The sequence below is a fragment of the Rhinolophus hipposideros genome (assembly GCF_964194185.1).
Source record: "Rhinolophus hipposideros genome assembly, chromosome: 18".
Taxonomy (NCBI): domain Eukaryota; kingdom Metazoa; phylum Chordata; class Mammalia; order Chiroptera; family Rhinolophidae; genus Rhinolophus; species Rhinolophus hipposideros.
This window is the reverse complement of record NC_138064.1, coordinates 30,241,259-30,313,347: the sequence shown is the minus strand read 5'-3', so window position 1 is coordinate 30,313,347 and position 72,089 is coordinate 30,241,259. Positions and strand designations below refer to the sequence as shown.

The following is a 72,089-nucleotide window of genomic DNA, read 5'->3' as shown; positions in this document are numbered from 1 at the left end:
TAGACTCAGACAAGCTACTTGAGCCCTGGAAGATCCAGAAAGAATCCAGGGTCATATTTGAACAACTGATTACAATCTCTTAGGATGGCTGGAGACACACACATGCTCGTGCGCACACTTTAGAGATCCTGGGTTATACCAGCTACTTGTTATTCTCTATTAAATTGATGAGCAAACGTTCCTGAGGGAAAAAGAAAGGGATCCTTTGGGGTTTCTTCCCTATTACTAACTGCCTTGACAAACTCTTGGGGTGCCTACTGGTCGGTTACTATGTCCTGCACATTTCTCCCAAAGAGTTACTCAATGAGGTACAAATTCTGCCTTCCCAATCCAGGGATGTTGCTCATAATGATCTAGTCACGACCATCCTTCCCTTTTCAAGTCCTTTCACTTTCATTGTTTTACTAGATGATCAGTAACCAGGAGTTACAAGTCCTTCTTTTGACTTCTCTTAGGTGTTTGTGTTTCACTTAGGACACTCATCTGGCTTCACTTTTGTGTTATAACTCTTAAGGTTCTTATACTGCACACCTTTCTAGATGGTAGGCTCATGATGCAATGCCAATAGTCTGATGAACTGAGTTGATTTAGTTTGGTTTTGAACCTAGTGGCCTGATAGAAATGATTGGATTTCATGAAAAGACATTAATTCTTTTGACTGAAAAAAGAGTATACTATGGAAAAATTAAAATAAAAACATGTATAACTACAAAAGGAAAACGCCTTTATACCACCCCTTAGAGATAAGACTTATCCTTTTGAAGTTTACTTTCTTTTTTCCCTGAAACACTGCAACCAAAATTTACTTTTTTCCCCAAATAAGAAACCATACCAACATCATTTATGAAATAATCCTTGTTCTCCAGACTAATTTGAACTGTCACCTTCAACACACTGAAATAATTCTTTTATCACATTGAAATAGTTGAAATATCACTTCAATTACGTTAAAAAAATTTGTCCTGTCGAAAGTAATAGTCTCCACTATCTTATCTCTCGTTCCAGTAGGAATCCCATATCCACCAACCTCACCAAAGATGTTCTTACCTTACTTACACTAGCAGCAATACTTACCACAAGGGACTATCCCTTCCTGGAATGCTTTCTTCTCTCAGCTTCGGTGCCTGGCTTGTGTTCCTGCAGCCTCAGCAGCTTTGTCTTCCCTGTTTCCAGTGCTGCCTTGCTCTCCATGCATCAGTTCCCCGGGTTCCTTTCCGGGCCTCCTGTGCTTCTCTAACACTCACATTTAAAGCCCTGGCTTTAAATATCATCAGTGTAGTAATTATTGCCTAAGTGGTTGTCTCATGCCCAACTTCTCATCAGAACACCAAATTTATATATTCCACAGCCCACTTGTTCTACCCTCACAGACATCTGAAAGACATCTAAAACTTGATATATTTGAAACCCTGATTCCCTGTACTAACTCCAATTCTGGTCTTCCTCCAGTCTTCCTAAAATACCACTTCCCAAGTTCCTTTAGCCCATCAATAGGAATTACCCTGGATTCCTTTCTTTTCCTCAGTGTCCTAATCCAATGCTTTTTGGCTCTTCCACCAAAAACATAAGCCATCCATTCCTTTCCATTCTACTCCTATCACCTTAATCAAGCCACCTTCATCTCTCCTCATGACTCCAATAACTGGTCACCTGCTTCCTTGCTGGCCTCTTTGCAGTCCATTCTACAAATAGAAACCGGAGTGATCTTTATAGTTTGCACATCAGACTATGATACTCTTTTGCTACAAAACCTCCCAATGTTTTCATATTGTATTTAAAAAATAAAATTCAAACTCTTATTTTGGGTGCAAAGTCCTACAAGATCCAACCCCTGCCAAAGCCACAGTGTACTCTTGCCGCCGTGCCTCTGCTTCACCCATATTGACCGCCCCTGTTTCTTACACATACTGAGCCTAACACATTTGAGGGGCACATGATATTCCCTTACTTTGAAAGGTTCTTTCCCTTGTTTGCAGATATATTACAGAATGGTACACCTGAAATCTATCTAACTTTACTAACAATTGTCAACCCAATAAACTTTAATTCAACAACAACAAGAAAGGTTCTTTCCCCTGAATTATACACGGCTCACTCCTTCCAGAGATTCATTTATCAGCTTAAATGTCCCCTCCCCAAGTCACTATTACACCGCCCTACTTGAATTATCTTTAGTCTCCTCATTTACTTTTGGTATATTTGTGCATTGCTTGCCTCTCCCACAAAAATGTAAAGTGAAACAGTATCTCGTCCACCAGAGTTACTATTGTATCCTCTGTGACCACTGCTTTTGGACATTGTGTTAGCTGAATGAATGCACTACAGGCTCGCATTTTTACCTGTATTTATGTATGTTTGTGGATTTTGTTTTCTATTCTAGTGATCTATCTATTCTTCTACCAAACAAGCAAATAAGCAAACCAGAAACCAAACACAACGTTTAAAGTGCTCTAGCTAGCCCACATACATTAATATCTGATGGGGGTAGTGAACGTTCTCCCTCATTGCTCTCATTATTCCAAATTTTCCTAGCTAGTATCACCTGTATTCTCCAAATGATCTGAAAACCTGGTGTATATATTTTTTTATTCCGTTTCATAGTTTTCAGCATAAAGAGTCTGTATTTTTTATTAAGTCTTAGCTAGTTTCCACTTTTCTTGCTATTGTGCACGCCCTATACCAGGACGGTCATGCATTTAGGTCACTGCCAAGCCTTCAAAGATGTTTGCGTTTGCACCTCTTGGTACACAGGAAAGCTAATATTGTTCTGTACTTATTTTCTATATATTATTTGTCCTGGACTCTTTTGTTGGTTTTTGTAGATCTTTAAGTAATTTCCTTTAGTTTTCTAGGTAGGACATGATGTAATCTGATGTGAATAACAATAATGTGCTTTTTCCCTTTCCAAGATTCTCCTTCTCCTCCTATTCTGGTTGCATTTGCTAGAACTACCATAACAGTATTAAATAACAATGGGTATTCTTGCCTCGTATGCTACCTTAGTATGAATGCCTCCAGTTTCCCTGTTTATTATGTTGATTTCAGATAAATTTTCTTTGTCATATTAAATATAACATAACCTTCTCTCCTAGTTAAAGTGCTTTCTTTTTAAGTCAGAAATGGATGCTGAATGTTATCACATACCTTTTTTACAACTATTGAGATGTGTGCTTTGGTTTCTTCCAGTAATCTACTGACATAAAAAGCAATACAGCTGGTAGTAAGAGTGAGACTCTGGAATCAGACCACCTAGATTCAAGCCTGGCTCTGCCCTTGCTCATAGTGTAATTTTGGGCAAGTTACTCACTCTTTCCCATACTTCAATTTCCTCATCTGTAAAAGGATACAATAATGGGACCCATCTCATTTAGTGTTGTGAGAATTAAGGGACTTAATACATGAGCAGACATAGAAAATAACCAGTGCTATGGAAGTGTTAGTAACTGCTTTTGAATCCTGAAACTAACTGTACTTAATATACTGCTGTCTTCTTAGTATACTGCTGAGTTTTCTCATCTATGTTTAGAAATGGGAATGATCTCCAGTCTTCCTTTTTTTTTCATTATTCAGTTTTTATCAGGGTTAGTATCAAGACTATATGATCTTTATAAAATGCATTTAAACATCCCAATTTCCCCCTATGCTCTGGAACAATTAAAAAGAACTGAGAGTAATGTCTTCCTTAAATGTTTGAAAGAACTCACTCAGAATTTCCAAGACTAGCATTTTTTTTAAATGCGGTAACATTTTAAAAACTTAAAATGTTTTTCTATAGTTATCAATTTTCTACTTCTTAAACTAACATATTCATTACTGAATTTTTTTTCAAGGTTTTAATATAATATTCTCTCTCTCCTTAAATATAAATCTACTTTTTATCTACCATCACATTTCCTTTTCCATTCATAATTTTGGCTGTTTTTATTCTTTTTTCTTTATGATAGCTAGGATTTATTTATTAGTATTTTCTCCCACCCCAAACAAACAATGTTCAGGTTCATTTTCGTTCTACCATCTTTCTATTTTCTGGTATATTAATGTTTGCTTTAACATTTTAGTATTCCTGACTTTTGCTTTTCTTAGTTGTTTTGTTTTACTTTTCTTAACGTCTTGAGTTGAATGCTTAAGTTATTTTAATTCTTTGTTCTTTAATAATGAAAGCATTGAATACTATAGATTTTTCTCTGAGTACAGAAGAATATATTTCTTTACTTTCATCTTTTCCAGTTTTTGTAGATGTATTGTGTTTTAAATTCAACACGTGCATATACAAAGCCATTCCATGTTTCTGTTCTTGTCTGATTAAGAAGAAAACTGCATTATAAAAAAAAAAGAATTTAGCATGCCCTCTATTCTCTTTCTATTTTTGGTAACATAAGTTGGAGATGTAGGCACAGATCATTGTCTGAAATGTTCAGGTTTTACATTACATATTTTCTTCCTTCAGTGGTAACCACTAGGCCATTTATATTATAAATGTTTATTATTATAAACTTCCCCATTCTTGGGATCTTAATTTTTCTTAAGGTTTGAATAGATCTTTAAAATTTTTTGTCAAAGTTCGTCGGTGGTATGTTGTCTAAGTTCCTGAATAGGCAAAAAAAAGTCCTTCTATTTTCTTCATATTAGATAGACTACCTTGATGGGAATAAAAACTCTTAGTCATAGTCTCCTAACCTCAAAATTCTAAACTTGCACTGTCCAATTTATAGGCCCTGACCACATGGAGCTATTTGAATTTAAATTGCTTAAAATAAAGTGAAAAATTCAGTTCACTAGTTACATTTCAAGGGTTCCCTCAATACCTACATATGGCTAATGGCTACCATATTGTATAGAGTAGATACAGAACATTTCATCATCACAGGAAGTTCTATTGGACAGCACCAAGTCTAAATATTGATCCACTGGATTTTGAAATTTAGAGAAGAAGGTTGAAGATACCTGTCTTTTATTCTTTTATAGGAATATCAAAATTTTAAATTTAAAAATTTTGAAATTTCACTTTGAATTTAAAACCAAATTTGTAATTATATTTTAATTTTAAAATGATAGAATTTAGTTTGTAATTATGTAAATTTCAGTTTAGAATATCAATTTGCACGTGCAAGATAGTCTCAGCTCAGAAAAACTTTCTTCAGACATGTCTTTAAAAATTGCTTTCTTTCAAATGCAAATAAAAACCACAATGAGATACCACCTCACTCCAGTCAGATTGGCTATCATCAATAAATCAACAAACAACTGCGGAGAAAAGGGAACCCTGGTGCACTATTGGTGGGATGGCAGATTGGTGCAGCCACTATGAAAATCAACATAGAGGTATTTCAAAAAATTGGAAATGGAACTACCTCATGACCCAGCAATTCCACTCTTAAATATCTATCCAGAGAAATCCAAGATGCTAATTCAAAAATATATATATATACACCCCTATGTTTATTGCAGCGCTATTTACAATAGCCAAAACTTGGAAACAGCCAAAATACCCATTGGTAGATAACTGGATTAAGTATGGTACATTTATACAATGCAGTATTACTCGGCTATAAAGAAGAATGAAATTTTATCATTTGCAATGATATGGATGGACCTAGAGAACATTACGCTAAGTGAAATAAGTCAGTCAGAGAAAGACAAATACCATATGATCTCACTTATATGTGAAATCTAAAGAACTGAATAAATGAGCAAAGTAAACAGAAATACTCTCAGAGAAATAGAGGAAAAACTAATGGTTGCTAGAAGAGAGGGGGGTGGAGATGAGGGAGAAGGGGAAGGGATTAGACAGCATAAATTGGTAACTACAATATTGCCACGGGAAAATGAAAGTCAGTTTGGGGGAATGTAATCAATAATGTTGTAAAGATTTCATAGGGTGTCAGATGGGCACATGTCTTATTACAGAGACCACTTCAGGGACGGTGTAGATGCCTGACCACTGCGCTGTACAGGTACCTGAAGCTGAAGCGCAATAACATTGTATGTCAACTATAACTTAATATGTATAGTCATGGGAAATGGAGTACAGCACAGGAAATAGAGTCAATGGAATTGTAATAGATATATACGATGTCAGAGGGGCAATAGATTGGAGGAGAGGTGTTACTATTGCATTGTTTTGTACACCTGAAACTAATAAAAAAAATTGCTTTCTTTCCTCCAGCTACTCTGGTTTCATTGGTTTGTTTTCTGCCCTCTTTTTTTCTCATACCCTTTCCACCTTTGTTTCTTATTTTACCTTTTGAGGAAAGTTTCTCAAGTCAGTCTTCCCCATTACTAAGTTTATTTTTTGTGAAAAAAAATGCTTTTTTCTGCAACAGTATGGATTTTAATCCCACTATTGTATTTTTAGTTCTTATAATTCCTTCTAATCATTTCATCTACTTCTTCATCTCATCCTTACTGTCCTTTTGTATTTTTAGTTCTTATAATTCCTTCTAATCATTTCATCTACTTCTTCATCTCATCCTTACTGTCCTTTTTTCTTAATCTGCTTTCTCTGTATTACTTTTACTCCCTTTTAGTAGATGGTATTTTTTCGTGATGTTAGCTGAAAATTCTAAAGAATTTTCTGAAAAATATTTTCTCTAGGATCCCACAGTTGGTCATTTTCAGTGATAAGCAGTCTCTCTCTGTTCTTCCAAGGCCTCAGAATGACACTTTCTTTCCTTATTTTGCATGACTTTTCCATGGGTTCCAATTTTTTTTCTTTAGTTATCCTTAAATAAGGTAAGAACAACAAAGAACATGTATTTGACAATAAAAGATTGCCTTTTGCTCATCTCTTTTTCCCTGTTAACTGCTAATATCTAAATCTCCAGCTGGAAACCTGGGTGATAATGTCCATGGCGCCACATCCAATTCCAGGTTTTAATAGTCTCTGTCCCTACCCCCACCACTCTGTGGTGACTCCACCTACTTGGGTGTAACAAGCCATCGGCCACAACCTCTTACTGTCCCACAGTTTGCTAGGGTTTGTTCCTCTAAGTGACATGGAAAGGTGAAAGCAGTTTTGACAATGCACAGGAAGCCTCCAGAAGCAGCAACTGTGTTGTGGGCCTGTGACTCCACAATTTCTGGCTGGATCAAGCTCTGGTTCTCTGGGTTATGGTCTCTGTGTAATGAGGCAAAGTTTGGGAATGCCACCAATCAAAGAGACACTTGGATTATCTTGACCAAGCTCTATCAGCCTTTTAGATTCCAGAGACTGCTCCCAGATTGTTAATAGACTTTCTACAAGGCTTGGTTTTCAGTCTTGCTATTTGTCTATACTTTCTGTGCCTTCATAGGAATTGAAGGAGGAAACTGAAAGAGGCCACCTCAGGGCAGCCAGTCCAATTCCATTTCTAACTAGATACCAACAGTTTTTATACACATTTTAAAACTTTTATTGCTTTTTTCTTATTGTGAAACAAGTACATTCCTAACATAGAAAATATAGATTAAAAGAAAAAAATGTAATAATCCATGATACTTAACCACGATTAAGTCTTCCTGCTACATGTTTTTCTGTTTTTCTTAATGTGATCGATCTTTCTACTTTTCTCATACAAATGTTAGAATAAAAGAGATGTCCCTGTGTTCAAAAACAGGTAACAGTATGTACACATTCATACATTCAATGATCAATGAAATATCACTCTCTAAGTTCTTATTATTTCTTAAACCTTTGTCAGAACCATGTTAGATGTGGAGGATGCAGACACTGAAAATATGAGGGGTTTTGCCATGAGGGAGTTCGAAGTCTGGCAGGGAGGATAGACAGGTCAATGAGTAAATACTGCATAATGGGATATGTGTGCTACTCTAGAGGCAGGCACAGAGAACACTAAGAACAGGAAAGAGGGCACAACTCCAGACTAAGCAGGTTGGAGGAAGTAGCCCCAAGGAGGGGAAACTTGGACTGTGTCTTTAAGAATGATTAAGTGCTCCTCAGGTGGACAAGTTGGGTGTTTGGGGTACAGTGGGGAGGAAGTGCATTCCAAGCAAAGAGAACAACTTGTACAAACCATGAAAGAGAGACCACAGCACGCACAAGAAATTGAAAACAGTTGGACGTGACTGGAGCACAGGGCATGGACACAAAGTTAAGAGGTTAAGTTTATATGCTGTGTGCAGAAGTTGGGTTTTCAATCTTTAGGCCACATGAAGACACTGAACGAATAACTTCCTCAGATGTGCATTGTATACGGCCTACTTTGCTATGAATGGATGGATTACAGGCAGGTAGGAATGAGAAATTAATAAGAAGACTAAGGGGCTGCTTTAGTAGTTCAAGTGTAAGGTGATGAAAGCCTCAACTCAGGGAGTGGAAGTAGCATCTTCTCAGTCTAGTAGAATACCATCTTCATGGGGAGAGATGATGCTATATCTACAGTACAACTACCTTCCACAAGAAGAAAATATATTCTGTGAATATTGAATCCTGCTTCTTTCACTCATTAGAATGTTTAGCTGATTCCTCACCTCTTGCCCATTCTTAACTGTCCCGAGATGTACCCCTCTCCGCACATCTGATAATGCCTCTTCCCTACAATGTCCTTCTCCAGGGTCTAGACCAGGGTCAGCTACCTGCAGGGCACCTACCAAATCTGGACTGCTGTCTCTTTCTGTAAAGTTTTCATTAGAACAACAGCACAGCCCATTCATTTACCTATTTGTTTCTGGCTGCTTTTGTACTACAACATCAGAGTTGAACAATTGCAACGTAGACCATATGTGGCCCACGGAGTCTAAAATATTTGCTATCTGGCCCTTTATAGAAAGTTCGCTGACTCATCTACTCTAGATTTATCCAAATCCTGCTCATCCCTAAAAGCCCAGTTCACAGTCTTCAGTCCCCACCGTAGTGATTTTTCTCTTTTCTCTGAATTGGCACTTGCTACTACCTGGGTCACACATTATTTTAATTCTCTTATTTTATGTCTTGAGTTTGTTCTTTCCTATAAGCACATATATGTTTTTTAACACCTATTACAATTGTAGGGTTTTTTGAAAACAGGGACCAAATGTGCAAAAAGTTCTTGCTGGCTGTCTACAGTATTCAAAGTACAATTCTAGGTACAGTGAGGAATGACTAGATTTTTTGCTGCCATTGCGTGCCCACCCCCACCCCCACTGCCATCCTTTCCCCAGGTGATATGGGCAACACTATTTGGGGATACTTGCACACAAAGTAGTAAACACTTGGGAGACAGAACTGTTGATTAAATATGTAATAGGAACCACATCTAAGAACCTCGTGATTTATCTGTTCTTTTTGTTAACTGCTTCTGAGAAGGTGAATTAGCAGGTATCTGGAAAGGACTGGAGCATCATTAGTGTCCAAAATATCCTTCAGTGCCAATTTCCTTCATTGGCACTGAAGGAAATTTCTTTCCTTTCAAACAATAGATGGGTATTGACAAAATACATATTAGGCATTGGGAAAGCTAGAAAAGTGTGCAAATATGCTCAGCGTATGTATTTTATGGTGTAAGTATGGAGACGTTTACAAAGAAGTCACATATTTCTATCTTGCATGTGCTCTCCAGCTTCCTTTCCTACATCTTTGTTTCCATGCTCTCTCTTGGTCAAGTTTGGTAATGGACTGAATGGTAAACTCCACTAGTGATGTAAGGTACTTCATTGCACACTGTTTTTTTTTTGTGAGACAGTGTTGAATGAAGTAAGAATGCAGGGTCTGGAGTCAAACCAAGTTCTAAATCCCAACTCATGTGCTCACTAACTTGCCCAGGTTCTTTAACTTCCCTGTCTTAGTTTCTCATTGTAAAATGGGGATAATAACAGTACTATCTCACAGGATGGATGTCAGGATTCCATGAGATTATACAGGTCAGGCTCTTAGAATAATGTCGGGAAGACTATGAGCAATCATTCAGTATTAGTTATTGTTGTTGCCCTTATTATGTTATGAAACAAGTACTTTTTCCTAGAAAAATATATTCAGTGACTATATAGTCATGTGTGATTTCAGGCAGGTGTGATGGACTACTTGAAATAATGTTAGTGATCCAGGGTCATAAATTTCTCAGCAGTGAGACCCTGACGCTTATTTCTTTGGGTTGATGCGCTAGAAAATAGGAAATAAGAGCTCTAAGTTTGAAACCAGTTAAATACAAAAGCCTCTCACAAGGATCATACATGCTATTTTATTTTGAATAATAATAAAAAATAGGCAAGGAAAAATACCTTCCAATACTGACATCACATTTTTGAACACATCATAATTGTTTTTTGCTTTTGAATAAAATAACAAGTATTATGTTAATATGTCCAAAAACAACCGAGAATGTGCAATTCGTGTGGGAACAGAATTGCAAATGTTTGATCAGGATATCAGGAAGCACACATTCTGCCATTCCACTCCCAAAATAGAAAACCTATTTAGCACTTTGTAAAACATGCTAAATGAAGTTTGCTGTCTCCTACAGATAGAGATTTTACTTCATTTCGTGCCAGTGAAATTTTTTTAAATTGCATGAGGAGAGAGCAATTTTTGGCACTTTGGCTAGGAGTACAAAATGTTAACAAATGGTGCTGAAAGGACCTTAAGTGTAATGTTGGAATAATATTCACACAACACTGCCTGCATCTTCATTTCCAACCTATTTACAGATTCACAAGAAAAAATATGCTTAGCAGTTATTTGTCTAACCGGGCCTATTTAAGGGGAAAATGGCATTCACAATTTTTGAATACATTAGTCAAGAATGTTGGTGTGAATAACAATTCATAAAGAAAAATATTTCAGCTATCATAGGAGAATGTGGAATGATATAGGAAGGGTATAGATGGAGGAATTCTGGACATCAGTGTAAACTCTGGACATAGAAAGAAAAAGAAGGGAAGGGAAGGGAATGAGAATAACATACTGGAAATTTTCACAGAGTAAGTGGACATTCAGAGAGCCAAGACTTACAGAATGTCTGACTTTCTTAATTTGTGGCCATTTGCTTAGTACAGAGGATTTCTACAACAGAAGTATTCTATCCATCTGCATAAAATATATATCATTTCATTCATGATGTATTTTAGAGCTACTTTGTATGTCTATGGCACAGCAATGAAAACTGTGGCATATACATAGAAGTATTTCTAGCCCACAAAGAGCTTACAATTAAGTTAGAGTGAGAACGCCGTATTCATAAAACACCACAGAGACATTTAGGAGGTATAGAGAAGTGCCGACCTCTGGCACAGATTGGCTTCCCTGGAGAAGACGATGTTGAAACTTGAGGAATCTAAACCTGTGGAAAGAAGGCGAGGGAAGTAGGATTGAGCAAAGGTCAACTGCAATTTTTTGCAGGTCAATTTTTTTTTGCAGACCATTGCAGGTAGAACGGCAATTCAGGCCTGACAAAGCCTTGGTCCACCCAGCAAAGGGAGCACTGAAGCACATATTGGCCTTCAGAGCTGTCCCACATTGGGCCAAAATGGCAAATCTTTTTACCCCTGCCTGGAGGGGTAGACAAATTGGAGGTAGACAAATCTGGGAAAGGTGTGACCTCTATCAAGATGGCTCTCAGCAACTGAAGTGGACGTTCAGGAGCTGAGAACTGAAGACTCTCTGCAGATGGCCCTGCTGCGTGTTGGGCAGTAGAGTGTCCTAGAACGAAGTTCTTGGCCATGCAGCTTCTTATCTGCCATAATTCATTTGTAAGGATCTTTGAGAACTTCTAACAAGGCATCCATTAATGAAGGTGAATGGAAATTGGTCAGAGAGATCCAGCAATGGACTCCCGAGGAATTAACTAGATAAAGCAAAAGCACTCCATGTATACGTATAGTTTAGTATAGAGGCAGCTCATAAACGAGTATGTTTTTATTTAAACTAGAGGTTAGAAAACTGAGATACTTTTTTTTGAAGTACAACAAAATAGTCAGATAAAAATATTCCCCCAATCTATGAAAAACTCACAAAACTACCAACAAAAGATCTCCTGGTCAATGTTAGCTGTTTGGCAGTACAAGAAAAAATATCACAAGCCAAAGCTGTGATTTTTTTTTTCTCCTGAGGAAAGAGGCTACCAAATCTCTACAATCAATCGTCTTGCTGGCCTTTAATGAAACATACGGTTGGTCCAGTATTCCGAGAGCAGTTAGTTTGAGTCTTTGTGACTTTAAGATGACCAATCTCACCAACTCTAAAGATGGCCAACTTGGTACCATTGAAATGCCCACATTCTTTTCAACTGCACTGAGCTCATCAATAAGCTGCTACTCCCAACCCTGCAAGAAGGCGCATCACCACAGAGCACACATGTGCACGTAAGCCAGCAGCAGATCACTCTGTGCCATATATTCCATTGTGTCATTTGGCCCTAGTGTTCATTCAAGAAGAGTCAGATTTGACCAAAATTGTACCCAGCACTAGTCCAGTGTCTTCCCACACACTGCCTCCTTTCAGGCCACCAGCACTCTGTGCAGTAAATAGTATTATCTCAAATTTTCAGATGAGGGAACTGAGGATAAGAGAGGTCTAGAGATCTAAATTAAAAATTGTGGGTTTTTTTTGTTTGTTTGTTTATTTTTTTGGTAAATAGCACATTCGATTTGAACACAGGTCTGTTATTCCAAATCCATTCTTCTTCCCATTACATATCTGATCCATCCCCCCAACACTGTTGATCAGTACATCCTTGTGTGTTTTCTATAGCCTGCCAGTTCCATGAAATATTAATAATGTTTTCCAAAAAAAGATTCTGTGGTTAAACAAATTTGGAAATCACTAAGCTAAACAAAGTTAAAGAGTTTTTTAAAAACACAGGAAGTCTCAGAACATGTTCATGCTAATGTGCATTGTGAATCTATAAACAGCTCAAAGGCAGAGGTTTCTAAAACTGACTTGACCACAGAAACCTTTTTTTCTTATAGGCATTTTGCAAAACTAAGGATCCACAAAACAAACAATGGGAAACTCTGCAACACAAGACTTGATACAATCCTCCTTCAACCAGTTGTTAGAAAGTTTGCTTTGGCCTAACATGTTAGACTATTGCCAGGTTGGTGAGAAGACAGATTTGCATCAGTGATAGGGAACAAGGCCCAGCCTCCTAGGCACGCTCTCCATAGAGCGGTAAACACCTCACCAGTGGGTCCTTCATCTGATTGGGTTGTATCAAGCCAACGTTAGGAGGCATGGTTATTTGGGGAGACTGCGTTCCGGGTTTTTTTTCTGGCATCTTTGACATGAAAGAATAGAAAGACTTAAAATTCTGAAGAAAAACAGATTACGAATAACAATATTGTAGGGCTGTCTCTGAAAGGCATTACTTAGAATTACAATGACAACCACTTACTTCTAAGTAAAAAAAAACACAAATAGAAAAACTTACACACACACACTCAGAGCTAAATAAGCTCTAATATTGTCACCATATAAAAACTGACCCAACAGCTATAGTCATTTCAAAATATATAAATTTCTCTTTTTCTTTCCATTTTTTTAGGCAGTGAATTTAAAAAAAAATTTTTTTTTAGTAAAAGGTTGACGGTCTCATCCAGGTAATTTGATAGCAATTGCGTCCCACAGTTAGTCTGGCAGTAAGTTTGTCTATGGTGTGTTCAGGTGTGAGGATCAGGGATTTATGTTTCCATTTGACTGTTGTCTTTGGACTACTGTGCCTCTGGGTTACTAGGACTGAGAGGAAGGCAGTTTCTCATGGAGAAAAATGAAAGGTGGGTGGTGTGAGTAACAACAAAGTCAGGAATCTAAGATGCCACAGTCTCCAGGTCCTCCAGAGAAACAGCTTCAAACAGCACGTAGGTGGTAAGTGGTTTTTATTAGTATTGCCATAAATTTCCTAACCTCATAGGAAATGTCACCTCTGCGGCCAGAGGGGTAATAAATTAGGGATCAAGAGAACTTAAAATTGTACACTGGAAAAGGTGTTAGGCTCTTCCTTTAAGATTCCCATTTAAAACAACTTTATATATATGGTTTTCAATATCTTATTAAAACAGCAGATGATATTTTTCAAAGATAAGCTATCATTACTTAAAATAAGTATAAGACAATCATTGAGGAGGTCTTTCTGGAATATCAAATGCAATTCATGTTAGGTGAACTTGAGAGAAAAATAAGCATAGACCTAGTTAAGAACTGGGTCATAGTGGAAAGCAGGTCTCTGCTCATGGGTGATAACACTTGTGATCATAAAAACTGAATAAGAAGAATTTTAGGTCAAGATGGCAGAGTGGGGAAATACTGTGCTTGCTTCTTCTCATAACCATACCAAAATTACATATAAACTACAGAACAACCATCACTGAGAATTGTCAGGAGTCTAGCTGAACAGAAGTCCTATAGCTAAGAACATACAGAAGAAGCCACCTCGAGACAGGTAGCACGGGCAGAGATGAAGAAGGGCTGGTCCCACACCCCCATGTGGCAGTTAAAAATTGGGAGGGTTACCCTGGCTGTGGAGGTGCCCTGGAAGGAACAAGGGGTCCCAGCCCCACACCAGGCTCCCCAGCCCAGGGCTGTAGTGCCAGAAGAGAAGTCCTCACAGCTTCTGGTTGTGCAAACCAGTGGAAACTGTAGCTAAGCGAGACAGACGGCTGCTGGCATCCCAGGAATTCCTCTTAAAGGATCCACCCACAGACTCAATCACTGACAGACTCACTCACTCCGAGCTCCAACACTGGGACAGCAACTCCCAAAATTCCAGGGACATATGGGGAGAAAATGAATTGTCTGGCATCAGGGCGAGGGCTGAAAGAGCAGCTCTCTCCCAGACAGAAGTACAGGTAGAATTCATTATTTCTTTGTTGAGCCCTCCCGAATCCTGGCCTACAGACACAGGAGGCCACCATATCTGAGTCTCCATCAACCTGCTAACACTCTTCACCCCACCCTTGTGATTCCCAGCCAAAATAGGGACACAAAAAAACTTGTCCCCACCCCACTCAACTTGTCCACCCAAGCTGCTTCCAGTGGCTTTTCCATACAAATGGCTTGTCTTGCCTCATGCTAAGGACTTTCCTAAAATCTCTCAAAGGTTCATAAACCCTAAACAAGCAGCATCTGGCCTCAGTGTGGCCTGTATTGCTTGCTAAGCATCCCGAAGACTGGCCTAGTAGTATGCAGCCTCATTTCAAGGCTTGGCCTCTCTAAGTCACCTCCAAGCCCAGTGCCGGTGGCTGACATCTGTGGATTGCTTTGTACCAGGTGGCCCCAGGCAAGGCACAGGCTGTGGCTGAACTCATCCTGCCACAGGGTCCCTTCTGGGAGGCCCCAGGGACAGCAGACTTAGTGGAGTGGCTGGTTTCAAACTGAGCCAGAGCACCACCTGATTGTCTCCAAGGAAGACACACCCAAAGGGCAGGCTGGGAAGGCACCAGAGCTCTGCTAAAGTGAATCCTGCTCTGTAGGGTCAGCCCCTGCACCACAGCTTCTCCACTGAGTCATGGCCAGTCCTCACAACCAATCAGCCTGAGAGTCAACCCCTCTTATTGACATGCAAACAGCAACCAAAGCTCAACTACAAAAGGACATGACACAACCCACACAAAGGACACACCTGCAGCACCTGGCTCAGGTAATGAGGAAAACTGTGCCACTGGGCCCCACAGGAGGCTTACTACAGAAGTCCACTCTGCTAAGACTAGGGAGACATAGCAGCCCTACCTCATACATAGAAACAAACACAGGGAGGCAGACAAAATTGAAGATAAACAGACTTTTCCCAGATAAAAGAACAGAACAAAGCTCTAGAAAAAGAACTAAACAAAATGGAGACGAGCAATCTACTAGATTCTGAGTTCAAAACACTGGTTATAAAAATGCTCAATGAAATTAAAGAAAGAGTAGATGAAATCAGTGAGAATTTTAACAAAGACATAGGAAACATAAAAATGGAGATCAAAAACATAAAAAAGAACCAGTCAGAAATGAGGAATATAATAGCTGAAATGAAGAATACATTAGAGAGAATCAACAATAGGATAAAGCAGAGGATCAAATCAGCAGTTTAGAAGATAAGTTAGTAGAAAATACCCAATCAGAACAGCAAAACGAAAAAAAGAATAAAAAAAAAAAAGGGGCAGTTTAAGGGGCTTCTAGGACAACATCAAGCATACCAACATTCACATCACTGGGATACCAGAAAAAGAGAGAGAGAGAGCAAGGAATTAAAAACCTATTTGAGGAAATAATAATGGAAAACTTCCCTGACCTGGCATAGGAAACAGACATATATATGTACAACCACAGGAAGTGCGGAGAGTTCCAAACAAGATGAATCCAAAGAGGCCCACCCCAAGACACATCATAATTAAAATGGCAAAGGTTAAATACAAGAAAGATTCTTAAAAGCAGCAAGAGAAAAGCAGTTAGTTACCTATAAGGAAGCTTCCAGAAGCTTGTCAGTGAATTTCTCACAAAAACTTTGCAGGCCAGAAGGGATTGGCAGGAAATATTCAAAGTGATGAAAAGCAACAACCTACAATCTACCCAGCAAAGCTATCATTTAGAATCTAAGGACAGATAAAGTTTCCCAGACAAGAAAACGCTAAAGTAGTTCATCACTACCAAACAAGTATTACAAGAAATGGGACTTCTCTAAGACCAAAAAAAATAAAATAAAATAAAATAAAATGGCAGTAACTACGTATCTATTACCAATTTCTTTCAATGTAAATAAATTAAATGCTCCAATCAAAAGACAGAGGGTGACTCAATGGATTCAAAAACAAGACCCTTATACATGCTGTCTATAAGAGACCACTTCAGATTAAAAGACGCACACTGAAAGTAAAGGGATGGGAAAAGATAGTTCATCAAAATGGAAATGGAAGAATAAAACACGGTAGCAATAATTATACCAGACAAAATAGTCTTCAAAACAAAGGCTATAACAAGAGACACAGAAGGACCCAGTAATTGTACTTCTGGGTATTTATCCGAAGAAACCCAAAACACTACTTTGAAGGGACATGTGCAGCTATGTTGTCATTGCAGCATTATTTACAATAGCCAAGATATGGCGGTAACCTGGGTGTCAATCAATGGATGAACGGATAAAGAGGTCATACATGTATACATAATGGACTATTACTTAGACATTAAAAAGACTGTAATCTTGCCATCTGCAACTACATGGATGAACCTAGAGGGTATTGTGCTGAACGGAGTAAGTTGGATAGAGAAAGACAAATGCCGCATGATTTCACTTACATGTGGAATCTAAAGAACAAAACAAACAAAACAGAAACAAATTCATACATACAGGGAACATTTTCATGGTTGCCAGCTGGAAGAGTGGTTGGGGGAGATGGGTGAAAAAGGGGAAGGAATTAAGAAGTACAAATTGGTAGTTACAAAATAGTCATGGGGATGTAAAGTATACCATAAAGAATATAGTGAATATTATTATAATTATGTATGATATCAAATGGGTACTAGATTTATTGGGGTGATCATTTTGTAAGTTATATAAATGTTGAATTCCTATGTTGTACACCTGAGACTAATATAATATTGTATGTCAACTGTAATTGAAAAATAAAAGTTATTTTTAAAAAAGACTAAAAAAAAACAAAAAAGACTGAAAAATTAGTTTCAACCTACAGGGCTGAAAAACAAGATGAAAAAGGGGATTTAAGATGCAACAAGAGGGGTCAAAATTTTACCAAACTTGAAGTCTCGGAAAAGGCTTAAATTTATTTTACCCAGGAACTTCAGAGCACAGCAGATGGACCTCATGTTTGAATATTTAACATATTTCCACTTTTAATTTTATTTCATATATTTTTCCAACTCTTTTTATTTCTTTTTTTTCCTTGGGTTTTTGAACAGCATGTAAATTTGAGATAATAAAGTCTGAAAAGACACAATGTCTCTTCATCTGTAGGTTTGGTTTAAATGAAACTGAATATAAAGAATTTTGTAGTAAAATGCATGTCCAAGTCAAGTAAATTTTTTATATTAAACTAATATTTGTTGCTTTATTGTTTACTTTCTATTTTTATTTTTTATGGAGTATATTGCCTGTTCACGTCTGTTGCTCATTTGTATATGAGTTTCTATTTTTCTTATTGATTTTTATGAGCTAATTCTATATTAAGGATAAAACCTTTTTGCTTTCTATATATTTTGGTAAACTAGTTTGGGCATGTTTGGTATATACTGAAATACCTTCCCTTTTTAATAAAAATGGAGGCAAATCACAGAAAAATAATCACCAACCCAAAAAGAAGAGGTAAAATTTTATATTTTACTGACCATTTCAAAATATATGCTGCATAAATAATCCAATCCATTATTTGGGTTATTTCAATTTTTATGATGACCTAATACTAATTTTTAAAACTTTGAAAGCATAATAGATTTTGTGTATTATATTATTTAAAATCCCAAATAAAACTGACCTACCACAGAAAAACTTTCTGTTTCATCTTTAGGTGTGTTTCCCAAAAGAAGAAAGTATAGTTTTTCCCTCTTTATACTCAAATTGTCTGAGATGTGAAATGAAAAGCTAATTGTATGAATTAAACTTAAACTAAAAACACACACACTCATACAGATAATTACTCAAGCATGCATTGAAAAGAGAGTCTGTGAACAGAATAAAAACGTTTCCTGTTTCCTCTTTTTATTTCTACACTTTCTGTAGTTTTGACAGGCCAGTTACTGTTGACATGCACGCATGATGTGGGTGGATTTTCTAGTAGCTATTGTACCATGGTTTTCAAGATTCCTTAATTCTAATAACAACAATGGCTTTGGACAATGATAGAAATGGCTAGTGTGCCCAGCATTGGGCTGCTTGCTTTCTGTGCATTATCTGATTTAATACAACAGCCCTGTGGGGGTAGATACTGTGATTAGCTCCATTTTGCATACAAATAAATGGAATTTAAATAGTCACTTGATCAAATTCACACAGCTAGTAAATAACAAGGTGTGATTCCCACCCAAGCCTTGCTGGCTCCAGACTTATGGGCCGACCACTATAGTGCACTACCTCTCAAAACACAGAACAAAACAATAAAGAGAGTTATTATCACATTTGGCTTCAGATTCCTAATAGAAAAAACGAAGGAAATCTGACTGCTCCCTAAATCTGATTTACTTAACAAATTAGGCACCGCAGTATCAGGGACTACAGAGATGATTATCTGGCCCGAGTTCAGACTGTAACAGAGGAGACAGATACACAAGTCAATGTAATTTATTTTGCCAGGCAGGATGGCTTCATAGAGGAGGTGACATTTCAGTTAAGGGTGGGAAGAGATGTAGGAAAAGAAGTGACTGTTGGGCGGGGGAAATGGGAACACAAAAGGCATCAAGAAGGCGGGTGGAGTTAGCCTTAGAAACAAATTATCACAGTGTTGCAATCACCCCGTATGGATTGAGTACATACTAGTATTACAGGCCAGATAGGGTACTAAGCATTCACATTCTCATTTATTTCTCCCCATAATTTATGAAACAAATACCATTACCTCTGCATTACAGAATGGGACCCTGAGACAGTTTCCATAACCTGTGTGAGGTCACCATGCAGAGAAGACAGGAACCCAGGCCATTCTACTCCTAACCATTACACAATACCGTCTCCTCTTTTTCTTCTGAAGCAGGAAGAAGCAGGAAGAAATGAAGGCGTGATGGGAAAAGACAGAGGTACATTTGTTTGTGGGGGAGAAATTACACTTAATAGTGTCTGTTTCTCTATGAAGTGGAAGCTAGGCTATTTGCCCAAAATGAGGAAGTATGATTGGATGGGAGACTTGAAGAAAACTTGAAACATTCACATCTATTTAGGAGCTGAGAGAAGAATAAGCAGTTTGTAGAGCAACCACGAGAGTGCAGCTGAGGAAGAAAGCCCTATAGTTGCCATGGAACACCTCAGCAGGGTTACTTACTGTGAAAACAAAGGCAATTGACCAAGAAGCTCTCATACCAGCATTCACTTGGGAAAATCCACGGAGACAGGACACATGGGTCCCTACCTCTCCTTTAAGTCTTTGGCAATCATAGAGAAACCTAGTCCAGGTTTCAGATTCGAGGAGAGGAATCTGAACTTCGTTCAGGCTGTGGAGCTTTTAAGCAAGCTCCTTCATTAGAAGGCTTCAGCCCTCCCCTGGCATAATCAAGGGCCAAAATGCAAAAGCTACCCAGAGTGATGGCACCTTGGCATAAGTCTGTCCTGCCTGCTCAGGGCTCATGACTAAGGGTCCCTGGCTTCTTCCCTGGTGTGATCAGGGGTTGAGGTCCACACTTTTGAGTTACAGCTGTATGATGTGGAAAGCTATTTGGAGCACTCACCGTGTCAGCATTCGTGGTGACGAAGCACCACGCTGTCCTCTGGTAGGACAGGGAGAGGCTAAGCTCCATGCCTGGAGGTTGCCGAGGAATGATTGATTGCTCTAAGCACTAAATCCTAGTCTCTTTCCGTGGAGCTTTGCAGGAGGCAAACTCCTTTTCAGGGAGGGCCGTCAGCAGGGGGTCAATCTTGGAAAGTTAACCCTTACCTCTTATTCGAATTTCTTCCTCAGTCTTGTTGACAGCAAGAAGACAGGGATCCGGTACCCAAAGACTTCCATTTTCATTCTCATGTGGTTGTGCAAAAACTGCAGCTTGTATCCACTTACATTCATCAACTGTTGGTACCATCAGTTATTTTGTTACCTGTTTTGAACAGCTTTATTGAAATGTATTAGGTTGGTGCAAAAGTAATTGTGGTTTTTGCATTTATTTTCAACCTTTTAAACCGCAATTACTTTTGCACCAACCTAATAGTTGACATACAATTGAGTGCGAATATTTAAATTGCACAATCTGAAAAGTTTTGATCTGTGTCCACACCCTTATCCTGTGAAACTAACACAGGATAATGAACAAATCCATCACCCCCAAAAGAGCTCTCATGCCCCTTTGTCATCCAGCCAATTCTTTCTCACAACAGATGCTGGGTGTCGTGCTTCGGTCCTTTTACCTTTTTGTTTTATGACTTCCGTGCCTGTGGCTTTGAACAAGTTAGTTCCTCAGCTTCCATTTTGTCACCTTCATAACAAATACAAAGCTACCTTCAAAACCAGAATATTTTCACAATCAGTGACTTTAAAACAAAAGACTAGAGACACAACTATTACCATAGTAGTGAAAAGTAAAAATGGAACTGGCTATATATTAATTAGCCATTAATCTTGATGACAAAAACTTTGGGCCAGATTCCTACAACAGATTCCACACAGCTTCTAATGGGATCATTCTGTAAGGAAACTTGTTACGCAGAGTACTTGCACGCCCTTTGCCCTTTTGCTCTCCTTTGGAATCTCCATGCTTCCGTAGGCTCAGAATACACATTCCTCAGAGACAGGCCCCATCCCTGGGCAGGCGCATATAATGGCTCCCTCCACCCAAACCGTGAGCTCAAAATCAGGTTCCATTCTTGCCTGTGCTAGCCTCTGCTACACATACAAGATGTTACAGAATATCTCTTATCTCATCCCTAGCCTTTGGTTGCCCAAACCACCTAGTCCTGAGTCTCTTAACCAGAGTCCCCCCATTGCTTCTGCCTGAGTCTTCCCTCCCAGCTTGGCTCATCTCCCCAAGTTTGACTCCCTCGCTTGATCACCAGCTTCAGCTGAATTCCCTCTTGCAAATTCTGATATACTGAACACATCAACCCCTACCCAATACTGGCCTCCCTGGCCCACCTGGTCTGTCACCGACCATCCAAATCCCAGCATGACAGTTTAATCCCCATGTCCATCCTCCCTAGCCTAATTAATTTTGCATTTAAGCAGCTTCCATGATAAATTATACTTTTTTTCTTTAGTCCTCAAGAGTCAGTTTAAACTTAGGAAAATGAAAGCAGGATTCTTTCATCTAAACGCAGTATATCAGTGTTTAGAAATCTTATCTTTGTACATCAGAAATCAACTATTTTAGTTAGTGATGCAAAATAAAGTAGCAAAAATAACCTCTGAATCCCATAACACCTGTAAGTGAGAATGGAATGAACAAGAATGCCCCATTCGAGCACTTTTAACAGTAACGCTCTTCAACTATTGGGGCTCATGTAGCCCAGATAAAGATGCACATGTTAAAAATATATTAAATGTGAAAATAAACTTAAAAATATATAAAATATATAAGTTGGGCTTATAAGCTGGGCCAATTTATAAATGGGACTATAGCTGTGACTATCAAAATATGCAATCTACAGTATAGAATTGTGATCATATACCCTAAAGAAATATTGCCTTTAAGCCCTGAAAAATATGAAACATCTGTTATTCATCTCCACAGACACAAAAAAATTTAAATGGCAAGAAATCGCAAGAAAATTTAAGTTGAATGGATGCATGGAAGAATCGTGACAATGGTTAAACCAAGGGGCAGGTTAGGGCAGCCTTTTTATATTACCAATGACGGGGACATATTTTCTCAGATGACTTTAGAAATACCATTTATAAACTTAAGGCTGTCTCAGGGCTATGGACATCATTCTAAATTGGGGGTGGCTTATACTTGCAGAGGATGTGTTTCAAATGGAAATTTCCACTGCAGACAGAGACCTATACTTAAGAATATGAATGGTTACAGAGGTGAGTGACTGTCCCAAACTAAATCTCAGACATCTTTCAGTCTGCGAGCCTTTACTTCAGCATCTTTCTAGGACCTGATGCCATTCGTTCAGATTTTGGTTCAGGCTCTTTCCACCCTCAGCAGAAGAGGGATTAAAATCCAGGAAAAGGAGAACCACCTCTTATGACTCAGAATGTATTCTGAGCAGGATGGTTGCTCCCAGCCTCACCTCTCCCTGATGAAATCAAACAGAAGGAATTGCAAATTCTTTAGGGCCACCTCTAAGTGGGTTTTTTCAGTTCGTTGGAAAACCTCAAAGGTAAAGATTTAATTAGGAATTTAACATTGGCTTCGAAAAAGAAGCCACAATGTCTAGGTTTCAAGCAGGGGAGAAGTGGAGCCACTCACAAAAGAGTTTCCTGCTGCAAATTCTTTAGTGGCAAGAAGTGTGTCTCGCTAATTGGGGTGATGGCCAAGAGGACGTCAACGGCCAGCCCTTTGCCCAGGGTGACTGCCTCTATGAGGAATGGCAATATGCCCTTTTTGTGCACTCTGAAAGGCGCCCAGTAGGGAGACCCAAGGAGCTCCTGGCTGCCTTTGTGGAGAGGGCAGGTCTGGGCAGACCTGGGCCAGCAGGGCTAAGCAGCCACCTGCTGATTGGGCCTTTCTTCCTCGTGAACTAGTCCAGGGGATTCCATTAGAGAAAGTGCTGCTTCAAGCTACCCGTGGCCACCTTTAATGATTTCCAGGGAAGGAAATGAGTCTCCCAAATCAATTATGACACTCAATTAGGTTATTTAGGCTGATGAATCCCAAGTGAAATCAGAGGGTGCTATGTGTGATTCAATGGCCTGCAACTCTTTCAGCTTCAGGGCCCAGGGACTGCCATGTTGGTATTTTGCTAATTTTCTGTTTATGACTTTGTAGTGCATTGCTTGGTACCAGCCCAGTCCTGAGCATAGAGAGAGAGCCCAATGCAAAATGGTTGAGTATAAGTCTCAATGCCTCTCTTTTCTCTGGGTTTGGTCAGTATCTAAGCACCCACTTGGGTGATCAGGAATGCTTGATGTACACATTTTATATAATGACAAAATGTTGAACATCTTTAATGCACAGTCTTTTCATTTCTTTACTGATTCAAATGGTTAAATCACACAGATGTTTTTCAATAGTAAAAATTTCCAAATAATTTGTTTTTATATAAACAACTGCCCTCTGAGAAACAGTGCAGCAAAAAGAAACAACGGTTAAATCCATACGTAGGAGCTATGCAAATCCTAGGAGACAGGACCCATAACTTGTCTCCGAATTAGAAAGCGATCCACAACTACAGGCAGAGTCTCTGTGTGCAAATGTTGTTGGAGACGCCAGCTTGTCACCAAGCTGTTGTTCCCTAATAGGCAACATGAAGATTTCCCTGTTGTTCTCTAGCCCTTTGGGGCTCTCTCCCTGTGCACTGCACCCTGCCACCACAAGTCTTACCACTTCAGGGGTGCTGCAATTGGTGAAAAGCACCCAGCGAAGGGCACAAGTGACTGCAACCACCCTGAGCCTCACTCCCCACACCATGTTCTCTGCTCACTAATCACATGCCCAAAATCCACCTGAAGGGGGCGCTCTTTTCTAAATTGAGTAAGGTCGCTGTACCATCTAGAGGAGGCCCCATAGTTATGCTTAGTTGCATTACTGTAGCTCTCTCTGACCCACTTCTAACATACAGCAACTTCATTGAATGGGCTTGGTAGATGTCCATAGCTGCAGAGCTCCACTGCAGCAAACCCCAGAAAGAGATAAAAGAGAGTATGGAGAAAGTCAACATCCAAAATAAAGGCTCAGAATTTTCCAGAATTGAGGAAACTTGAGTTCACAGACATAGAAAGCATGACATATGCCAAGAAAAATAAATAAAAAGATATCCACACCTGATGCATTTTAATCGTAAAATTGCAGAAAACCAAAAAGACAAAGAGAAAATCTTAAAAGCAACAGGAGAAAATGGTCCACAAATTATAGATAGATTCTCCACTTCAATAACAGAAGCCAGAAAAGAGTGAAATAATATTTTCAAAGTGCTGACAGAAAATATCTGCCTACTTACACCCTCAGCACAACTATCTTTCAGTCACAAAGACAAAACAAAGACATTTTTGGCAAACGAATATTGAAATCATCACTAAAAGATCTTTACTAAAGAAACTTCCAAAGGGTGATTAGCAGAAAGAAGGAAAATGAGCCTAAGAAGGAAAATCTGAGAGATGGAAGGAGAAATGCTTAAACATGTTGGTAAATTGAATTTGATGACTTTAAAGACAGAAACACTCAAGATGGGGGAAGAGAGTGATTAGAATTAAAATATATTAAGGATCTGTGTATTCTTCCAAAGAGAGACTAAGGCATTGATTACTGGCTTTGTTAAGCTTCCGAATTTCAAGGGTAATCACTAAAACCACACAAATAAAATTAATAACTTTCAAATGGATAGAGGGAAGAAAATGGAATTAGAGAAAACAAACAAAATATCCATCAATCCCCAAAAGACAAGAAGGTAAATGGAAGAAACATAGAAAATGTGAATCAAATAGGAAGGAAGAAGTAAAATGGTTTAAAAAAAAAAAAAAGCTCAATATATCAGTAATCACAGTAAGTGTAATTGTATTAAATTTGCCAGGAAAAATAGGAGCATCAGATTGGATTCAAACCAAAATCCTACTGTATATTGTTTATAAGTAGTACACCAAAAACATACCTAAGGACATGGAACAATGGAAAATAAAAAGACAGGAAAAAGAAAACTACCTTTCATCATACAAATGCTAATCATAACAGAGCTGGACTAGCTATAATAATAGCAAATGAGATAGACGTTAAGACAAAAAACAAAAACAAAAACAAAACAGTCTTATGGATAGAGAGTGTCCCAACATAATGACAAAAGTTTCAACTCCCCAGAGAAGATTTAACAATTCTAAAATCGCACATAACTAATAAAATAGCTTTAAATGATATGAATCAAAAGTTGATAGAAAATGGATAAATCCTTTCTCATAGTGATAGATTCTGATACGCCTCTCTCAATTCTTAGTAGGTCAAAGAGATTAAAAAAAAAAAACTTGTAGAGATATAGTGGCATTTTGTTGAGCAATAATTTTATTTTTTTAAATCAGAAATATAAATAACTGCCAATCTGAACATAAGGACTTGATCTAATCCAGTAAAAAGAAAAGGAACCTTATGCTTTATTTCAGCGGAAAAGCCTAGTAATGGTTGCATGTATAATTTACAGGAGGCATTTTGAAAATTTTAAATTGTTTAAAGATCTTCTACATTAATAACTCACTTTCATCCACTGATCTAGTGAAATCCACACAGTTTAAATATATTAACATAGAAGATTTGAACAACACATAAATTTGATTCAATAAACATATAGGGAAATCTGTATCCAATAACTTAAGAATACACATTCTTCTGAAGAACTCATGAAATATTTATGAAAACTGACCAACTGTAAGCCGTAGAGCAATTCTCAAGAAGTTTCTAACAAATGATATCTGACCACAACAGAATTATGTTTAAAATCAATATATAAAAGTCAATTACATGTCTATATATGGAAAGAGAAAAATATAATTACCAAAAAAGTTATTCTATTTCATCTGAAATAAAATAATAAGAGGAACCTAGGAATAAATAACACTAGCAGCAAATACGTATATGTTTCTTATTATTTCCCAGAACTGTTTCTATTTTGCTTTGCATATTACTTCATTTACTATTTACAATAGCCCTTTGAAGTGAGCATAATTATTATCCCCACTTTAAAGATGAAGAAACTGAGGCACAGAGAGTTTACATAAGTTTACAGAGCTGGTAAACGTCAGGATTCAAACCCAGGTAATCCAGTGTCAATTTCTGCACCCTTAGCCCCTAGTCTTTACTACTTCTCAAAAACCTGCAAGATCTTTCTGGGGAAACCCATAAAGCTTTGTTGAAAGAGATTCAGACCTAATAAATAATTGGATACAACCACATTTCTGATTAGAAAGAACACAATCATTAAGACATCAATGCTTCCCCAGAATTGTTCCCTAAATTCAACACAATTTCAATCAAAATCTAAACAAGTTGCTTCTAGAAATTTAACAACATGGTGGTAAAATTTATATGAAAAGAACAAATGGTCAATAATCCTAAGACATTCCTAGAGAAGAAGAGTAAGATAAGATGGCGTGCCTCACCAGATATAAAGACTTATTATATTCTGTATTCATTACGGTGATGTGATGCTGGCATGGAAATAGATAAATTTGACCAAAGGAACGGAACTTAATTTCTGCTGTCAGTTTGTTGCTGTACCTATTCTGGCTACACAGAGCTTTCAACTTATTGAGCAATTGCTCCCTCAAAGTATCACATGATTTGGGTGAATAATTTTTACATTTATTCTCAAAGGTGGTCAGACACTAATTTCTGCAATTTGAATTAAGTCTATTGATATAGTTAGTGTCGCCAGTTCCAATTTAGAAGAATATGGAATTCCAAGACTCTTATACAGAGGGGGGTAATATACTTTTTGGGCCAAATTAAGATACTTTTGAGAATGAGAGCAAGCCCGATGTATAATTAAATTATACCTGTCAAACTAGGATGGACAGTCACCCTACTTTCACTGCATTCTGTGCTCTTGTTATAATCAGTTTGCTCTATCAGTAAGGCCAATTATTTCTAGGCCAACTGATAACTTTTTAAAAAGTATTGGTCAGAGTGATTTAAGGCTCATGACACATGTCTTTTTATGAGAAGCCCACCTTGACTATTTAACTAGTCAATGACCACAGTTGAGCTGTGGGTACACAGTGGTATTTGAGACAATCATTCTGCCCATAAAGCATAAGCAGTGGGATTGGAGTCTTGGGTTCAAATCCCTTCTCTGTCCTATGTATCTTTGTGACTTTGGGAAAGCTAATTAATCTCTCTGAGTCTCAATTTCCACATTTAAAAAATATAAGAAATAAAACCTATATTTCAGGGCTGTAGTAAGGAATGAACAAAATAGCAAATACAAAAAGCTAGCATATAACTCCCAGCCCCATAGTACGTGCTCAATAAACAGTAGATGGAGTATAATTATTACCGATATTAACATAATATCAGATGTATTGGTACTACTGGAACTTGAACCGGTACCACTGGTTCCAATGGAGTGAGTGTTGTTTTACTCTTTCAAATATAGCTTGAATGTTTCCATTGAAACCCATTATTTCAGCCTTAACCCCAAAGATATACAGCCCACCTCTTGTGATGCCTGAAGCTTGCCTTCCACAACTTCGGCTTGGTACCCACAGTCAAAACTTACCTCTGCTATGCTCTGCTCCTGGAGACACCGAGGGTTTTCTCAATGGAAAGCCTATACCCACCCATTTATATCGCCTCAGATCACTTACCTCAGGGCCATTCTAGATCACCATGTGGCCCCAAGAAGTATATTTTCTTGGTTTCCAAGTATCCTCTCCTCTCCTCTCTGGCTCATCTTGCTATATCCATGGCAACCTGCTATGATTTCTGCCAAATAAAAAGCTTAATGTTAACACATTGATTTGTTCATCATAAACTCAACACAATTGGTTTATAAATTTGAGCTCCAGGCAAAGCTGGAGGTAAACCTTCCCAGTTTCCTAAAAGGGACCCCAGCCTAACCCAAAGCCACAAATATGGTAGGGCCAGAACCCTCATTTATTCCAATCGTTGCATAATCAACATAGATAAAGAGGCATAAATCCCTTGAAAGATTTTCTAGTTCTAAAGGTCCTCCTTAAAGTGTGTTTCCCTCACTATTGTGGTTCTAAACGATGGCCATGGCCTCAAGGCCAAATTACAGCCTTTGGCGGCCGGTTTCAGTCTGGTGGTTACCGCAATGAATTCGGAGTCAGGAATCCTGGAGTCTCAGCCAACTATTCCCTGGGTAACCACAAGCCAGCAAGCTGCCTCTGTCTCAGTTTTTCTATCAGTCAAATGGGGTAATTTTTGCTTTCTTTCAGCTACTTCAAAGGAATATGTTATGACAATTAATTACCCCATGGCCACAGTAAACTTGGAACTTTCCACGTGGTAACAAAGCTCTTGTCAGCTTTTTCCTTCAAATTATAATCATTTAATCTCAGGATACTTTAGGTTTTGGATGTCTGAATGTTATAGGTGGAGGTTCATTCAGGGGTATTTTTCTCCAGGGTTATTCAGCCACATACTCAATTGCCTTAGTGCTGGCTGATGGAAGCGACGGCATCTTCCAAAACATTAAAACAAAAAGCCTGTATTTAGCTCAAGAGAACAGCATTGCTAAATCACACTGGTGGTTTTCTTTAATCCCAAATGCCAGGCTTTTCCATAATATAAGCACCTGACACCACTGAAGAAAATATTCTGAAGAATACAGTCTGATATCCACAGGCAAGTATAGGTTGGTGAAGATTCCCTTCACTGCTTCCTTTCCTTGTATGACACCAAAATATATCTTTATTTGCCATGCTTCTATTTCTTTTAGTTCTAAAGGGATCTTTTTTCCACACGCCATATTTTAATATTTTCACACTGATAAATTCACCATGAACAGACTTATGGAGGTGAGAATCCACCTAGAAATACTACCTTCAGAGTAGCTTTGAGAAAGAAACAACTTTCAGCTTGAGTTCTTATAGTTGATAAAATTGACAGCCATTAGGAAAAGAAAGAGATTATATAGTTAGAAGATAGGTTATTTTTCAAAGAACTTAACGTACTATTTATATTACTAATTTTCTCTCTTTAGTATTGTTTTCATGCCCATCACTTTTGAATAAGAATTTTGGCTTGGATAATTTAGCAGAATATTAAAATGTCACCACATGATGTAAATTATGAATATATTCTATTGTATTTTCGAGAATGGTTAACTGACAACTGAGATCAAAAAACAAAAAACAAACAAAAAAACTAATCCCTGGTGTAAATAAATAAAAATTATAATACTGGGGATTTTAGCCAACTATAGTCCACAGCTTTAAATAGGTTTCATTATTATTGCTTAACTATGCATATGTCCTAAAAAGAACTCCAAAAAGTTCTGTATTGCATATACATTAGATATGGGAGATTAATTCACTTTGAACTCATATGGTATAGTGGGAAGATTAGTCATCAATTAGAAATTCAGCTTCCCAGGTTCGGGTCCGCATCTGTACCACTTCAAAGTCTCATCTTGGTTCTGCCACTAACTCTCTTTGTGATTTTGAATCTTTTCATATTTGGGGGATCTAATTTCCTGATAGTTATGGGTTGAAGTTTGTCCCCCCTCCACCCTTGCAAAAATAAAAATGATATATTGAAATCCTAACCATCAGTACCTCAGCACCTTATTTGGAAATAGGACTCTTGCAAATGTGATTAGTTAAGAAGAGACCATACTGGAGTAGGGTGGGCATCTGGTCCCAAATGACTGGTGTCTTTTAAGAAGGCATTGAAGACAGACTCACACATGTGAAAATGAAGGCAGAGATTGCACTTCTATAGTGTAAGCCGAGGAATGCCAAAGATTACCAGCAAACCACTGGGAGCCAGGAAGAGGCAAGGAAGGATTCCTATATAGGTTTCAGAAGGAGCAGGACCCTTCACACCTTGATTTGAAACTTCCAGTGTCCAGAACTGTGCGACAATAAATTTCTGTTGTTGTGAGCCACCCCGTTTATAGTGCTTTGTTCTGGAAGCCCTAGGAAACTAAAAAACACACTCTTTAAATTAAGACGGCTGGATTCTGAAAGCCTCATCCATAAATATATGCTTATTATTTGAAGTCAGGTGTCAACATACTTTTTCTGTAAAGGGCCAGCTAATAAATAGTTTAGGCCTTGCAGGTAATGTGATCTCTGTCACAGATACTCAGCTCTGCCGATAGAAAGCTGTCATAGGCAATACATACATAAATGAGTGTGGCTGTGTTCCAATAAAACTTTATGGACACTGGACTTTGAGTTTCATATAATTTTCCTATGTCACAAAAATTGTTCTTTTAAAAAATGTTTCTCTACCATTTAAAAATGTACAAACCATTCTTAGCTCCCGCGCTACACAAAAACAGACAGGGGGCTGGATGTGGTCTGCAGGCTATAGTTTGCTGAACCCTGTTCCAAGTGGTTGACACAAGTTCAACTGACTTGGTAGAAAGCATGACAGAAAAGCAATAGGCAGACTTTTACCCAAGACACATGAGTTCAGCAGCCTGACTTTCTGCGGATAATAATTGGATTCATGGAGCTATGTCTCTCTCTAATAAAAATATTTGTTCTAAAACCACATGAGAATTCATTTTAAAATGCATTAATAGAGTATTTTTTAAAAAACTCCATTTCTTTACTTTATCTCTTTACTTTAGTGGTCAACATTAGTTTAATAGTAGCCCAAATATTAATAAAAACTATCACCATTTATTGAGCACTTACAAAATACCAAGCACTCTACTAAGTGCTTTACACAGTTGTCTCATTAATCCCACAATAACCCCAGAAGTCACATAGTCCTATATCCTGTTACAAAAGAAGCTTAGAAAGATTAAGAAAGATGTGTCTTAGAAAGATGTGTCTGAGGCCACACCTAAGTAAGCCAGGAAAGAAATCAGGTGATTCTGACTCCAAGGTTCATAATTTATACTGTTGTTAATTTCTTATTAGGGTTAATTGCAAATGTTCAATTTCCAAATAAATATTGTAATTTACTATAATAAATTATAATTTTCATTATATAATTGTCAAAACCTATAATTTTATTAGTAATTAACAATAACCAATTAAAACTCAAATATACAATTCGCAATAACAACAAAGAATGGAAGGTGAGTAATTTAATGAGTAGAATGAAGTACAATGTTTTTACCGATATTGTTTTATAATACACTCTTTTCTTGCCACCCAAATGAAAGAGAAGGTGGGAGAAAAAAACCAACAAACCAACCTGTTGATAGTGTATGTGATTATGTTCCTTATTCAAATGTATTGACAGATGGCAGAAAAGAGAAAAAAGGATAGAGATGGCAGGGAGATGGAGGATGGTGTAATCAAATACAAAACCATCTGGATCCTGTCCCTCTGTGACCTAGTGTTTGTGGTTAAGTTAAACCTTTTGTATCATCACCTGACAGATCACAGACTGAAATTCTAACCTGAAGCATTCTTTCAACAAGCACAGAGCAGCAAAATATTCTTTGAGAAAATTATACACTTCATCGATATAAAGGTTAAGTCAATGAAATTATTAAAATGGTAGAACAGGATTTGAAGGCTTAACCTCCAAGGATGCCATCATGCCTGGCACACAGAGAACATACAATATGCCCGATATAAAATGTCCACAGAGTACAAACCCAGCAATCTGCTTTGTGTTACTTTCTAATAAACGTCAATGAGGAAAGTGTTTATAACTTGAAATAGGGGAGGGGGAGGGGGGATCCAGTAGCTTGCCACATGGAAATACATCCTTTTGTCGATTCCAGGAAAATGTCAAATCAGTACAACTGCTCCAAGACTCTTGGTCTTCACTTCTACATCGATTAAGCTGCACGTGCTAGATTTTTGGCAAAGCCAGCTGCATTCATGGTGGGTTGGCATCCAATGGCTCAATAAAATAGCAGGCCCCACAGATTTCAATGAACACTATATTCACAGCTATTTTGCAGTTGTAAAAATTAAGACAGAATAAACAACTTGCTTCAAAACAAACTAGAAATCAGCAATAAGATTCAAGTCCAGCTTCAGTATCTTCTATTGACCTTTTCCTGAGGAGGTATTATGGCTGCATTACGGAGCTTACTTGTGGTTTCATTGTTTTAACAACAGCTACATGGAATCAGTTGTTCCTTCTGAAGCTACAGTAGAATTATGGAACGCTCAGTGCATCTTATTGGAAACCAGCTTCTGCCCATTTAATTTATCTCGAATGACATTTATTAAGGACTTTACTAGATCTGGAGGAGAAAAGGCTGTTAAAGACAGGTCCCACCCATGAGGACATAAGACTCTAATGACGGGGGGAAAAAACACTCAAAGCAGATAATTTCAATGATCTGAAGTTAAAGAATAAGATAAAGGTATGGAGTGCAACGGGAAGCTGGAAGAGGGGTACTGAGTCCAACCTGGGAGTCCAAAAACGTCTTCCAGGAGGAGATGATGCCTAAAATGAGTCCTGAAGGGTAATGAGGATTTAGTCAATTGAAGAAAGGAGAAAAGAGCATCCCAGCCTGGAGAAACTTCATGAGCAAAACCAAGATGCAAGAAAGATCACAGAATACTCCAGACAGTATGCTCCAGGGAGAGAGAACAAAACTACTATCCTGAAATCTCCAATTCATGGCCTTCCTAAACAACAACAACAAAATTAAGTGTCTAGATGATTTATTAAAAGCTCTAAATTTAACTGGGAAACTCATTGTTACTCTACGATGCTTATATCAGGATGGAGAATTTGGCCCTAGTATTATTTTATAAATATGGATTTATTTTTAGAAAATCAAAATATTTCCTTTGTCTAGTGTTTGGTGACATGACTCATGCCTGATTCTGGTCACTGCCATAATTAGGTAAAAGCTTGCTGAGACTCCAGGTAAGACAGATAGAAACTCAATGGCCTCTCAAGTATAATTCCTGAAAATTATTTGCTGAACATCCTGAACACACAGCATTTCTTCTCAGGGCTTCGAGGCGGTGCTTTGCCTTTCTATCCCAGAGTCACTTGGTAAAAGGAAAGAAAAAAGTGCACCTGAGATCAACAGTAGTGCCCTCTCTGCCCCAAGGTCTGTTGGGTGCCAAGTTGTAGAATTTGGCAGATAGTTGCCCAAAAGTGTGGAGGGAACAACTTCCATCATTAAAATAAATTCAGACCCACCTGGGTTTTAGCCTTGAGGAAAAGCATTCTATGTGGGGGAAGGTAGTTGTCCAAGAACCTCCAGCTTTATCCCCATTGTGTTTTTGTCCTCCTTGCTTCTATGCTTGGATGATGGGTACCACCACCACCACCTGGATGGTGTCTGTATGACTTGGGCACTAGAACAGAACAGGGTACCTTTGGTTCTCCAACTGCCTCAGGCGGAAGTTTCCAAAAACAGTGAAAAAGAACAACAGCACTGGAAGCTAACAGAGTACTGGCTTCTCACCATCCAAAATTCGATCCTTAGGATAAACATTTACTACAAAGGGCAATACAACTTCATTGGCACCCTACACTCATTCCTTTCTCCTTTCTTTGTCCTGCCCTGTGAAATGCAATAACACTTTCTCTTCTACAGGGTCAGATGGCTGGTCCCCAACACCCTTCCTGGCCAAGACCAAGAAAACACTTTCAATCTATATTAGAGTGCAGTGGTTAAATAGGCCCCGAGTCAGACTGCCTTAGTTTGAACACCAGCTCCATCACTTACCAGATGTGTAACACTATGTAAATTAATTAGCCTCTTTTTGTGTCTGTAGAATGGGATTAACAGTGGTACTTAAAATGAAATAAGAAAATGCACATGCTACATTTAGCACACATAGTATATGATTGATAATTATTGGTAGTTATCTGCTTCCCATCTAGGACTCTAAAGTTTGAAGCCCTATTTTTGCATAGAAGACATAACTTTTCACTGAACTCTGGTAACTGCAACAATAAATGGTGTGACTCTTCAAAGCTACATCTGCCACATAACTACAGGAGGTGGCGTGATCTCTGCTCCTCAGAGAATCGTTTATACATAGGCCCCACCCTTGCTAGTCTCTATTACTGAACTCTGTTTTTTTTTTAATTTCCCTCATAATTTGTGATTACATTTACGTATCTGTTCACTTGTTTTTTCCTTGTCTCCACCACTAGACTGCAAGATACACAAGGCATCTGTAAGATCGTCTAGGTTTTACTTAGTAATAAAACAGATAAATAAACTAGGGCTTCAAACATCACTAGGATTTAGACAGTGTTAGTATTCTTTTTTAAATGAATGGATATCGATTTCAAAAGAAGTATATATAAAGTAGCAGGAAGTTTGCTGTTTCATAATATGGACAATGGCATTAAAAGAAACACAAATTCCATTGGACTATTGATGAGCCAGAAATTTGTACAGAGACTTGATAACAAAAAAGTTTTATATACAGAAGAAACTCAAGGAAGGGTATGGAAATACATTTAAGAGGAAAATCAACAAGCAAGTTGATTTTGCCAAATCCACTTGCCAAATCTTGGGCAAGGACCACAAATAATCACTGTTACACTTTCTCCCATTCTGATAATCCTGTCCCACAAGCACCAGTGGTCCTTCACAGAAGGAAGGAGTGGAGACAAGGTCATATGGAAGACTCTGGATCTTATAGGAAGGAGTGTGGGGACACAGGGCCTCACCCCACCGCCGGCGATTACATTGTTGATTGTAAGGGCCATTTCTTTGCTATTTAGTGGTATGGCCATTCCAAATAGGAAGGAAGGAAGGAAGGAAGGAAGGAAGGAAGGAAGGAAGGAAGGAAGGAAGGAAGGAAGGAAGGAAGGAAGGAAGGAAAACAGGAAGGAAGGAAAACAGGAAGGAAGGATGGAAAGGAAGGAAGGAAAGAAGAAAGGAAGGAAGGAAGGAAAGAAGGAAGGAAAAAAGGAAGGAAGAAAAACAGGAAGGAAGGAAAGAAAGAAAGAAGGAAGGGGACACACTACAAAGAACCAAGTGGAATAATGAATTCACATTACTTTTTTAGTATTTCAGAACGCACTTTCGCCTGAGATTCTTCCTTTGCTGGGTCATATATTTCTGCCATTTTTTCTATGCATAGAGAAAAGGTCATACTCCAAAACACTGGGTCAGGAAAACTAGTTACCTAAGTGCTTTTAGTTGTAACACTTTTTATGTAGTTGTCTTCACAGAAGTTTGGTGCAGGATCTAGGACTAAATAATACCTTAACTAGGTAAAAATAGCAGATAATTAATACCGAAGTCCTATACTAGACATTTATCATTTTGTATTAGGTTGGTGCAAAGGTAATTGTGGCTTTTGCAATTATTTTTAACCTTTTAAACTGCAAATACTTTTGCACCAACTTTTATCCAGCACCCAACTTTCTCCACACATACACACCTCCCCAATAGCACCCCACTCTCCCTTTGGGGATAATTCAAGTGTGTAGTCTTAGTGGGAGGGCACCAAGTGCCACCTCTCACTACCATTTCCCACTTCAGAAGGGGAGAGCCTGCTCCTTTTTCCACTAGCTCCCTGGTACACCTGGAGGCCAGGCAATCAAACACCACTCCTGGGACTGTAAAGACTGAGTAATGCAAAGGAAGTGGGCACACAGGCAGAGGTCAAATTCACTGCAGTGGTAGTGGGGGCCCAAGGACAAAGCAGCTCTGAGGTGAAACCTTGGTTAACTAACGTCCTGATGCCTGATACCAGAGATGTCCCAGCTCTTGTCACTTTCTCAGATTCCTCCAGTGCCCAATATCATACCAGTGATATTAAGATATTTAGGGTTGGTCTGTGTTGCAAGCAACCAAGAACTCAGAGCAGGGCTCCTATATACACTTGTGTAGGATGAAGACGGCGCAAGGGAACCCAGCAAGAGAAACTGAGGTGGGGGGGGGAAGGGGTGTTTGAAATCCAGCCTGTACTCCACTTGCCAAGATCATGGAGTTACATTCTACTGGAGGAAGGGGTGTGTCACGCAGGGTCTCAACTCCGGCTCCCCGCACAAGAACGCAGGATATGGTGAGGCCAAAAAGGAACACCCACAGAGCCATAGTTAGGGGAGTCATACCACTACAGTCTCGCTGGCAGCTGGGCTGGAGACACAGGAAGCAGGAGCCACACGATCTGCAATCCGCTGTCCGCTTCTCTGCCAACAAAACAACAATCCCTTGCTAACTACAATCCACTTCTCTACCAACCAACCCAGCAACCAACCCCCTAGCGTAGCCACGGAAGTTATACTAGTGGCTAATGGCTAACTGGGAACAGCTGACGGCCACCCAGCCCCAGTGGATAGCCATCTGATTACAGCTGATGACCATCTAATAACCAAGCCAGTACATTTCCACGTGAGGCCGAGAGCCTGGAAACTGCTCTCTGGGACTCTGTCCCCACAGGATGGCATTTTCTAATTTGCACAGAGACATTTTATAGGTGGTCAGTAGCCCTGTTCCTGACTGATACATCCCACTTTTCAGTTGTCAAAACAGACCTAGAGATTCAGTCATTGATGTGTAAATTATGATTACAGTAATGTAATGATATTGCATTGGGCTGTTCTGCTGCCTTTCTACTGATAGATTGATCCACCTATTGATTCCTGCAAAGAAAATATGAAAGGAGAAGGAATATTCTCGCAACAGTTCATCCTCCTATGACAGGGCCTACCACAGATAGTCCCAGGTATCTGTAATTTGCCTACATGTAATTGTAATTTAAAAGATATTTACAAATAGCTACACTATGGTTTTTAATAGTTAACCCTTGATATTCATTACCACTGGCAGAAAAACAACTCAAGAACTTTCCAAGTACCTTTGACTTCCTACAAGCTAGCTTTTCCCAATTTTATAGAGAAGGGAAAGGGAAAGATCTCAAATTATGCTGGCCAAAGCTCTATTCGAATTTCTTCAATTTTCCCACAACTGTTTTACATTTCCCACATGTCTTTTTTCTCCCAATTTAGACCACAAATTTATTTGGCGGGTCTGTGGGCTAGTATATATACCATGCCTTGCTTGTGAATGGCATTTGTTACAAATGAAATTAGAGCACCACCACTCCTTCCATTAGGAATTTAACAGTTATGCTTCCTTTGCTTTACCAAGTTTCCTTTTACCATATTAAGTCCTCTAGTCCCCCTTTCATGTTACTTTAAGACGCAGATCAAAATCTTTCGTTCCTACCTCTCCTCCCTATAAAAGAAAATTAATTTGTTTTCAGGCTTCAATCCTCGCAAGATGAAGTGAATCAGCTGTTTTCATTACTGTCCAGTCGTTCCATCAATCACCGAAGGGAATCACTAAAAGCAATCAGTGAACAAGGTCAACAGCATTTAGCAGAGGGCCAACGCCATGGTACTTTAGCACATCAAAATGGAGACTGGGAAAAGGACGGCAGTGATTTACACCCCTAAGAGACCCAGTACAAGTTGCCTCTAAATGGGAAGGGAGAAAATAAGTGAGAGAAGGGAATTATGTTTATTGCATATCAGGTCTCCTGATACCAAGCTTGTCAATGTCACAAAGAACCAAAAACATTGGGAGTTTATGGTTATTTCTCGGTACAATGACTCAGGTTTTGCACTTTGAAACAAAGGGCCTAAACTTATTCATAAGTCCTGTTCTCTGTTTGTGTTGTCATGTCCAATAAAGAATTGCAGAATCTTTGACAAACACAGGTATCAGGTGGGGTTTGGTCGGAAGTGACCAAAAAACGACTTTGATTTACTTAAGCAAAAAGGGAATTTAGTGGAGTTTTGAGAATCAAAGACAAGGCTGAAGTGCCAGCCCTGAAAAAGACAGAATCCAAGATGCTCAGGTGGGGAGAGGGTCTCGGAAGCAGGAATTATTCAGTGGTTAGGACTGAAGGAATTCTGACAGCTTTCCCATGTTTGTATCTCTCTGCTTGACAAATAAAGTCCCAGGGAAAAGTTTGTCCTAGAATTGGCCGTATGCCTTCACCCTTTTGGTTAGGGCTGGACAGGGGACCCTGACTTTTGGCCCTGTGAAGAACTGCAGAAAACTGAAGGTGTTGTGGAGGTGATGATGAGGGTTGGAGTGAGCAGGCGGTGGTGTTGATTACGCATAAGGCCATCTGAGTGCTGTTATCAGCATAAGCATTGTATCCTGGAGAGCCAAGATGAAACCAATGTCCACTATGCTGTTAAAAAAGAAACTGTTTTCACCTGAAAGTCAGGAGCCATCTACTCAACTTACATTTAACGCCACATAGAGCAAATGTAGACTTTTCACATGTAAGCTAACAGCATAGTTTCTGTAAATAACAGTGCCTGATGCATGGTGCCCGCTCAATAAATATTTTTTGAATGGGTGAATTTTTTCTACGACGTTATTTGTTCTCATCCTTTCCTTTATGTCATTTATAGTGCCTAATATTTAAAAAATATTCCTCATTCTAGATGGATGAAATAGATCCCCTAGAAGAGAAAGTTCAATGGAGTGAAGAGTGCTGGAATAGAACCTTTTCTAAAGTACTTCTACCCAGTGTGACCCTGGGGACAGGGTCACAACTGCTTTGGGTTTATTTATTTCTTCATCTGTAAAACGTAGTAGTAGAGGCAGATGCTCTTTAAGAATTTGTCCAATTCTCTAAGTCTAACATTATGGTTACAAATATAGAGATGACAGAGACTCAGCTAACTTAGAAAAAATGTTTATAATTTTCACAGTATGAAGTGGCTCTCCCCTGAATCTGGACAGAAAGTAAAACCTAACTTTCTTGGTAGTATTTAGGAGAAATTGCCAATATTGTAGATATTCTAGATCACTGTTATCAAACTTTAACAGAAAGGCAACAGCATCAAATGAAATCTTACACTGAGTCCCAATGTCTAAAACAAAAAAAGGTCAAAAAACTGATTGAAACAAAGCGGGATGTGTGGACCCCCATCCTCACACCATCTCCCACAGGCTCCCGGGAACGCCACTTGACATCACTCACCTAATTCCTGCCTGAATATCCCTAGACCTTTCTGTATCTTGTGGTAGTTCTAAAATGAGACTACCAATTTCATTCAGATAGGAAAAATTAAGGGGAAAACAAGTCCCATGGTGTAGGAAAAGTATATATGCTCTCTTTCAAAGGCATTAAAAAGACTTAGACAATTTGTTAGTCTATCAACAATTAATTTTAACTTGAAAACAAAATAAAATCTAACAGCAACTAATCCCCCATACTGACAACTAGTAATATAAAGTCTAAGACTATCGTATCAGTGAAAATTTAGCTTCCAAAATGTTTTCTCTAGATGTATTTAACAGTCAAATTGTAAAATATGAAGAAACTTCTCCAATATATAGAGGGTGCCCAAAAAATCTACCAAAACAATGTATATACATTTTAAGAAAACTGTATTAAAATTGTAATACTCAATACATACCGATAACAAAAGATGAGCACAAGTCACATTTGACTTCTGCAATTACAAGAGGTGCTCAAAATGGTTACCAGCAGCGTCCACTTTTGATTACAGTGAACTACTTCTTGAGCAACGTTGAGCAAAGTGTCCACTTGTATATATTTTTTTGGCACTCCCGGTATAAATAATACCATTTAAAATTTTGCTTACAATTCTGATCAATTTTAGCAAGATATCTTTCTCCTATATAATTTTTTCCTGCAGTCCTGTTTCAGAGGAAAGATGCATGTCTCCAAAGCCAAAATAATTTAGCAAAAGCTCTTTTTCTAACTACCAAAAGGGAAATTACTGAAAACATATTAAATGCAATAAAACGAACTGTCATCTTTGTGGTTAATAATAGTAACCTTCTTAGCTTTATCAAAGAGAAGCAACTGTCCTCATAAAATCAGTGTTCAGTCCATTCCTCTTCTGGAAATATCATCATAAAAACCATTAAGACACATCTTATAATCTTGGACCATAGGTTTCTTCTACCAATATAATGTCAACCATGAATCTTTGAGTATGAGGTTCACAAAATTCAAACATCCTTATTAAAGTCATCTTTACTTACTAACATTAATGTAGATAAAAGCACATCATTTTATCATAAATAAGGGATTAATGTTGAAAATATACACAAGATTCAGGTGATCAATTTATTGAATAGTTACTGAACTTCAATGACACCATATTTTTTATCAAAGTCATGATGAATTTTTTGTAAGATATTTCACAACAATAAATTGTAGGCAACAATAAAAAAGTACATTTCATAGTTATTGGTGATCCTATTGACCTCTCTTGGCAAGATATAAGGTTTGAATTGTCTAGGTACAATCAATTACATGACATGGCTCATTATATGGATTTGTGCCTTATAACCAAGAAGGAAGGCAAGGCATCTCATTATTAAAAAATGTCTCCACTTTCTAGGCTATGCTGATTCTGCCAACCCTTCCTCTGATCTCCTAATCAATGATTTCAAGAGTCACTTTATTCTAAATATTTAAGACATACTAAGTATAGCCTCCGGATATACAGATGTTATTGGTGCCTTGCCCCTATCCGTTCACTACTTACCATTTCCAGGCAGGACAGCCTCACTTCCAACTGCCAACAGCTTAGAGGCTTTCTCTGGCAGTCAGAATCTACTCTGCACGCACATGAGCCAGTCCAGATGTTACCGGGGAATTAACAATTTCCCTCTCTCAGACGAACCCTTATGCAATGACTGGATACCCTCGCCCCTAGACCCTGGGTTTGGTTAACTGAGATATGTTTTATATGGCCTCCCAGAATTTCCAGGTAGAATTAAGGTCTAATGGTCCACAGTGATTTGCTGGATATATACTCTTTATTAGCGTCCCTGTGTTTCTTGCCTCACTTCCCTACTCCCCTATCATACCTGTAATAAACTACTCACACTCAAATCTTTAGCTCTAGATCTGCTTCTGAGGGAAAATAAACTAAGAGGAGGTATAAAGATTAAGGCAATAGGGGCTTTACCTTCAAAAAATTCACAATCTAAAACAGGAGGCCAATAAGAAACAAAACTAAACAAAAATAACCAAGAAGAAAAATATATAATTACATTGTAAGTAAAAGTGTGTTGGCCCAGGTGAAGAGAACAATCTGGCGGTTTAAACGTTCTGTGCATCATGGGAATGTTAGCTAATGTTCTTTCCTGTAATTCTAATTATTACCTTCAGTGGGAAAAAGCTGCGAGACTCTCTCCAATACTCATCGTACTCTAAGGTGTCATCCTTCCTTGTTGCTATTACTGATATTGTTCTAATACTTCCTGACAATAGGCTGTAGCCAAAGGGTAAAAAAGAGGGTAGGAGTATAAACTGCATTCAATTCTGCGACAGACAGGCAACCAAAGGAAAACCAGAATAACAATATAGCGATTCCACTTGACAACTGAATTCAACTATACAGATACTGTAAGGGAATTTTATCCTTACATTTACCTTTTTGACAGTCCATCAATCCCCAAGGAAGAGAGCAAAACCAAATCAGTATTTGGCCATCGTTCATGATTAGTTTCTGATAGATCAGGAGGTGATCACTGGTACCGCAACATTATTGAAAAAACCAGGTATTACCACAGAGCGTTTTTTAGAAGGGAAGATATTTTGGCTTGACTGGGTGGATACTTCAGATGGAGTGATCAGGGAAAGGCTGACTTGTGAGGAGGGTAGGCATTCCAGGGAACAACTGGTACAAAAGCCCTGGCATGTTCAAGAATAAGTGTAGTTTAATTACTTTCTGCTTAGGCGATTTATCTTTGATTTACTCTTCAGAAGTGATAAAACATGACATTATTAAAAATCAAGTAATGTAAGGTGAGATAAAGCCAGATTATGTTGGGCTTCATAAGCAGTTAGGATTTTATGCTGCTTTAAGAAGCCCCTGGTGGCATTTTAGAGGTGACATGATCTAAACTTTAACAAGATCCTTCCGTTTTTTTCCAGAAAAGATGGTAGGGTAGAAAAAGTAGATTTAGGGAGACCAGTTAGGTGATCACTGCGGGAGACCCTAGTGAATGATGGTGGTGGTTTGGACTTAGATGCTGTAAGTGGGAGGAGATAGATTCTGGATGTATCAGGATGTTTCTGGGTGAAAGTAATCAAATAGCCAACTTAAGATGTCTTAAATAAGGAAATCTGTTGGCTTATATACTACAGGAAGCCTAGTGCTAGAGCAGGCTCAATGATGTCATAAAAAAAATCACGTTCTTTCAGACTTCCTAATCTTAACCCTCAAACTGAAATGGTTGTTAGATGACTGCCACTAGAAATTAAGACTAGACACTCCCTTATTCATATCCAGAGAGGCTTGCTGTATGTGGCTGTTTCGAGAGTCAGAATCCCTCTTTGCAGTATGTCCCTAGCCCATTGTTTCACTGACCCACACTTTTTTTTCAGTTTAATGTATTTTAATAGCAAACTTACAAGAACAGCACAGAAGACGGACATTACAAACATGTACTTGCATGTAGGACAACTCAGAAAAGTATAGCAAATGGATGGAATCTACTATATGATAAAAACGCTACAAACACCACTTAGTTGCCATCAATAAGAAATTTATTTGTTTTTTAAAAAAATCCAAATGCTGGCATTGTCCAGAAAAATTTCACAAATTTATTTGTAATTGTTACAAAGTTAAACTGCTGACATTTGTTCACTGAAACATTTTGACTTGCATTAATGTTTTATGTCCCCACAAATGAAAATGGAAAAACTGCCAATACCTGATTTCCGTCCCCTATTTTTCCACTTGTAGTCGTACATTTAGGTACCTCTTAACCCCATGGGGGGACAAAAATAACTAACATTCAGAACTACCAATAACGGGAATTTCTTTTTAAAGAATGAAATGCTCCCCATCATAGTGGATTCTTAAGCATATTCTCCATATATGCAGCATGCTAGCTGGATGTCCTTTGGCAGAATTGTTACACGTTTGGCGTGGGTAGCCCACAGGTTGGTGTCTTCAAAAAGGCAAGCCAGATAGGCCTCACTTGCCTCCTGCAAAGCACCAAGAGCTGCACTCTGCAAGCGCAGATCTGTTTCGAAGTCCTGAGCAATTTCTCACACCAGACGCTGGAAGGGAAGTTTGCAAATCAGAAGATCGGTGGACTGCTGATAATGTCCAATTTCACAGGGTGCCACGGGACCAGGCCTGTAACCATGAGGCTTCTTCACCCCTCCATAGAGGGAGTACTCGTGCGAGCAGCTTTCGTAACCAGTTGCTTCACCACCTATGGATTTGCGGGTAGTCTGCTTTGTATGAGCAATGGTATAGAAACTTCCTTACTTACCCTTCTTCAGCTGCAGCTTGGGGAACTAGAGGCGGTGCTGGCACTAGACACCGACCAAGGCGCAGCGCCGGCTGTGAACACAATTCTGACTCATGCTTTTGTAAATCTGTCCATTCCTCACCCATTCATTTGTACAGGAGAGGGTTATGATGGGTTAAAGATCAAGCAGAGCCCGCCATAAACTGGGAATGGGGTTGGCTTGAGTCACATGGCCTATGTGAAAGGATGGATACCTGACAGGGAAAACGGATATTTGTTAGAAAAGAGGAAGGAGGGAATAAATGCTGAGTAGGCAAGCAGTGACATCAACCATTAGGTTGGTGCAAAAGTAATTGCGGTTAAAAGGTTGAAAATAATTGCAAAAACTGCAATTACTTTTGTACCAACCTAATACATGGGACATGCTTTGGAGGTGGAGCTGACAGGGCTTACTAGTGGAATGAATACTGGGAGAGGAGGGTTCTAGAAGAGTTCTTACAGTGTTGGCTTCAGCCATGGAGAAGGTTGGGGCTTTAGCTAAGATGGGGAAGACTGTGAAAGATCAGGTTTGAGAAGGATAATCAAGGCTTCTGTTTTCATCAAGTTAATTTTAATACACCCATTAGACATTGGGGAGGTAGGTGATGGAGCTGTTAGATATAGGAGTATGAGATTTCAGGGACAGGCTAAAACTGAGACTAGAGAATGAAATAATACATATGGAGCTTTTTCGTGTTTTTTTTTTTAAAGCCACTGAGACTGGATGAGATTACTAAAGAGAATGTATGGATAGAGCAACGATTGGACCCAAGGCAGAGTCTAGACCCATGCCAAGGTTTAGAGGTGGAGTACAACAGGAGCCTTTAAGGTAGCGAGAATACTTGAGTGCAGTCCCCAGCATCATGTGTGTGGGCAGACTGAGAGCAGTACAGTTGTTAGCGCCCTGCCAAATGTGGAAGATGCCCCCTCTCGCAACTTGGTAAGTGTGGTACAGAAAGGACATGTGTATCTTTAAAAAATACTTGGTGGGTCATGACATGCCACAATAAGATACTACGAAGACACTACACCATCTTTCAAAAGAGAGTGGGCTCATTATCAGTCCTCTAAATGAAACATTTAGTGGGAACAGGATCCAAGGACGTGGCATCCAACGGCAGCAATTCTAACCCAAAGCCTGATGAAAACCCCTGACCATCATTACATCTACAATTTGAATTCAAAACGATTTCAAATGGAACTGAGTAAGGAAAATGACAAGGGAGAAACCTGGATTCCAGTTTCTATCTGACACCTGGGAGCTACGCTACCTCAGACCCTTTCACTTCCTTCTTTTCTCGGACACTCAGTTTTCCGTTTGATGAAACATTTATAATAGACACGTCCTTCCTGCCTATTTCATGGGGTCATTGTAAAGATCAAAAGTTGAAGACATCTATTAACTGTAAAATCCCATAAAGATAATTTTTTCAGCTGCCTGACTAGTCTCGTTTTCTATCACTCGTGCTTCGTCATCCTGATGCCAAATACCAACTTACAGGTACTCAATCCTTAAGAGAAAACCACCTAAATTTCGAAATTTCACTAAGGATAAAACACTGGATAACTAGAAATAATCCATCAAAGCCCCTGCCCAATTCCTATGAGGTTTCAAAATTGCACCTAACCAATTTGAACTCATGTCCCAGGAGGTGGCCGTCCCTGAGGACTGATCTGACACTGTCAAGGTGAATGATGATATAGGGTCTAAAGATGATCTTGTAACCACTGACCAGAATATTTAAAAAATACCCATCAAAATATTTCTTCACACGCTACATTCACATGTCTACCTTTACTATATGATTACTTAAACATAGTCCTTTTACACTGTCCAATTCCAAAGTTTTCTTATTCGTTATTCCATCTGATCACCTAGCAGTCTGCCAGGTAGGCAAAACAGATTTATGCACGTTCGCAAGAGAAAACTTATTTATGTTCAAAATCATTTTGAGGCATAACTTAAATTATATTTCAGGTGCCCAACTCCTATTTTGGTGTCAATACTTATGTTACATAAATTTTATAGTTTAAATTATTCAACAATACCAATGATTCTACTTCTAAAGAAGTAACACATTCAAGTTTGAAAATATTCTTAATAAAAACTGTCTATTAGCTCCATTCTAAGTCTTATCAGAAAGAATCCTTTACTAACCAAATTCCATCTTACACAAAAGTAGATGTGGCAACAGAACTAAGTAAATGTACCTGAGAGTATGCACATGTTAGCAAAGTATCTGGAACTCACTTCCCTAATTTTCACAGAGGACACCATTCTTAGAACTATAACCAAACCACTCTGGACTCTAAGTACTGACAATACTCTATAACTATCAATAATATTATTAATGGCTCAAACTAATTAGCAATTTTAAATGATTAATATTTTAAAAATACAGGTTTTGAAGGGTCACCTTAGAAATGTCAACAAATATTGCCTAAGGTTTCAAAATACAGATGAGATTCAGGTTAAATGTAAGTTAAAAGAAGTACTTTATAAATAAGACCAGCATTTCACTGATGTGGTTTAAGAAAAGCGCCGAATTGGGATCAGATGAATTCTAGCCTCAAATCACTTACCCTCCCTTGAGACTCAGTTAACATTAAAAACAATTCATAATAGGAAATTTTACTGTTGCTATGTAATAAAGTCCTAGAAAATCATGAATAGTGTAAGAAAATTAATGATTAGAGACAAAAGATCAAGCGTTCTGAACCAAACCAAAATTAGGTCAAAACATTTATTTTCTGATTTACAAAAGCAAAAATAAAGCCAAGCAGGTAATGAAATAAACATGTTTTTTTAAGTGTCCCATCTTGGGTTTTCTGACCTACAATTTAGTAAACAGTTCAAGTTTAGGTTGCTTCAACAGTTCTTCTGGATTCTATGAGGTCTCCATCTTATAACCATGTTTCTCTAGTTCAGCTCTATAATAAAACACAAAAGAACAACATCACTAGACATTTTTTGGGATAAATGAAAGAAACAGATGGTTTTTAGATATAACACAATAAATAAATCAATGAGCTAATTAAGGGTAGGCACCAATTTAAAACACTACCAATAGCTTTACTTTAGTCCCTAAAAAGAAATCTACATAAGAAGGAAAATGGATGTGAATCAATGTAATACTAATAGAATTTTACTTTTCCATTAGTAAACTTGTATTTCGTATTCCTTAATTTTCTGATAAATCTATTCATGGAAGAAATGTGAGCAATTTACTGCTATCTTATAAATACCTTCCAAATACAAATGTTGTTCATAACAAATATTTAAATAAATTTTAAGAATCATTAACAATATGGTAAAGAACATAAGACACTGGTACCAAACTTTTAAGGATTTCATAATCATCACAATAGATATTACTGTTATTTACACATAAAAAATAAACAGACTGACTTCCATATTCACATATATCTATTGCTCTAAGCAAGACAGAAATTGTAAATCAAATTTAAGGGTATGTGAGAATTATTCTGCATTAATAATACAAGGTGTAATCAAACAATATAGTGAATGTTTAAATAAAAATAATTTATTACAGTAAAAGACACATTGCTATTAATCCCCCTCAAATAACTCCCCCTTGCTTCAAACACACTTATCCCATCATTCTTGCTACTCTCTGAAGCAGTTCTGGAAATCTTCTTTCAAGAGTGTCTTTAGTTGTGCTGTCATGGCTGCTTCTATGTCCTGAACCATTTTGACTTTGGAAGAGTCAGAAATCCCACAGTGCCAGATCTGGTGAATAAGGTAGATGAGGACACACCGTAATGTTTTTATTTGACAGAAACTGCCATATACCAGAAGCGCTGTGTGACACAGAACATTGTCATGCTGGGGATGATTTACAGCACACTTTAAAACACACCTTCTCTCAACCATAGCTCACATCCAATTGACTGCCCCAAACGACATGAAACTTTCACATACTGTTACAAAGGTTCGACGCACCACTTCTCATATTGAACATCCTGCCTTTCCATTGGATAGCACTCAGCAGCAGCATTCACTGTACTTTTGGATCACAATGGAAAGGCTCTGTGTCACACATGGCTTCTGGTACAGCAATTACTGTCAAATAAAAATATTACGATGTGTCCTCATCCACCTTCTGGCTCTTCCCCAAAAGTCAAAATGACCATGAAAGGTAAACATTTTGAATCGATTCAGGACATCAAGGCAGCCACGATAGTACAACTAAAGACACTCATAAAAGAGAACTTCCAGAATTGCTTCAGAAAGTGGCAAGAACAACAGGATAAGTGTGTTCAAAGTGAGGGAGAGTATTTTGAGAGGAAAAAATGGCAATGTGTCTTTTACTGTAATAATTTTTTACAATACATTCACTGTATTTTTTATAATACCTCATATATAGGCAAAATAAACAAATAAATTATAAAATATTAAATGAGACTTTACTTTCCCAATTTTAAATGTGGGTCAAAATCTCAAAAAATTATATTGGAATAAACATATACACTTTAAAAGACACTTTTAATAATTTCAAATAATTTATTCAACCTGAAGTTTCAGTCATACTTTGAGCGTGTCAACTGCAATCGTTCACCTGCCTGGTATAAAATATTTGCACAAAAAAGTTTAGCCCTATAATCAACTGGAGCTATTCAAACTACCACTCCAAACATCACCAGCAACCTAACCTGACACAATTCAGATTTTATAAAATTTTTAAAAGTTCTCAAAATTCTTTGAAAGCCAATCTATGATAAAACATTGTTCAAATGTAAAGTATGATTAATGTATCCTACATCATTATATCCAGTAACAGAAAGACATTTGTTCTCAAGTATAATTTAGCTTAGATGCCGCCATCACACTATCAAATTCAAACACAATGCAAAAATCACACAGAAGAAATGATGTACAATATTTATTATTCATTTTCTCAAACTCCTTCAATTCCCTAGAATTTTTAGTTATTTATAATACAAATATTAACCTAAAGTCCATGAGCAACATTAAGGCCAGAGATTTATTCATATGAATCATCTTTGTCTTCTGCTCAGGTGTAGGGCCATATAGGCTGGCGGTAACATATTGGTTTAGGGGTCAAGAGATCAGACCAAGTTTCTGACTCTACCTCTTCCTTTGCCAAATTTAATTAAAATGCTTTCTTTGCAACCCCCTGCCCAGGAAAATGAAGATTATAATACCTATCCTTCATATGCTTCCTATTTAAAATGGAAATAATTTTAAAATTTTCTTAAACAATAGTTTTCTGCTGCCTTTAACAAGATCAATGTAGATTAATTATTCACTTTCTTTTATTTTAACAACAAATACAAAAATAAAAAACAAAACCCAAAATTCAACCTTAGATTTAGGTAAACAGGTACACCAAATCCATCCAGATTTGTGTCCATTTGTCTTCCTGAAAGGAGGTGGTGACTAATTACATTTATAAATGGTTTACAAATACAAAAGAAATAATGATATGCTTCTCTACTAGCTAAATTCTTAAAGATGAAAACCCTTTGCCAGAATTTAGGACATTAAGAAATCAAAAGGAAAATAAATCCAGGCCACTAAAAAAACACAAAACAATACAAAAACACTAATACCATGAGCCTGTTCAATGGAAAAATCCAGCAAAGAAAAGAAATAGGGAAGAAATCCCACACAATTGCAACGATATCACAGGACACACATAGTGAATGTACGTTACTTGAAACAAACATAGCAGCATTACTTTTATAACAAAACACGAATAGGACTAATAACCACTAGGAGGCTTGGGAACTCCTCGTACTTCAATCAGAAACCATAGTGGCTTCTTGGAGTTTTTATGTAAAATGTGATGCAGGGTCAGGAAAATCTCATAATCCCACCTATTTCTATGGACATATGGAGAGGAAATGTACCAGAAGCAGCAAAAACAGGACTTTTAGTTACTTGTAGACACAGGTGGCCTTTTTCTTCCTACTTCTACGTGTCAAAGGTAATTATACTGACAGAGAAATAGAAACATGGAGAGTGGAAGGCTAGGTCCTTGCTGAAGACATGTAGCTAAATAAGAGGCAGATCCAGAGTTGGAACCCAGGGAATATGACTGCTCTGGAGTAGAAACTGACTCTCCAAAATTGGCATTATGACCCAGCGATACCAGGAAACCACGCATGGTTTTTTCCCATGGTGCATATACCACATCAAAGGCCTCAATGCATTTCACAAAGACCAGGACGCACATCTTTCAGGAGACTTACTATTAATCAATTTTTTTAAGTCAAGAATATAAATATTATCTGAGGTTGTGCTGTCCAATAATAGTCGTCACACGTGCCTATGTAGTAAAATTAGTTCCTTAAATGTAGTTCATTAGCCGCGCCAGCCACATTTCACCTGCACAGTGGCCACACGTGACCAGCGCCTTCCGTGTTGGGTAGTGCAGCTTATAGAAGACTTCCATCACTACAGTGAGTTCTATTTGAAAGCAGTGGAGATGTATCAACAACCGTGTGGGGAAAAACACTCATGACTCAAACAGGGTAATAAAAAGCAGTATCTTATTCACTAATGGAGATACCAAGATTTATACACTTATGGAAACCCACAAACTTAAAGGCAGAAACACAACAGAGAACACAAAAGCACTATGGAGGTGTATTGCAAAAACAACAAGCCACATAAAACACATGGATAATATTCTACTTCCAAACCAGTAAAAAGCAAGATGTAGTAGTGACAAGAAATCGATTATCAATACATGTACCAAAGCCCCCTGACAAAATCATAGCATTCAATAGTGTCTTGATTTAATTTTAAGAGAAAAGTGCTATTCTATGATTAATGAAAGACAAAAAAGACACTTAGGAGAAATCTGATTCATCTGAATAGCAAAGAAAGAAAACTCATTTAGCCTCAATTTAGACAAATTTCAAGATAACAGAAAACAGTGATACATGATTAAGAACACAGTTCTCTGATGTGGCTCACTTTTAAAAAGCTTAGACCAAAAATAAATGCAAAAAGAAAGTGGCAAGAACTTGTACATATAAATTTAATCCTACAATGGACTCAGGTCTGAAAAAAGAACAAAAAGGGCTCTTGAGAGCCATACATGGATAAAGAAGAATAAGAAGAGACAGATCCAATGCTTGGAAAAGATGGTGCAATAACAGATTTTATAGAAAAAGGAGAATTACTGTTCAACAGCTATTGTTCCCATCTTGTCCATAAAACTGAAAATGAAAAACAACATCATTAAGACAAAATTGAAAACGAAGACAGGTGAGATAACTCCATACTATATTAAAGTAGTTTAAAGTCTCTAAGCTCTGAATAATTACATCTCAGGGTACTGAAAGAACGAAAGGATATAGCCAAAAATCAGTCAGCAATTTTGAGAAATCATGGAGAATTGTACAAGTATCAAAATAACAGTGAAAGGTAAACTGTACTATTTCCAAAAAGGGGAGAAAGAAGATGGGTAAAATTATTATTAGTCTCCAGCAAAATACTAAAAAATCTTTAGAATGCAGGATTTATGAGCCCATTTCGGAAAAAAAAAAATGAGTGTAGAACAAAAGCTATTGTGTTGTGATTAAAACATAAATTTTAAAATTGTTATAAATTATCTCACTTTCTTTTTGAACAAAAGTACTAGAATGGAAAATCAGAAGGTTGCAACAGAACCTCCATATCTTGATTTGAGAAAAGTATGGTGACAGTCTACTTAGATACCTTTATGGCAAAGACAGAAACATATGGGTTGAATCAAAATAAAATTAGGGAGTAAATAATCGTCTCTACAACAAATGGTGCTGGTACAACTGGATATTCACATGAAAAAGAATGAAGCTGGACCCTTATTTCACAATACATACAAAATTAATTCAAAACGGATTGATGACTTAAACATAGGAGCTAAAATTCTAAAACTGTTAGAAGAAAGCAGAGATGAATTTCCATCTTAAATTTGGCAGTGAATTCTTTAAAAGTAGATAATTTGAACTTCACCAGAATTAAAAACTTCTGTGCAAGTGAAAAGACAATCTAACAGAATGGGAAAAAACATTGGTAAATAATACGTCTGATAAGGGCCCAGTACCCAGAATACATAAAGAACTTTTACAACAAAACAACAAAAAGTCAAACAACCCAACTTAAAAATGGGCAAAGGATTTGAATAGATATTTGTCTAAAGAAGATATACAACTGCCAACAAATACATGCAGAGAGCTCATCATTAGTCATTAGGGAAACGCAAGTCGAAACCACAATGAGTTACCAGTTCACATCCACAAGAATGGTTATAATAAAAAAAATGAAAATTAACAAGTTTTGGTGAGAACGTGAAGAGCTTGAAAGCTTCACAAATTGCTGAGAGAAATGTAAAATAGTTCACCTGTTGTGGAAAACAGTTTGGCAGTTCCTTAAAAAAGTTAAGAGACCTACGATAGGACCCAGCAATTCTCCTCCTAGGATTATATCCCAAAAACTTGAAAATAGGTATTTAAACAAAAACTTGTACATGAATGTTCATAGCATCACTATTCACAACAGCCATAAGTTGGAAACAACCCAAACATCCCTCAACTGATAAATGAACAAACTATGGCATATCCATACAATGGAATATCATTCCGCCATAAAAAAGAATGAAGTGCTGATACATGCTACAACATGGATGAAACTTGAAAACATTACGCTAAGTCAAAGAAGCCAGACACACAACATCACTTAGTGTATGATTCATTTATATGAAATATCTAGAACAGGCAGATCCACAGAGACAGAAGACAAATGAGTGGTTGCCAGGAGCTGGGAGAAAAGAGGAATGCAGAGTGAGTGCTTAATGGGTATGGTGTTTCCTTTTGGGGTGCTGAAAATGTTTTGGAATTAAATAGAGATGATGGTTGCACAACACTGAATATATAAAATGCCACTAAACTGTACACTTTAAATTGGTTAATTTTATATTACAGGAATTGTACTTAATCAATCAATCATATTAGGTAGATTTGTACATGAATATGAAAAAGTACACTCCCATCATCCCAATCTCCACTCCAGATTGAGAATCACCAATTAGATCCTAGCACTCTGATGCTAATTTTTGCTGAGTTATTCAATATTGGCAGGAAATTAACGTTGACAGAATTAAACCCACAAGGATAAAAATAACAAGTATACTTCTACTTAACTGCTTTTGTAAAGAGCCTAGAAAGAACAAAAATTCTTTGCAATTACACAAAGTATTCATGTTTAGAAACACAGGAGATGAAGGCAATATGTCTTTTTATAACCCAAAAACACATTTCAAAGATTACCTTTGAAGAGGTCAGTTATCATATGTCAATTCCATTCCTACTGAGCCACACGGACCCGGCTGAGGACTTACCGTAACTGATTGGAGAAGTCGTCCTCCACGTTGTCATCATCCCAATTATCCTCCCACACGTGCGCATCCTCATCTTCATCTAAACCCGTCCAGTCTAAAAACAGACACAGATGTTATCTTAAATACTGCTCATACACTGTTTCCATAAATACACAAACTTCAGAAAGTTTGCCACTGAAGACTCTCACAATTCAAAACATCTAACATCTAATATCTTTGAGTAAATGGTAATCTTCCTCTTTAAATCTCAAGTTATGCTGTCTTCTCTCAATTCCTGAATTTGCAAATAATCTCAAACAGAAGATAATATAAAAAATTCTACTTGCCATGAAAATTTGTTATAATTTCAGGAAGGATATCTACTTTCCTGATTTCTCCTTGGGCTAATTTTTATACGGTCTATTTCACAATCTTTCAAAACACTAAACATCACTAAAATCACTAAGGAAAGTTGAGTAGCAGGAAGATACAAGCCTGAAATGTAAAACTGCTAAACATAAAAAAGGATGACTCATGTACACATAATAAAAAGTAGACCAAATATTTTCTTAAACATGACTGCAAAATTGTTTTAGACAATGTCTTTATTCTTTAAGACATGCATGCTGAAATATTTAGGGGTCAAGTGTCACTTTGTCAACAGTTTACTTACTAATGGTTCTCATATATATTTGATGTATATTATATATAGTTCTATCATATATATGTATGATAGAAATAAAGTAAATATGACAAAATATTAACTGATGAAACTTAGGTCTAACTATATTTTATAATGAGAGTAGATTAAGAAACTAAAGTAAAGGAAATTATATTCAGGATTTCCTTCTATTCCCAAAGTTAAAGATAAACTGAAAGAATGACATTTCTGCACTTTCACAGACTAGAAAAGTGATTTTATTAAAATTTAAAGGTTGGGTAGAGGGATAAAATAGTACTGTTACTACTATATTGCCATTGCAAGCAATAATAAACTGTTCACTATGTACATTATAATATCATATACAAACTTTCTTTTTTGTTGTTCTTCTAATAACAGAAATCACAGTCAGAGAGAAGTGAGCTATTATGAGGCAAAAATAGAGGGCAGAAACTGCAGTATGAAGTATACAAGAAAGGAACATTAAGTGAAGGTGGATGGGCCTAAGATCAGGTTTTGAATTAAAAAGGAGCCTCAGTTCAAACAGCAGACATATTTCTCTGTAATAATCACCAAAAATCAAATAATTTTAATTTTTAAAACAGAATAAAGCACTTCAAATCTCAAATTTATCTTTTATAGAAATTTAATTTCTTGTATATTGAACTTGCAATGGAACTAAATCCATTATCCCCCTTTTATAGCAAGTGAACAACGATTATAATGCTTTTCCTCCATATTCCCTCCAGTTACTATAACCTAGAGCTCTGTAGCTATCTAATAACATTAATAGATAACTTAGGATTTTTTTGCTTCTTACTTTGTTTTGGCATTAAGGCCTTCCAGTTTACAAAGTCACATAAAACTATTTCATTAAACTGCAATGTAGCAAGGTTTGGCTTCAAGTATTTATAAAATGGCTAAGACTGAGGATTGTTTAAAATTACAGAATTCTGGAGATAGAGAAAGCCTCAGAAATCACTGTACATCATACCTCTCTGTTTCAAAACCACCACCACTACCACTACCACAAAAAAAGAGAGAGAGAGAAAATGAAGACTGTCTATAAGAAAATATTTATTAATTTTTTCTACCATTATTTCATGGCTTTTAATCCTAGACTTTAAATATGCTATTCGGGGTGAGCCTAGAAATAGGAATTGCCAAATTAAATATTTGTTTTACTGCTATATTGAGGAGTCTTTATAAAGATACCTAACAGAGTTTAATGTTCCACAAAATAATCTGAATGCATTAAGATTGGATAATACGAGTATATTCTTGAATAAAGAGGGTGACATAACTCAAGTCACAACTGAACTGTTTTGAGGTTCTAAGACACCAAGTCTCACATCAGCCTGAACCACTTCTAACTAACCAGCTTCCTAAATTGTTAACTAGGTAGATTCCATCTGCATTGGTCCCTAAAAAGGAAGTGATAATGTGTCAAAAGATTCCATTTGAAATAAAGTAACAGGAATATATATTTCACATGTCTCTATTAACCTTGTAAACCTACCCTTTCCAGGACAGTGAAAATACAGGACCCCAGGAACTTTTAATCTAATTATGACTTGATTAAAAATGTTGACTTCAATACTGTTATTACTTGATATCATTCAAATGTCTTCAAGCTAGCTTTAACTCTTTTAACTTGGAGAGATTAAAAAAACACACTTGTTAATTTCTACCCAACTGCTTCAGAGAGGAAGAAACATAGTATGTTCAATAACTTGTTTTGTAGGAGCTCCAATCCTTAATTCTAAAAAGGATACAAAAGGTCAAAATCCTTAACATAATAAGGAAGATATTAGTTTGAAGTGTTTTTTTAATGTTAAGATTGATACAATTTTTAACTTACCTAAGCTGAATCTGATGATCATTTAGCAAAAGGATAAATTATCTCTCCCTCCTTTTACAACCAACAATCTCATGCTATTTTAATGGCATGGCCAGGAAAAGAAGGTAGAAATAAAGTCCCAAGACAAAGAAATTGGCTCCCGAAGGGGGGAAAACAGTACTGTGAGCAAGAGTTTGGGTAGAAGAACACACACAAAAGACTCATGACAATCGCTCTATATTTCTTTGGCATCATTATATATAGTACTTCATAATTATGACACTATTGAGTATACAAAGATACAAAACTGGAAAAGCTGGTTAATTAAGTTCTTCATTATTCGTCACATAAATTTGAATATACTCTTTAACCTTAATGTCTTATCCTGGGAGTAAGATGCACTGAAGTCCATGTGCCATATGATCCTTCAACCACTCCAGAGGAAGAATCCAAGACAATCGTTAACTTTTTGAATCACAACTTAACTATTTTAAATTATTTAATAAGAGCACCATTTAGAAACTTAAGTGTTCACACTGACAAACCAGAATCTATATTTTAGGTAGAAACTTTAAAGAATTTCCTTACTAACTAGAAATGTCTAAACTGTATTACGTAAAAAGTTTAAGTGATAAAAGTTTGAGTATAACAGTCCGCAAAATTATTTACAACACTTACAAATCCTTCATACTGTACATATTGTAATATATGTAAATTACAATAAATGTAAACTCTACTGAGTGAATGTGTAACATAAACAAGCTGTGACTGTTGTAACCTCTGGGATTTGGCTGACATCTCTTGCAATTCCTCTCTGACTTGTTTTAATTTTCAATTATAACATACACAGATGACCATGCAATTTTATTTAATCACTCATTTTTAAAGCCTTAAATCCCAAAATAGTTTTTTTTAAAAAAGGACAGAAATAAAATCAAACAAGGATACCTGATTCATGTCTAATGCCTTACTTCAATATGTGGATGACTTTATAAAGTATACACTTTATCTTCAACACTAAATGCATTGTCAGGATTGTGATTAATCGTTTAAATAACCACAGCTGTGTTTACTTCAGTGTGCAGGCCTCCAGATGTGTACTGGTAAAAAAAAATTACCATATTTTAAGAAGTCAGAATTGGAAATAACCAATAACAGATGCCTAATACATTAAGTTTCTAGCAATTCTAATTTAGGACTTTACCCGAAATTTGGCTTTGTTCACATTTGCCAGCGAGAATTACATCTGTGACTAGCTTTATATTTCAAAAATCTGTACTATCAAAGGGTCCCACGTAATGCATCTAAGTATCACCTTGACAGTTAAGTGAGGAAAAGGGTTTTCTCTCAACTTAATGTTTTTAAAATTACTTATTCTCCCCACCCTCCAACATGCATTCCAAAATTTCTGAAAAGTATGAAGTATACCACTTTGGAGAAAAGTAGGGAGGAAATTCAATTTATACCAAATAGGGGTGCAAATGTTCTATTCTAGTCTATACCCATTTTCAGAAGCATCGAATTCTCATTCCTTCCTTAACTCTAAAGCTACTATGAATATAAACAAACTAATCTCTAACAAAGTTTCTTCAAATAAAAAATGTGTCTGTATATTCAGAACATTATATGAAGAAAAATATAAAAGAGACAGATGAAAGTTCAAAACAGTTCTAAATTGTACACTCATCATTATGGGTAAGTGTAACAGAACAGCAAAGCTTGCAAATAGCATCATTATGCTCACGAACATAACGAAGTAACACTAAATCTAGTCATTCTGAGATAAATTTACATGTGTTCCTGCTTATGCTGTATAAAATAGATGAAATTTTTTAATGAAATTTCATTTCCGCAGGTTATCTTGATACAAAACCTCTATACCCCAGAGATCTAGTATCTCCAGGCAGTGGCTAAGAAATCAGTACCTAGCACACACAGCACCACTGTGCGACTGTATTTTCTCCAAACAAGGACCAAAAATGTCAGTGAGGAACTTCAGAGCAAACAACCAAAAGCAAGTCATAAACAATGTTGTTATCAGACTTATGGTGAGCTTTTAGTTATTTGTGACCAGGAGTTTGAAACAGAGGCTCCGAATAACTTACAAAACCATTTATAATTTTTCTTACATTTAAAAAAAAGTTCAAATATAATTATTTTCACCAATAAGTTAAACATATATCAATATATATTCATAATTTAAATGTATCTAAATATGTAAATATGTATGTATTAATGTCAATATATAAAAATATATAAATATATGTAAAATAACCTGGCAGAATTGTTCCATTACAAAGCCATGCTGACACTGGCTCTCTTTGTTGATTAGCACCTTTATTTCTCTTTAATTCTATGAAATTCCAAAAAGCCATTGCGACTCCAATCTCTTCTAAGCCCCCATGCCCTACACTCACTTCAATTCCCTCATTCTGCTCCCCCGTACTACTACATCCAATGTGACCGCCACCATCCGTCAGTCATCCATTAGGTGTACGAATGCAAAATCACACCCCCCATTTCTTCTTACTCCCCACACTCCAGAAAACTAGTTGCCAAAGCTCACAGTTGTTCTCGCACCACTCTCTTTACTTCTTTCCTAAAACCTGTTTCAGGCCTTTAGTCCTCACCTAAGCTATTTCAACAATTTACTATTATCTTCCTTCATTCTGTCTCTTTCTATCCTTTCAAATTAATTCTGCTGGGTTAATTTTTCCTAAACTGCCTACTAAAGAAAACTCACACATATCAATCAAACAAACAAATAAACCAATCCTTGTCTCATCTACCTAAGGATAAAGTCCAAACTGGTCATTTGGCTTAAAGCTTTCCACGATTGGGCCCAAACTACCTACATTTTGTAACCACTATTTCACAGCCAAATTATACACACTGATTTTCCACCTCCAAGCATCTACTCCTTCTCCCTTCTTTGGGAAACCCCTATCCTACACTTTTGTCTTTTGAAAGCTCTGTTCAAATGTTGCTATCTCACATTGTACCCAATTGAAAATAATTCCCCTTCTTTTCAACTGCTGCTGCACTTTACTATTGGGATTAATTCCCCCCATGTCCCCACCAGCAGTAATTGGGAGGAAACCAAATTAAATCTTACCCAGAAACCCAACAGATAAAGACAAAGTAAAGTTGCTCTGGTTTAACTGGGGGTAGGAAGGGAAGGACTTGGAGTACCACCTATCAGAATAAGCACCAGCAATATACTAAAAAGCTTAAGCTTGGTATGAAAATCACTGATCCATCTCTCTTAATATTTGTATCACCAAGTTCACAGAGAAATATCTACCTAAGGAGTGAAATTTGGCTCAGTGCAGCCTCTAGTTAACTGTGACCTTGAGAAGTTATTTCATTTTCCTGAGCCCCTAGTACAAAACCATCATAAGGCTGCTATGAGGATTACGTGAGACTACGTATATAAAGCACTTACTACTGATAAACAGCAGTCAATAGCATTCCCTCCGCACCATTCAGTACCAGATTTCTAGGAAGCACTCGGCAAATATATATCCAATGAATACATCATTTATTATGTGCTCATCACCACAAGGGAACTTGAGAGGTGAAGGAGGTAAGAAGAGCAACATGTTCCAGAATAAAGACAACAATACCACTTTTACCAAGTATTACATACACAACAGAACACAAAACTGAAAAAAAAAAGTTATTTGGTAAATTTTCAGTACTTCAAAAGAAGAGTGTAAGTATAGTTTTTGAAACTTTTATTTTCCCCTCAATGTTTTTTTCACAGCTCGCCACATCTTTCAATGAGTAATGTTTAACAACTGAGTAGTTATGCTATTTAAGTCATGATTGCTTATTGCTTGTTCATTCCACAGAATCAGTGAAATAGCTAATCAAATAGTTTTTCAAAGTAGTTTTTCCATGTAATATGCTGAATCACATCACTCACTACCCCCTCCCAAGCTCCAATTCTTGATTTAGGGTTTTTTTCACTCCATTTTATTTTTTATACCTCTTATACACCTGTATACTTAAACAATGCATACTTAAACAATGTATGCTATTGTTTTATGAATTTTCATATTATATGAATAACCACACTATTTTTAAAGTATTTTTGGAAAAGAATTTTGGCAATATTTTTTAATTTAACACTTTTTAATACTAGAAAATAAATTATCAAATAACCCACAAATTCAACATGTTTAATTTTGGATATAGCTAAAATTACAAATAAAGTATTTGTCAAAAATATTTCAAATTCTAATAAACAAAATACCAAACATTAGCCAAAATCCAAATGCCTAAACAGATTAGGGGGGAGAAAAGAAAGGGAATTAATGTTCACTGAATACCAACTTTATGCCAAACTCTATGCTATACACTTTATATGTATCCTTATGGACTGAATGTCTGTGTCCCCCAGACCCCCAAATTCTTATATCGAAGCCCTAACCTCCAACGTGATGGTATTTGAAGGCGGAGACTTTAGAAGGTATGAAGTCATGAGGGTGGAGTCCTCGTGATGAGATTATTAGTGCCATTATAGGAAAAGACACCAGAGAGCTTGCTCTCTCTTCTCCACCTTACAAAGACATAGTGAGAAGGCAATAGTCTGCAAGCCAGGAAAAGAGCCCTCACCAGGAAATGAATTGGCTAACACCTTGATCCTGGATTTCCCAGACTCCAAAACTGTGAGAAAATAAATTTTTGTTGTATAAGCCACTCAGTATATGGTATTTTGTTATGGCAGGTCAAGCAGACTAATATAATCATGTCATCCTTACATGACTCTAATTATTATCTATAAATTATATATAAAGAATCTGAGAATTATGAAGGTAACAGTTCAAGGAAAAACATAATGGTCAATATTACTCATATCAATCCAAATCAAAATGACGCAATATGTTTCATCCATCACGTTCACAATGAGTAAAATGTTTAATATGAAATATTAAAGGCAACCTTATAAGGGAAAAGGTGAATTGTAGATGAGACTGTTAATTGATGTAACCATTCTCAAAGACAATTTGAAAATATATGTCAAATTTCAAAACGCAGCTGGTCCCAATGAGGTGTCAGAGCCCAAACAGAGCTACAAGGGCATTCCTGTGGAGGGGAACATTGTGTGGTTGGTGTGTCAGAGCCTGGACAGGGTGAAGAAGTCATTCAATACTGGAGTGAGAAGGGAAGAGGGTGGCCTGGCATAGAATGGTGAATCCCAAGTAGGATAAGGAGGGCATCTGTGGGTGGAGGGGGCAACAAAGATTGGATGACCAATCAGACAATATATTTGTAATATAACAGGTTTCTCACTGTTGGGCAAAGAAATTATAAATATGGAAAGAGAAAAAAACTAGAATAAACCCTATGGTGTTGGACTGTAATTGAAGATAGCTGCGTGAACTCATGATTTTATACAAGTGCACACATATATAGGTGCAAAGTATACACATGTATACACACATCAGTATATTTCCTAGTATCTTCCACTGAGATGGTCCCAAACGCATTAGAACAACTGGAGTTAATATCCTGCATTCCAAATATAATTCTACACTAAAAGGAACACACCCCGGAGAAATGGCTGATTACAGGACTGGAACAGGAAAAGTACAAGATTAGCTTGGAATACCTTCTTGTGCCAGAATGTTAGGAAATGCACCAAGAATGACAGTGACATGTCAGAAGGTCACAGAAGACAACCTGAAGGGGTTCCCAATGTTTAAATATGCAACAATATGAGAATCAAAGTAAATAACAGCAATAAATTATAACCCAGTGAATGAGAAGTCTTGAGTCTATACTAATATAAATAAGCAAATGAATAAATTGAAAGTGTGGAGATGAATGGAATACTAAATTTAAATAGCTTCAAAGTCCCTCCTCACAAAAGACCAGTTACTTACGAAGAGAAAATGAGTACTCAAACACTGGAAAAGTCTCTCAGACACGACCTTAATGTGAACATCATCAGGAATGGAACAAATAAGAATCATGTTCCACCTGACAGAATGCAATGAGAACACAACATCACGACTGATATTCCTGCCAAAGTGCAGAGCCTGAATCTAATCACATGGAAACATGAGACAAATCAAAGTTGAGGAATACTGTACAAAATAACTGGCCTATGATCTTCAGAAGTCAAAATCACAAAAGTCAAAGACAAACTGAGAACTGCACTAGACTAAAGGGACATAACAACTCAATGTAGTAATCCATGATTCTAAATTGAGACGTTATTGAAATAACTGGAGACACCTGAGATTTGTGGATTAGATGATAGTAATGCATCAGTGTGTTAATTTCCAATTTTGATGTTTGTACTGTGGTTATGTCTTTGTAGGAAATACACATTAAAATATTCTGGGGTGATGGGCATCAGACTGACAATTTACTCGCAAACAGTTCAGGGAAAAAAGGTTGTCTGTATTTTCAATTACTCTGTAAATTTGCAATTATTTCAAAAGAAAAAATTATATTAAAAAAACAAAAATGCACCTATCAATTTGATCTGGCAAATTCTTCTAAGAGTTTGTCTTATCATAAGCACAAAAACATACATACAAAAAGATGTAAGACTATTCCCTATAGCATATGATTACCATGAAAGGACATTCAATAGGCACTTTGCCACTCACTTTTCTCTTAAAAATTTTTAGTAACGTGAATTCTCCATTTCTTGCTACCACCATGCATTTAAATGTGTGATGGTATGATTTACGTGCCCACTATATTACATTTACAACTGAAAATAGCGAAGCGCCTGTTGGTACTTGGTAAATATTTTGATTAGTGTAGTATCTACCACAGTCACTATTAGTTGTTTCCTCCTTCTATACTTAAGATTCTAAGGAAGCCTTCTGCCGATGGTTTAGTCCAGCTAGCATCCAATGCACAAGTAAGTATTTCTCAGTGGCATTTTTCATAGGACAATTCTTCCCTGTGCAAGACTGGTCCACGTGCAGCAGGCATTTGAAATCCTTGACCTCTACCGACTAAATGCTGGTAGTTATTTCACATTCCTACCTATAAAGTGAATGTGACATCCTAAAACACTCCCCTGGTTAAAAATCACCATGAGATGTCCTACTTTATAAGGCACAGGTGAGCGTGCCTCAGTTACTCCAGAATGCTGGCAGAACTGGGGGACCACCACAGACGTAGTCCCATCAATAACAGTGTCTTATCCAGGAATTTCTCAGTGAGGGTTGGGAGATGAGTGGTATACTGCTCTTGAATTCTTCAAATATAGCAGTTTCACTGGTTAAAGAAAAATTACAGAATACTCAGTATAATAGTATTCTCTTGTAAATACCATTGCTTCTGGAGGCAAACTCAGTTCAGTTTCATTTTAAATATTCTAAAAAAGCTTTTCTCTCAAAAAAAAAACACCCAAAACTCAACTTTGACACAGGAAAAAGAAAATAAAAGAATCTAAAAGCCCACTTTTTCTTCTCACTTTTCTTCACACCCACCTCTTGTCAGAGGAGACTAATGAAAATATTTTAATACCCTTTCAGTTATGTTTGATATGAAAAATTGTTTGAAGTTTCAAATAAATTATATCAGTTTTAGAACCCACTCTACTACTACCAACCTAGCTGTATAATCTTGACAAACTCTATCTTCTCTAGACTTCAAGTTGCTCTCTAGTTCTAAAATTCTAACCATGCCAATGCCTCCAAAATTATAGTCAATCATGCCCAGAACGTTGAATGTCTTCCTAATAAAGCCTATTCTCAATCAGTTTAGTCAAGAAGTTGCAGAATGCATTTCACAAAGACCCTAAAAATGATTTTTAACAGTTACTGTTTAATGACCAGTAGATTACAACTCACCAATTAGAACTGCGAGGAACTTGCCAATGTAATCCAGACCCAGAGCAAATAATGGGGTGGGGGATGAGAAGCATTTGTTTCTTTGTACTTTCAGAGAATCACCCCACCTTATAACTCACAATGAAGAATAGCTATTCAGAAAAAAGAAAAAGCCAACAATGAGGCCTCTATGAAAACACATTATCTGAGCTTCCTTTTTAAAACAAAAATTCCTCTTCCTTAAAATGACTAAATTGACACCCTACCAAACAAGTTCTTATCTGGGATGAGATGTAGCAACACTCCCAAAAGATAGACAATCCTTTATTCAAATCAGGGACACATTAATTTCAGTAAAGGCTTTCATATAGCAGGCTCTTAATTGCAAACTACCCTAGACAGTATCCTGTTTCTGGAGCACAGAGACCCAACAAGGCCTTTGAAAGTAAGACCTCCCCTAGATTGAAAGATGATTACAGACAATTTTAAAGTTGTATCTATTTGTGATTCAAGTCAGTGATTCTGTCAGGCAATCACAAGAATTTTCAAATAAAGCAAAGAACTTGGAAAGTAATTCAGGGAGTTAATAACTGAAAACTCAAATACCGAAAGATTCAAAAAAAGGCCACAGTTTTAAAGCAGTGCTTCTCTAAATTTAATGTACTTATGCATCTTTAGGAATCTTGGTAAAGTCCAAACTGAGTCAGTAGGTCCAGGCTGAGATGCTGCGTTAACCGTGAGATGCTGCGTTAACCGAGCTCCCAGGTAATAGTAAAACTGCTGGTCCACAGATCACACTTTGAGTAGCAAAGTGACTAAACCACGACTAGGCCCAAAAAAGTAAGAGACGTACCGTTTCAAAAGAGAAATGATTCTTTGTGATATTTTTCCAAGTTTTTTCTTTTAGTTTTGTTATTTATCAGAGCAGTTTTTATTAGTAAATACTGATTGGCTTCACCTCACGGGCTAATTTTGTATCGATCAAAATCTATTTCAAATTAACATGAAAGGAAAAACTGTTTGAATTGTAAACCAAACCTGAAAAATACAGAAACTTGAACCAAACCTGAAACAAAGGCATTTCAAATGTTATTTCTCATTCTAAATGTAAAGTTTCCTGAATGAAGTAGACTCTACAAATTCAAACCTGAAAGCAACAAATATCCTGTAAGGTGACTAATAAATGGTGAGTTACTTAATGCTAATAAATCAGTCTGTTGTGAGAAGCCGTTGTCTTCACAAAAAATATTCTTTGCTTTTCCTTTACCTTTAATGGGATTTTTTTTTTTTTTACTATATAACTGCCAACATTTTGCACAAATTGCTGCTCACAGCATGAACTTAGAACAAGAACAAACTACATATTCTGCAAAAGCTGTTAAGATGCAAGCTGCTGAGAAAAATCATGTTATCAGGTACACCGTTATCTCTCGATCCTTTTTAAGCACTCAATTCTCAACTACTTATTTTAAACACAGATTCATTTATTCAACGAGCATTTATTGACCACCTACATTTATTGCCTGGCACTTTGCTAAACCTTAGGGGTAAGCTTGGTTTGGAGACTCAGGACAGACCTTTCAGATCCTGGCTTAACCACTTAATGGCAAGCATTTTAAATCTCCAAACCTCAGTTTCCTCAGGGTTGTGGTCATAGCTGGACTATATAATGTAAATAAAGTGCCAACACTGTACCTTGTATAAGCTAAACAATAAATAAATACTATGTGAAACATGAAATTTCCTTTCAGTAAAAAGTAGATCCTGCTCTCCATAGGCCAGCTTTCTACTATATAGCTCGGTGTTGGAGGAGGATTACGAACCAATTTGAAAGTGAGGTAAAGAAAACATGTCTTAACAGAAAAATCTACTACCAAAACAAAAAAAAGCATTCCCCACAATAAATAATGAATCCCAGAACTGGAAAGAAATGTGCTTTGGGTTAGTTTATGAGTGTGTGTAGTATGCACACTAATGTCTACTTCCATTTAAAAAAATAAATAATAAGAGTACACTATAAATACAAAGCTCTGTGGGTTTATGCACGATAGAATCACCATAGGTATAGTTTAGGACAATTGTAGTGAAGCACTAATTGCTTCATGTAACAAATTTGCACACTATTAACCACAATTCTCTTCCGACCACCTTCAGAAAGACTACCCAATAGTAATCTCTTTGCTTATGATAAAAAAAACTATTTATTCTACGTTTAGCCAATACAGCAAGTAATTCTGAAAACTAGCCACAACGCTCGAACAAATAAACAGAATCAGTCAAGCTAAAGAGTTTAAGCATTCTGGTGTCAACTGGGCCAGTGGCCCATCATTTCTAGCCAGTTATGTGACAACTGGCAAGTTTCAATAGCTTTATCTGAAAAATCGGAATAACTGCTACCAACTTGCTAGATTTGTGAAAATGAGTGAGTTCCCCTTGGTAACCATGAAGCTAATCAAAATAGTCGACGTATGGTTTGTTCGAAGTTACGTGATCAAAAACGAGTGAGGAACAAGAGTGAAACAATAACACACATTAAGCCCCGACCCCTGATCCTCCCTCCCATCCTACTTCACAGGCTCCGTTAGCAAAGTGCAAGAAGTAAGCAGCGCGGGCCTCAGCAGGGACAACTTACTGCGCAAGGTTTGACGGCAAAGGCAGGCAGCTAAACCAATAGAAACTAAAGGGGACGGGGGTTATGCAGACACGGACGAGGTGGCGGGCAACCCGGCTGAAGAGCGAGAGGACCCACCTTCCGGGCCACCCGGACGCTCCCAAGTCACCGAACGAGGACGCAGAGCCCTTCAGCCTCACCGCCCAGTCCCACCGCGACACGCACAAGCCCAAGCCGCTCGCACGGAGGGCTGCGCGTGCAGAGCCTGCAGAGCCGGCCACCGGGGTCCCGACTCCCCGCGGGCGCCTCCCGGCCGGGGCCTTCCTCCCGCACCTCCTCCAGCCCGACGCCTGAGTCACCGTCCGCGCGGCCCCGAGACCGGGGCCCAGCCAGTTACCTTCCGCAGGGAACTCCTCGAACTCGTCGTCCTCCTCCAGGAGACCCAAATCGACCGGCTGCTTTTTTTCTGACATTGCAACCGTCTGCGTCCGAAACCTCTCGGGCCAGTAGGAAAGTTGGAGGCCGCACTCTTCCTCCCCGCAGCCGCCACCAGCGCCGCCGCCTCCGAGGCCGGCTGTACCATAGAGATGCGGAAGACTAGCGAGGGGAACAGCGCGAGGAATGCTGGGATGCGGGAGGTCCGTCGAGCGCTTCCTGCAGGGTTAGCAATTATTCAGAGTTAGAAAGATTGCTTATGTTGTGCCTCTACCGTCTTATCCAGACTCTCTGAATTGACAAACTTGATATCAGCGTAACATTCCCTGACTGGAAAAGACTCATACTGTGTAGAAAAGTCAAAATCTTTACTTAGTTTACTGCTGACAGATGAGGTGTCTGCTGAGACTCATTAAAGGCCTGCTAAATGCCAAGCCCTTCACATCGATCAGCTCCATCCTTACACCAATTCCCTAAGCATGGTATTAAATATGTCCATATCACACAAAAATTCAGATTCGGAAATAGCCAGTCACTCAGGTAGGGCTAGATACTACAAATGCAGACTTGTTTGCCTGACTTTAATCTCCAAATTCTTCCATTATTCAGTGTTCCTCCATCTTATAATTGCTCTGTGGTGAATACCCCATTAAATTGTGTGTGTGTGTGTGTGTGTGTGTGTGTGTGTGTAATAACTATTTTACAGGTTATTATAAAATAACACCATGTAAAACTCAATATATTCATATGTAATATTTTATGGTGTTCAAAATGTATCATTTCGAATTTTTAAAATACTATTGAATACCATTTTGAATGTAGCTGTAAACTATAAAACTGTTAAATGTATATATAATATTATAGATGAATATTATATAATATAATTGTAAATTTTGATACATGTGTTTATGTATTTAAATCCCCTTTTTTAACGATATTAGTTTATACCATGCACGGGGCCAGCACTGTGCTGGAAAAAGTTCCAGACAAGTTCCTTCCAATCAAGGAGCTCATAGACCACTCAGAGATATATAAACAGAAAAATCACAATCACAGAATAATACATTTGAATCTCTATTTTAAAATAAAATTATATGAGCAATGAATCAATAGTATGGGTATACAGGAAATGGAGCAACTAAATAGAGCACAAATTTGGACCAGAATTTGGGAACCTACGATTAGATGAAAGTTTTAAAAAAAATAAGATGGCCTTATACTACTATTTTGATTTGATTACTGAAAATATTAGCAGTCTGCAAATTAAGTTCAAAATATATGTAATTTGGCATGTTACATAAGTAAATAACAAATGAATGAAAGAAAAGATGAGGAAAATCTAAAATTGGAAGTAAATATAGACTAGAAGTGCAGAAAGTATGTAGTCTATTTCTTCATATTAAAGTCCATTTGTATGGCAAATATTTGTTAACCTTGATGAGAGCTCTTAGAGTTTCATACTCTCTGTCATGCTGGCTATCATACATATACCACTGGGAACCACACACCAAGTTGAAGCTTTGGGCAGGCAGTTTGATTTCGGCAGCAAAGAATAAAAAAGTAATCACAGATCTGAGATAGCCATTTTGTGCAAAGATAAAAGATTTGCCCAAGGATAAATTTATAGAGACAGAAAGATGGGGGAGTCACTGCTAATAGGTCTGGGGTTTCTTTTTGGGGTGACAAAACTATTCTGATATTGACAGCGATGATGGCTGTAAAACACAGTGCCTACACTAAGCACCACTGAAGTATACACCTCAAAATGGGAATTTTATGTGAAGTATATCTTAATTTTAAAAATGTTATTTAAAAAATGGCCAAGGAGTCAGGAATCCCAAATTCTAGTTCCTGCACCTATTATTTATCTGACATATGACATTTGTATCAACTCTTAGCCAAAAAAAACCCAAACAAACAAAAAATACGCAGCAGCAATATAGTGATTTTTTCCCTTTTTCTCCTTAAAACTGAATGTATACAATTTAAAGGAATAATGAAGAAACAACCTATGTTAAGTCCCCTACTTTATTTTTTTGTTTTCATTTTACTGATTTATTAAATTCAGAATTCTGGAACCACTGAAATGACCTCTCCTTTTAGTCATCACGGCACATAGTTAAATGAGCAACTTCTGATTTTAATAGGGCACAGGGGAAAACTCTAGAAAATGATAGCTATTAAATTGTAAGAGGCATTATTGATTAGTTAAATTAAGGATATAAAAATACATATTTGATGAACCAGGATAGAAATCCATGTTCAAGTCCTACTAAACGGAATTTAGGCAAATTACTTCACTTCTCTGAAGAATGTTTTAGTTACTTGCAGAATTATAGTGAAGATTAAATGATTATATCATGCATAGTTTATGCCTGGTATGTAATAAGTGATCAATATGTTAGTTATTATTAAATATGGGATGTAAATTTTAAAATAGATCTTCCATACCAACCCTAAAAGTCTCTAAATGTGGGTTTTGTTTCTTAGATCATATCTTAGTGATACTTTGCAAGGAAGTCAGTTCCTCCACAAGTTAATAATAATAATATAAATAATAGTAGCAAACATGTATTTAGTATTTACTTTGCATCAGGCATTATGCCAAGCCCTTTCTGTGTATTTACTTATTGAATCCTTACCACATCCTTATTAAATGAGTACTTACAATGTAAATCTCTTTTATACTTGAGTAAACTGAGGCACAGAGAGGTTGTAATGTGGCCAAAGTCACTGTGCTAAGTGGTAGAACTATTATATTCTAAGGGCTTTCTTAAAAGTAGAAAACAAACCATCCCATTGTGTGGAAAGCCAAACAGTTCAAAGAAATCCCCAGAATCATTTATTTCTAATATACACATGCAGGAAAATGTCAAAAATACATACATGTAGACAGAAGTGCAAAGGGCAAAAAGGTATAAACAAGAAAATCAAACCTGGGGTTGACTTCCTATCGCTAGGAAATGCTCCACAACTCTAGGGAGAAGCATTGTGGTCAAAACTATGCCTTTACCTGTATCATGTCTGTAATTGGTTGATTATATTTAACTTCACAGGAAATGAAGTTAGTAGCAAACTTTATAGTAGATGATTCCATTTGTCTCAAGCAAATCTTTTTTTTTCCCCCTAAAAGTTCCATTTGGGATCCACATGGTATTAGTTACATCACAAATATCTAAATCCTTAAGTTTGCTATGGAATGACCATTCAGTAACTAGGCAGGATGGATTATACTAGATTTACTCCTCTGTATCTATATCTATCCAGGAAGAAATGGCGAGGGGCTGTTAAGTGGCTGATATCTGGAGAAAGGACCAATTACAAAGGCTTCTTCATTTTGTCTTCAGAAGGACACAGCTAATTAGCCAGCCATGAAAGACTGAGAAGGCTCACCTATGATGTCCTTTCAGCATATAGTCAATGGAATTATAACAGCTATCTATGATGTCAGAGGGGTCGTAGATTGGGGGAGGGGGTTATCACTTTGTGAGGGGTGTAAATGTCTAAATATTACATTGTTTTGTACACCTGAAGCTAAAAAAAAAAGCTTTGGCTCCGGAGTCACTCTATTGGAGTTCAAATCAGGTTCTGCTACTTAGTAGCTGAGGGGCTCTATAAAATTACTTTTCCTCTTGGGCCTCGGTTTACCTATCTTAGAAGTGGTAGTAATAAGTTACCTTCCCCATGAGGTTGTTGTAAGGATTAAAAGAGCTACCACGTTTCCCTGAAAATAAGACCTACCAGACCATCAGCTCTAATGTGTCTTTTGCAGCAAAAATTAGTATAAGACCTTGTCTTATACTAATTATACTTATTTTAATATAAGACCAGGTCTTATAATATCATATCATATCATATCATGTCATGTCATATAATACCGACTCTTATATTAATTTTTTCTGCAAAAGACGCATTAGAGCTGATGGTCTGACTAGGTCTTATTTTTTGGGGAAACACAGTATTTCATGTAAAACACTCAGAAGGGTTCTTGGCGTATGGTAAATAGACAGAAAAGAAAATGATAATGCTGATTCCCACCCTCTAGCAATGCATAAAACTCCTCAAGGCTACAAGAAAAGCTTATTTCCAATAGCATCCGTGCTCGTCATCAAGAAGTACTGAACTTCTTCTGTGCTGTAGCTATCTTTTTATCTGCCTTTTCTAACCTCCAGAACATAACCATTTGCCTGCAGCTTCTCTCTGAGTCTCCAAAGGGCAGGTCCTGAATGAGATAAAATCTGTAAAGCACCAGGTCACAATATTTAGGCAGCTCCCAACACCATCATCAAAATTTTGCATACATTTGTGATAAATGCAAGTGTAACTCCATTAGGAGAAAATGGAAATTTAAAAGGGTGGAGCAAACCAAACTATATGCAATTTGCAGCAGTCGAAATAAAGTACAGAAAAGATGAGATATCAGAAAGTAGATTGAGATTGGGATATGTTTTATAGAAAATCACTTATTTCATATAAAACCATAGCTCCCTGTTCAAATTTTGATTCTTTCTGGGCCTTTAAAATTTATTCACTTTCAGAAACCTTTCTTGAAGGTCTTGAACAAAAGTGTACTATAATTATGAAGGCACTCTGGAGCTAGTTAGCTGTAAACCCTACTGTGATCTATGTTTTGTTTTGTATTGATAAGATTTTTTGATTGTGGTAGGAATGCTTAACGTATGTATCTTAACACCTTTTTAAACGTACAATACGGTATTGTCAACTATAAGCATGATGTACAGCAGATCTCTAGAACTTACTCATTTTGTATAACTGAAACTTTATACCCACTAAACAGCAACTCCTCATTTTCCTCTCCCCTCTAGCCCCTGTCAACCACCATTCTATTCTTTGTTTTTATGAGTTTAATTATTTTAGATACCTCATGTAAGTGGAATCATGCAGTATTTGTCCTTCTGTGACTGGTTCATTTTACTTAGGATAATGTCCTCCAGGTTCATCCATGTTGTCGAATATCACAGAATTTTCTAATTTTTAAAAGCTGAATAATATTCCGTTATATGTATACTCCGCGTTTTCTTTGTCCATTCATCTGTCAGTGGACATTTAGGTTGTTTGCCTATCTTTGCTATTGTGAATGCTGATGCAATATACATAGGAGTGCAGATATCTTTTGGAAATCCTGATTTCATTTCTTTCGGATAAATGCCCAGAAGTGGATTTGCTGGATCGTATAGTAGTTCTAGTTGTAATTTTTTGAGAAACCTTCATATTTTTTTACAGTAATTTTTTTGAGAAACCTTCATACTATTTTACATTCCCACCAACAGTATATAAGGATTACAATTTCTCCACATCCTTGCCAGTCCATGTTACCTTTTGGGTTTTTTGTTTGTTTTTTAATAATAGCCATCTTGACAAATGTGAAGTGACACTTCATTGTAGTTTTGACTTGCATTTCCCTGATGATTCATGATGGCTAGTATCTTTTCACATACGTGTTGGCCATTTGTATGTCTTCATTGGAGAAATACCTATTCAGGCCCTTTGTGCATTTTTTATTGGGTTGTTTTTGGTTTTTTGCTGTTGAGTTGTAGGAATTCCTTACACATTTTGGAAATTAACCCCTTACCAGTTGTATATAGTTTGCACATATTTTTTTTTCCATTCTATATGTTGCCTTTTTACTGTTGATTATTTTGCTGTGCGGAATTTTTTAGTTTGATGTAATTTCACTTGCCTATTTTTGCTTTTGTTGCTGGTGCTTTTGGTGTCATGTCCAAGAAATTATTTCCTAGACCAATGTTATGAAGTTCTTCCCTATGTTTTCTTCGAGTTTTATAGCTTCAGGTACTACATTTAAAATTTTAATCCATTTTGAGTTG

At 37.3% G+C, this 72,089-nt stretch overlaps 1 protein-coding gene across 1 annotated transcript; it reads right to left on the bottom strand.

The window, feature by feature from the left end:
• Positions 1-42,769: 42,769 nt before the first annotated feature.
• SEM1 (SEM1 26S proteasome subunit) lies at positions 42,770-66,433 on the bottom strand. The gene is made up of 3 exons (XM_081080258.1): positions 66,206-66,433; positions 52,913-53,006; positions 42,770-46,469 (listed from the first exon to the last, which is right to left on the bottom strand). Exons 1-3 carry the CDS (start codon positions 66,279-66,281, stop codon positions 46,427-46,429), a joined length of 213 nt encoding a protein of 70 aa, XP_080936384.1. The 5' UTR covers positions 66,282-66,433; the 3' UTR covers positions 42,770-46,426.
• Between the last annotated feature and the right edge of the window lie 5,656 nt (positions 66,434-72,089).

Excerpts from the sequence above, each read along its gene's own strand:
- SEM1 (XM_081080258.1), bottom strand. The coding sequence starts at position 66,281 with ATGTCAGAAAAAAAGCAGCCGGTCGATTTGGGTCTCCTGGAGGAGGAC. Across the intron at positions 53,007-66,205 it reads CGAGGAGTTCCCTGCGGAAG|ACTGGACGGGTTTAGATGAA; the intron begins GTAACTGGCTGG and ends GTCTGTTTTTAG. Across the intron at positions 46,470-52,912 it reads GACTTCTCCAATCAGTTACG|AGCTGAACTAGAGAAACATG; the intron begins GTAAGTCCTCAG and ends GTTTTATTATAG.